Here is a 72,089-nt window from a genome sequence, read left to right on the forward strand (position 1 = left end):
CCACAATAAAAACAAAAAATACTGTAAGAAATCTCAACAAGTTCTGTGGAAGATGGTTTGGTTCAGATAAACAACAACAAGCTCTTCTGTAGAACTGACTCAGGATTTGGAAAGTTAAAGGTCTGATAGGTCTCATTGTCTAGAAAAGGAAGTGACATGCTCTCAGAAGCAGACGGTGTAAACAAACGCCGTCCTGTGGAAGTGAAGTTCATTTGCGGTGTGAGTCGGATGCTGAGTTTTGAGAACAAAGATCGTGGCAGAAAGCTGCTGTGGTTTTGGACCAGTGACACACATTTAACATTGACCACAAACAAATGGCTTTCGGAAAACAAACTCCATAAACAACAACCACAAGACTGGAGCTCCATCCAAGTTAAACCTGAAGAGAGCTGCAGCCCTTTTTTTTTACAGTTTTTTAAAGTTTACAGTTAGATCAGGGACACATTTGTGGCACAAGGCAGAAAAATAATTGTATCTCCATGTAATATATTGTACAAACGTGGTTTCATGCAGGTTTTCTGGACATTACAAAAAATAAATTCATAATTTTCTTAAAGAAAAAGCTTCTTATTACAAAATACTCAAACATTGTTTTTGTTTGATTTTAAGTATTGTTGGTTCATATCCTGGCACAAAAAACAAATGTTTTTATGTGACTAAGTTGTCCTACAAACCAACAAACATGTGGTTTGACCATGTGAGCCTAGAACGACACACAGGAGGAAACCACAGTTAAACAATCATGATGTTTTATGATGTGACAGCGCTGTGGTTAAAGTCTGGTTAGGTTTAGGGAAAGATGATGGTTTGGGTTAAAGTGATCACTTTGTTAAGGTTAGAGAAACATGTGGTGGGTTAAAGTTACAACTTCTTTAAAGTTAGGTCACCTTCATCATCACGGCTACAATAATAACCACGGGGTTAAAGGACAGGTACAAAATATTTCCAGTGTGTCTTAAACCAGCAGTCAGGTGTCCATAGTAACAGTGAAAGAGGTTTTCCTTGCTGTAATCATTCCTCCTGTTCATACTGGATATTAAAAGATCCTTCAAATGTGCTTTCAATGTAAGTGATGGAGGCCAAAATCCACAGTGTGTCCACACAGTCATTTAAAAGTTGATCTGGTCTTCAGCAGTCTGAGTTAGTCATATCAAGTGGATATCTGACACATTTACAGTCTTTTTAGCATCAAATTCCCTCTTTGTGTTTCCTCGGACAGTGTTTCCCTGTTGAGCTGCAGGTGGAAGTATAGTAACAAAAAGAGGAACTTTGGCACTAAAAAGACTGTAATGTTGAAAGATATCTACTTGATTTGACTCATTTGGACGCTGAAGCTTCATATTAGCTTCAGATAAACTTTTAAATACATTTTTTGCACAGAAGGAGGACTGTGGATTTTGTCCCCCATCACTTCTATTGTAAGGTCATTATGAAGGGATCTTCTAATGGTTGGTATGAACAGGAGGAATGATTACAGCAAGAAAAACATGTTTCACTGTTCATTTGGGCCCCTGACTGTTGCTTTAAGACACACTTGAAAAATTGTGAACCTGTGTTTTAAGGGTAGGGGACAATCATAGTTACAGTTTTTAAAAAATGCAGTATAATTTAGGGTCTGTCCAAATCCACTTTTGCTAGTTTAATGGCAGAAAAAAATGGTTGCAGTGCCTGTCCTGACTGGCGGGTGGAAACAGGAAATGAACAACGGTCTCCTGTGGCAAAGTCCACTGTTGGGTTAATGCCTCCATCCACCCTCCTCCTCTGAATGAGGAAATCTGTCCACATATACATACGTCATCTGAACTGCACCACTGCTCCACCTCACAATTACTACAGCCGCTAGATGGCAGCTGTCACTCAAACTAATTATAGGCTGTTTTTGGGCGACTGACATTATGACCTGTTTTGTGGGTTTTCTTGGGAGGACACCATATAAATTACACTTTCACATATTATCATCCTGTTTCATTGAACGTCAGTTAGAAATCTACTTACAAGATTGTTTCTGGTGACTTTATTGAAATCCATGCTAGCACGTCCTGTTATCCAAAATAATTTCACAAAAAGTACAACCTTGGTTACAAAGAAGAATGTGTTCAGCAGAATTTCTCTCACAACAGAGAGATGTATGACTGTAAATGATCTGATGTCTGCTGCTATCTTTGGTTTCCTCCTGCAGCTCGGTTTTTCTGCATGAACCAGAGCGTGAAGATGTGTGAGGGGGGGGAAATCCACTGTCTCACATTGTCTAACTCTAACCTCAGCGATGAGAAAAGCCAGGACTTGCTTTCATGTAGCAACAACCTTAAAGAAATACACTCTCATTTAACACCGACGGACTTTTTCTCGGTTTTCTGAAGCAGCTGCAGCATTGAAACCACAGAGAAACCACCGACTGTCTCTGTGGTGCTTCACGCTCCCAGCAGCTTCCTCTGAACATGCTGCAGACGATGCATTGTGTGATATATTGTAAACAGTCTCCATCCTTCACTACAACATGCCTTTCTGCATGTATATTACCATTAATGGTAATTAGGATCTTTTGGTGATCAATATTTGAAATTGCAGGTAACTTCTCACAACTTACAGTCATTCTAGCAGCTCTATGAGTAGTGATTTTCAAAAAGTGCTTTATTTATTCATTTATTTATAATTCTTTTGATCTATACTTTGAGAATACAGTTGTAATAGTTTGAGAATAAATTCAAAATAATTTGAGAAAATACTTTGACTTAAAAAGTTGTGATATTTTGATAAAGTTTGAAAATATTACTTAGTAGTAATATTTGGAGATTTTACTGGGTTCCTTTGCTGTGGTACAGGTGAGAACAGTCTGTCAGGTTTTTATTATCAGAGGATACTGAGATGAAATGAAACTCATTTGTAATTCTTTTGAATTACAGCTTAAGTTACTTATTTCCCCCGTAAAGTCTCGCTTAAAGTTTACCTCCACCCAGAGGAGTGTCGAGTGGTTAATCTGTCACTTTCATGATCTTTCTGTCAGTTTCACAACTCAACACTGTCTGCAGGTAACGTTGTTGTTTAGTTACTGAAAGTGTGAACGTCTGTTAAATTGAGGACGTGTTTTTATCCCCGTAATTATCGATCTAACTTGTCGATTGCCATCCGATCAAAATTCACTCGGATGGAACAAAGTGTCCCTGAATAATCTGCAGCACGTCTCCTGATGTTGACATTGGAAAGGAATGACAGTCATCAAGTTGGATAAACATCTGTGGGCACATAGTGCTCTGCTATTCTCACGTATACATAGTCGAGTTTACTCAAGACACATTTCACCACGTTCACAATACGCTCGACAAACACGAGATAAAAATGGAAAATAACGTGCGAGTATTTGTGCTTTTGAGGCTGTGTGTGAAGAACATAATGAGATCAGGGAGTGGGTCTGTTTCACATTATATACACTGAAAATAGACTTGATTGGTAGTTACTGTACACACACACACACACACACACTCCTTCACTCTCATTACTTCCTTGATGGTGCTATTTTATAAATCTGTCATTGAGTCAGTTTTAACCTTCACCGGGATCCAGGTACGGCAACCTGAATGTCCAAAAACAAAAAAAGACGGGGCAACGTTGTTAAGGTGGTTCAGCAGGATCGTCGGCACGCAGCAGTCCTCCTTATCAGACATCTTTTATCTCCAGGTCTCACCATCTTCTCTTTGAGGCTTTTGATCTTCTCCCTTCAGGTCAGAGCTGCAGGCTTCACGGGGCAACATGCAGTAGATTTCAATTTTCCTTTGTCCCCAGTGCAGTAAGCATGTTTAATTTGCACGTTACCTTGCACCTATTCACTTTTTGTTCACACTTAGCACCATATCTACTGTATTTATCTTATCCAATCCTATACAAAACCCATCTTTTATTGATTTTATTGTTGTACTGTTTGTGTGTTCGTTGTCGTTGTTTATCTTTGCTCCGCTGGAGGCCGAATATCCTCCAGTGAGACAATAAAGTACTGAACTGAATGTTATAATGTGATATTTTCAGGTCATATCAGGAGTGTTCACCTTAATCACACAAACACAGATTTTCTCACTTTATCTGAAATATCGTGAGAAAAATATGGTGTTAAGGTCACTGCAAGAATAAATTCAAACATTTATGAGCAAAAGGTTCATATTTTAAGAATAAAGTCAAAAAATTTTTAACAAAAAAGGTAATATTTTGAAAAAAGTTATAATATTTGGAGACAAAAGTCATAATATTATGAGATGAAAATGGGATTATTTCAAGAATATTGTCATAACATTTTGATATAAAAGTCAATATTTGAAGAAAAAAGTCTAAAATTTAAAATGAAAAAAGTTGCAATATGATGAGAAATATACGTAATATTACAGAAAAAATCATTAAATGAATAATTCAGCTTTTTGTCATTAAATTACAATTTAGGACTACCGTTTTTGAAATATTGTGATTTTTTTTAAAGATTATTGTTAATATTATTTTTTCTTGCCTTTTTATTGGTCGGTGGGCGGTGAGGAGGCAGACAGGAAACAAAAGTCTCTGGCTGGAATCAAACCAGGGATGAAATTGTATGACGTTTTCACAAAATTCCTCTTTTATCTGATCTCATATAAAAACCTTCAGATTGTTTATGTGTTTTCACAGCGGCTCTGACAGAGCCACACCGACTGTTTTAGTTTTACGTGTTGAGTTTTTGAACTTGTGTTGACAGCTGAATACGGCAGACGTCACTGTCAACAGCACATTTCATTAAAACTGAACAATGAGGTCTGTGAGGGATCTAACTCGGGCATCGTTTCAGTGTGAGGTGATGAGGACTTCTACACAAATTAGCGTTACTTTCATATTAATTGTCGTTTTTACTAGATTTAGGGTGAATTGTTTTGAAACTGTTGATCTGTGTGTTTTCTTTACCTCCCTCTTCGTGCTCCCTTTCGTAACACCTCCTTCTTTTTTTGTTTGCAGGAATGCAGAACTTCAGATCAGGTTCCTATAATGTCCCAGATGAAAAGAGGGAGAGAGATACTGTTACCAGACCAGAGAGAAGACAGACAAAGAGAGACGAGATGCAGCTGAGAAACAGAACCAGACAGAAAATGATTTTAAATGAAAGACGTTATGGAACAGAGACACAAAAGGTGATGAATGTTTGACTTCTGAACCCTCGTAAAGAAGCTTTTTACAGTAAGATGTGCGTTTTGTGTAGTTAGTCAATAAGAAACATGTTTATAAAATACCTGACATGATTTTGATCTGATTATTGTTGTGTTGGTTTGACACTTCTGAGTCCGACGGCAAGATGGTAAAAAGGCAAAAAGTGGCCTTTGCTGCAGGAGACTGTTCGCCTCCTGTTTCCTGCGTCCAACCAAGTGTCTTTCCCTGCAGCTCAGGTGTCCAAACCAAGTGGTTTTTGTGCCTAAACCTAACCAAACCTGAACCCTAACTAAGGTAGGAGGAGGTTCTGGAGGAGGGTGGACGGAGGAGTAAACCCAACAGCGGACTTTGCCAAAGGAGACTTTGCTGTTCGTTTCCTGTTTCCAACCACGAGTCGAGACAGTTTTTTAAAAAAGTGTAACTACGATTGTCCCATAACCTTAAAAAGCTCTTTGAATCACAAAAACACATATTTTCTCACTCTATCCTAAGTGGTATCATATGAGTGTTACGTCCATCATCAGGGGAAAAACATTACCTGAGATTTCAACAGTAAAGTCAATAATTTGGGAGAAAAACTGTTTTATTTTGAAAATTCGTTTGGTTATATTTTGAAAATTTACAAGTAATGTTTTGAGAAGTTTCAGTAGGTGGCGCTCTTTGTGTGCCAGTCAGATATGTTTTCCTTGGGGAGAAAATACTAAATAACAGCTTCCACAAACTGGTTTTATGATGGATCCAAAGACTGTATATAAAATCTAAAGAGAGCAGCAGACATTTATCATTTTACGAATAATTACTTTAATACCTTCGTCAATAACGTATGGAGTGTTTTGAAGCCACTCAGAGCAACAAGTGGTTTATATTTTTATCCTCATAAATAAAAGAAAATCCATCTTTCATTATTTTAATAGACTGTCACCTTTGTTACGTTGCATCACATGACTTTTAGGAGGTTATTTAATCCAAAATTACTTGAGGATCAATAACTTTAGAAGGAAAAATACCACTGGAAGATTTTCTCATCTCTACCTTCTTTCTGCCACGCTGCTGTTTGTTTCTTGGGAGGCCTGGACTCGATCCCGTCTCATTCAACCTCTGACCTCTGTGACCGGGTTCACAGCCCTCTCAGGGTGGTGTTTAAGGGTGACGGAGGACACGGTGATTTGGGGCTGCCAGCTCTAAACGCTTCCACATGCTTCTGCTTGTACGTCTGTGAGTATATAGATGTGTGAGAACCAGATCTGTGGGAAAAGCTCGACACCACGAGACCACAACGGTATTTATTTTTAAAATGTCATTCGTCAAAATGAGAATTCACTATATTTGTGTTTGCAGTGTTTAAAGACTGTAGAACATTTAATGAGTAAACAAGAAAATACCTGTATGGAAGGAAAATGAGTCAAAAATGTTTTATGTTTTGTTTCAGATGTTTTATCTATTTTTACTTGTGCACTTTAATGTGTTTTATAGACCTGTAGTTTATCTTGTCACTACATTTGTTGTACATGTTACATATATTGTGCTGCTTTTATGTTTTGGTGAGCCAAAGGCAATTTTCCCCTGAGTGAAGACAATAAAGTTGTATTCTATTTTTAAAACAAAAGAAGAAGAAGAAATAAAAGGCGAATGAGCAAAGCTATGATTGTGGGCGGTTGTGGCTCAGGAGGTAGAGAAGGTCGTCCATCAGTCAGAAGGTCTGTGGTTTGATCCTCAGCTCCTCCAGTCTGCATGTCAAAGGGTCCCTGAGCAGGATACTGAACCTCTGGGTGTGTGTGTGTGTTTGTGTGTGTGAATGGGTGAATGTTAGCATGTATTGCAGAGTGCTTGTAGTGGTCGTTCAGACTAGAAAAGGGCTTCGTAACTGCAGTCCATTTACTGTGATGACAAATAGAGCTGGTGGTTATGAAAATAATTTATGTGACATTAGTTCAGATTTTGTTTTCCATTTTCTTCTTGATGCTTTGTAGAAATGATAAGTATGTGTGTGACAACAACTTTTTCTTTGTGACTTTTTCTAAAAGGTGATAGAGAATGAACATCTTAAACTGTGTGTCTCAGATTCGAAGATGCAGAAACAAAACTCCCAGTTTCATACAGTTCATCAAACCTGTTAATGGAAAAGAAACTGAAAGTCAACATACTCCAACTGTTTGTGCATTTAATGTAAAAGGAAAGTGTGTGACCCACCTACAATAAATACATCACAAACCTGACAGTATCCTGTGGTTTTTGTCCTCCAGGAGCACTATGAAGCTATTTTTTTTATGAATGAGTCCCCAATTTGTTTGTACCTACATGCACACATGATATAAGTTCCTCAAATAGTTTCACACTATTCTACTGATCTACACGCTGCGTTAATACAGCAAGAAATGCAACAATGTGCCAACAAAGGCAGAGAAGAAGAAGGCTGCAGGTTAGTGAACATGGATGTAAACAATGCAGATTTCAAACTTGCAGGAAAAATCCACTTTGCAAATGTTTCATGAGGAAGGAAATGAACTCAGCACTTTTGTTACACCCAAAGGATGCAAACACTTGAGATCTGGTAACACTAAATATAACTTTTGCTTGTTTACAAGAAAACTCCACAGGGCAACTTTAAACCAGGATGTGGTTTAAACAGATAATAAATATTTAACACATCATGGACTGAAACTGTTTGGAATTAAAACCAAAGCCACGTAAAGGCCAGACTGTAAAAACCAAGATTATTCGGATCCATATTGAATGAAAATGATTCTGACTTGATGATCATGCGAGATGGAAAAGTTATTACAATTCATCCTGAGAGGAACATGAACGTGTGAACCAATCCCATGGAAATCCTGAGATATTTCACTCAAAACCACAAAGGTCAACCTCACGGTGGCGCTAGAGGAAAAGTCAAGCAGTCACCAAAGTCAGCAGGATTCATCCTCTGGTGACCATGAATGTCTGTACAAAATTTCATGGAAATCCATCACATAGTTGTGGAGATATTTCAAATAATTCAGCGCAGACGAGCAGTTTTTAGGCTGGAAGCTGAATATAAAACAGCTTTAATGAAGAACTCTACAAATCAGTTCTGACAGAGTTCACTGACAGGTTGTTGTGACGCCGGCCGAGTTCTTGTTGACCTCTGCTACTGGCTGCTCGACCTCACATAAGTCAACACTGAAGGGAAGAAGGTCGTTACCCAAATTTCTGGCCAATCGGAGGTTATGTACGAGTCAATGAAAACAACCAAAGGCAAATTTGTGAGAGTCAAGGCCACACTCTTTCAACAGCAGATAAACACACACACACACACACACGCACACACACACTTGTGTGTGTTTCTTCCTGGAAACCACGACAGTAAAGAGCATTCGGTTATTTGCGTCCTACGGCCGGAGCTTAGTCACTTAAACTAATCACAGCAAGCTAAGCTGTTATGGCTAGAGGGAAGATGTACACATAAACACACACACACACACATACACCCACATACACCCACTCACACACACACAATAACAGCTGGTGTGTGCATTTCCAACTGGCTCCACAAACTGATTTTTGAAATAGATTTTTTTTACCAAAAGTAAGTATTAACGAAGATTTATCAGTGCTCAAAGAGACAAACCTGCCTCCTAGAAATATACACATATATACACAAATAATTTTTAACAGAAAATATGCTTTCAAAGAAGCGTAATGCCGCTTGAGGCTGATGGGAATGTCATTAGTTTAGCAGTTATTTGGTTGTGACTGGACAAATTAAAACTTCGACCTGATGGTGGCGCTACATAAAAAGTCAGAGGATCACTACGGTCAGAGGGGTTTGTCCTCTGAGGAACATGAATGTCTGTACAGAATTTCATGGCAATTCATCCAACAGTTGTTTGGATATTTCAGTCTGGACCACAGTGGTGACCCACAGACTATGGCTACCTAGAAAACATACCTAAATCGCCAAAACTGCCATTAAAGTATCAAATGTTCTTTTGAAGCTGAAGAATCATCTCTATCGTTCCTCTGACGTTTGGTGAAGCCGAACTTTATACATTGCCAGTAATTTTAGATGCAGTCTGAACTATTTCTCAGTTTCAGCAGCAGTCAAACAAACAAACCACAGAATACCAAACTGTGACAGTTGATGGAAAATAAAGTTCTTGAGCTTCTGCAAAAAAAAAAAAAAATCATCTCCAATGACCCAAATTTAAGATTCTGTCAACATTACTTTGCCATTTAAGGCTAGCAGGAAGTGATTTTGAGGAATTTAAGCTCTTTCTCATTTTCAGCTGCCCTCTGCTTAAATCTATCATAATCTCTTCAGGTTTCTGACATCATCTAACAACCCACTGTGTTGGCCAATCAGATACCTGCAAGCGTACAATACTGAGCAGTGTAAATCTACTGTTTACGTCAGATGAACGAGATAACTTTTCATAGTTGTAAAATCCTTCTTTGTGGTATGACAATCCACTGTGCAGTGTTATAGCCTGACTGGACTGTTTCATCTTCTCATCTGTACCTGAAACAACACACCACCACACCACTGCACTATTTTTTAACTCAGAGCTATTTTCGGTCTGACACGCCAGATCAGATTTGCTGGGTATAGAGTTTCTCCCGGAATATGGAGGAATTGAGTGCACTAACCCTTTAATCCGCAGCCTCATTAGAAGTAAATATTATGATGAAGACTGCCAGGAATCAGACAGAGTCCTGCTGTGCTCTGAAAAGATCCTGTGTGTAGTTACTGTAAGTGTCTGTTCCTATTCATGTCTTATCTGAGGAAAACACTGAAACGAACCCTTTAACCCCAAAATATTCATCTTAAAATTAGTCTACCCGCAGAAGATAAAAAGATTGATTTAACTCCATTTATTCTCTGGTTCCAGCTTCTCTGATGTGAAGATTTGCTGTTTCTCTTATATCATAGTAAAACAAATATATTTGGACTTTGAACTGGACAAAAAGACATTTGGCGATGTCTCACATTTTATAGACAATCAATTAATCAGTAATGAAAATAATAGTTGCAGCCCTAATGTGTTCATTCCAATAATTGATTAAGTTATATCATGTTTACATCGACTGAACTCTTTGAATCCAATGTGTTACTTTTCCATGGTTGCACCATTAGTTTAAATTCAATATTATACTGCACATATTTTATATTCGTGTATGAAACACTACCTCGTTGTACTTTTTCTTAGTCAAAGTTACAACTGTGTTCAGACAGAAAAGGCGTCAAATTTTAGAGGTGCCACAATTGCACAGAGTCAGTGGAAACATACTGACACATTCATAAACCTGCAGAGAGGAGAGGAAAAAGGATGAGTGTCCCTAATATTTTGCCCTCCTCATGTATGTTAAAAGCGTAGACAAAATATTAGGAACGCCTTTCAATACAGTAACACACTCCAGTACATGACCACCACCAACCTCAATAATAAATATAAAGTAAAATTATCACCTTTCTGACAATGTCAACAAAACTGAAAATGTATAAGTTTTGTAAAAGCAGAATTTATGGCAGAGCTGTTGTATTGGATTGCGCAGGTGTTCCTAATAAAGTGCTCGGTGAGTGTATTTACAGTATAAATTAAGTGTAGCTATAACTTATTATAACAATGTCTTTAGTTAATGTCTTCTTTTTTGTTTTGTTGTTTTGGATTACAAGTCCTCTAAATTGTGAGTTATTGTAATTTCAAACAGCAATAAAAATAAAGTTGTTTTTTTTTTTTAATTATCAGTGTAAACATAATTTGTGCAAGAACAGGAAGTTTGACAACCGTAACTAAGGGCTTAACGATCAGTTAATTGTCTTCTTTAACATGAATATACAACATTTTAGAAAGTACAAAAAATAGTCACAGGTGGAACCAGCTCATGGTTTACATAATTTGGTGCATTTGTTAGTTACAGACTCATAAATGGCAGCAAAATTAACAAATCGACATAAATACCGTAAAATGCTGTTAGCTGTCTGTTTCCTTGCATCATAATAAGATATTACAATCAATACAACAGACCAAAACCACACTAATCACACTTTTCTTTGACTCCCACACACACACACACACACACATACACACACACACAAACAGCACACAGGCAGAGACGCCCACACAGCTTGACCCAGTTGAAAGGAATTTGCTGCATTTAGGGGAAAACTGAGGAAAGGTCTCTTTAACACGTCACCAGAGTCTGCTGCCGTTTCCTGTCGGTGCGGCTGGATTTTCTCCCTGGCGCTGGCTCATGTTTGCACAGGCTTGACGACGGCTTCAACAGGCTCTTTGATGGGTCGGGTTTGCATGCTGTGGCAGCGTGGACCTCAGAGTTTGGGTTATCCTCACACAGTTGCTTTGAGTCTGAAGCTTTAACTCAACCAAACACATGCAGATTTACAGAGGGACATGAAGATTTATGGACATTTTTATATGTGAAGATGCACTTTATATCGGCATGCCAGTGAATAGACTGACTGGTAGCACTGATGTCTTGCCAGTGGTGTTATTGCGTTCTTAAAATATGACTACATTTCCCATGAACCGCTGTATTTCAATCCTTTTACCTTTTATCTGCTGCTGTTAAAAACTGTTAACTTTAGTTTAAACAAAGCCCCAAAATCTCAATAATGTGTCATGAAGTAGTCTCCCTTTTTACTGTAAAGTGAAGCTGCAACCAATGATCAATTAATAGTTTGGTCTGTAAAATGCAGAAAATAACACAACACAAACTCTTCATAATGAAGGAACATGTCACCCAGTGCAGCGGGGTGGCTCACTGGCGTGTTTTTAATAGTTTCTGGACAACAATGGAGGAATAAGATATATCAGGCTTTGGATACACACACAATACTTGTTAGTAGATCAGTTCATTGTTGGTTTAGTTCCAAACCTGAGATTTGTTGACAAGAAGAAAAATATTAGGACATAAACAGCAGGTGGCGCTAATTCTCCAGTTGGTGCCATTAAACCGTTGCAGAAGAAGAGGATACATCGAGATGATGTCATTAAAAAAAGCGGCATTCAAAGCTCAAATGATGGAAAACATGATGGAAATATGACATTTCTGTTTGTTTCATGTAATCATTTGTAATCATCGCTCCACATAGATCTGATGTTTTCAGCTCTCCAGTGATGTTTAGGTCACGTGATTCATGTACGTCATGATTTATACACTAAGTCTGTTTACATTGTACTTTGTCACATTTTTTGTTTTTATTAATACACCAACTTTTCCACCTCAGACAAGTTTTTTTTTTGAATTTCCGCTGTTTACACTGGTTTTTTAATGTGCAAATTGAAAATGCACATTCAAACAGGTGGATGGAAATGTACTTATTGTCTGCTGGATTGTAGCTGCTGTAATGCTCCTGATCTTCCACAAAACATAGCAGAGAAGGAGAGAGACTGTCCTATAAAGTCAATAAAGTTATAAAGGCCTCAACCTCTCCTACTCATCACATGCACAAATTAAACTGATGTCTTGAAAACACACTATCTTACATACACTTGCTGAAAAAAAGCCATATTTTTCCACACATGTTCGCACATAAACACAATGAAAGGGAGGGAGTGAAAGAAAGGGAATCATATTACTTTGACTCCATACATGAAGTATGCTGACTTTACCTCTTGATGTCTCCCCTGAGGGTGGGGACTCCTGAACAGCCTTTAGTCAGCTTTGTGTTTATCCCACCCTCCCTAAAATTAACCCCGGGGGCAGAGTACTGGATTTACTGTACCTTCAAACACACATGGTGCTGATTTAGCTTGACCTGTACAGAAAAAACCCCCAAAAGCCTAATTCCTCTTCCACAGCCCTGTCAAATACATCGCGAAACCTCTTCTCACCAGGAGGTTTTGGTGTCAAGTCGAATTGTTTTTAATAGAAATCAACATGTAAACATCAGAGGAAATGAGTGCAAATGAAAGCCCTAAAAACTGTCAAAGACAAATTAAATGACACATGTATGAGTCAGACCAGATGATGCTGATGTTTATGTATTTGCGTGTCTTGTGAGTGAGTGCAGCTGCACATTTTATATTTTGCGTTTTTAGCAGGCAGCCATGACGTTTGGTCATGTTCACAGATGTAGGTCACAGTCACACCAGAATAGGAGTTGATCATAATACTGGTACTGCAGCATCAGAAACCATCAACCCAGTAAAGCACATTAAAACACACAGTTACATCATAACAGAAAGTTTTTATTGGCCATAAAAGTACAATGAAAAGGCAGCTATAATATCTTCTTTTATGCCAACAACATTAAGCCAATTAATGTAAAAAAGTTCACAAATGTTAAACTCAACACAAGAACTTTAGGCAGATTAAAGGCGATGCTGGAAAAGAACTAGTTCGAATGACGTGTTGTACGACAACATCTGCAGGCAGAAGTGTTTATAATCGTTCCAAACTTGAAGACGGGGTGAAAAGCCAACGGTCACAGATGGTGCGGTGAATTTTTTAAACGTGCAAAACGGTGCAAAAGTTTGGACAATCTATCCGTAGAAGCATTCACGGTGTTGCACTTGTTGCACATATGAAAAAAAAGACAAAGTGAGATGAGGTTTCTGAGCAACGTCATCAGTCAGATGAGCTCGCGAGAGGATCAGTTGTTTTCTGCCTTTTGTAAAAATGTGATTTGTGCATTAAAGGACGGGTTCACAATTTTTTTTAAGTGTGTCTTAAATCATTTCCTGTTTCCAACCGCCAGTCGGGACAGGCACTGCAACCATTTTTTCTGCCATTAAACTAGCAAAAGTGGATTTGGACATGCCCTAAATTAAACTGCATTTTTTAAAAACTGTAACTATGATTGTCCCCTACCCTTAAAACACAGGTTCACAAGTTTTCAAGTGTGTCTTAAAGCAACAGTCAGGAGCCCAAATGAACAGTGAAACATGTTTTTCTTGCTGTAATCATTCATCCTGTTCATACAGTAGAAGATCCCCTCATAATGACCTTACAATAGAAGTGATGGGGAACAAATCTACGACCCAGCTGCACTTGTATCATAGATAATTTGTAAACCAGACGTCGTCTATTGTATGAAAATGAAAATGGAGCTCCTATTTTCTCACCTCTGCACACCTGTTAAGTATTTTTCTTTCTCCTGATCGACTGTGCAGAGTCGCTCATGTGGATCTGTGTCGACCTGCTCACAACAGAACAAACATGGCTGTTTTTGTGTGTTGCTGCTTTGGTGAGAATGAGGTATAGTTGTGTATAAGAGTGTGTATAAGAGTGTGTATACTGTGTGTGTGTTTGTGCACTCTTTCATTGTGCTTTTCTTGGCAGGTCACACCACCATGTAACAGGATCCTCCCACAGCTCAGGCTGATTTGGAGAACAATGCAGGAGGTGTAACAGGTCCACGTTGTTTTTAACAGCCCGAACAGCCGGCTCGAGTGCCTCGCTGACGATAATATGATACTTATTACTGCCGATCGGCTCGCTTACAGGTGAAACTCACAGAGAGGAAGCACTTTGCCAGCAGCCTTTAAAGAAAACTGCAAAACCAATGTGACCAAAATGCTTTAAAACTTTAAAATACTAGTTTGTGATATTTTTATAATGATTTGTCTCATTTTCACAATTCTCTGTTGCCCTTTAATACAATATGTCAGTCCACATATGTAAAAGTCTTTATAGTAAGTGTAAACCAGATGACATTTTTGGTTATATTTTTTTTAAATACCACTGGAGTTCAGAGGGTTTTTTTTGTGAAAACATGCACGTACTGCTTTATTTCAGGATGTTGGAAGGACGCTCTGAAATCCAAATATAGTGATCCCAAAAGTTTTACATTGATGTTAAAACTGTTTGTGTCGAGAAAAAATCCTCCTTTGATCACCAAAGTTATAAAAATTTACTGTAAAATCAGCAAACTTCTTTATTGTTTTGTGCTTTTGTACGTTTGTGTTTTTTTATTTATTTTATCTTTATTTTAACCTGCTTTCAACACAAGCTATGAACACAACACTGATATATTATTATCTCATTACTGTTAGCCGCAGTGATGCTTTGAGCTACAATCTGACATGCTGATGTTTAGCAGGTATGTTCTCCATGTTCACCATTTTAGTGTATCGTGTTAGCATGCAAACATTTGCGAGGACTGACCAACAGAAAGACCCATAAAAAGTAAAATACATACAATTAAAGTTAATACACTAAAACATGCAAAGAACAGTTATGGATCTTTAAAGGGGATCATATTTTGCTTTTTGTGATTTTCTGTCATTTATATACTGATATGATGTTGGATGTTAAACACAGTCAAAGGTCCAAAATGTGAGTGTATAAAAATGCTGCCTGTAAGACAAAATCCAGGTTTCAGCTGCTCTGACGCTTCAATTGACATTTTTTGTTTTTTTAACTTTCCCGATGAGATGAAGTCAGCTTGTTGCTCATGTCCATTAACGTCCGTCCGTTCTACTATATATTTTGTTTAGCCTCCAGAGGAAGCTTCCTGAAGCTGACCAATCAGAACAGAGAGGGCTCATCAGGAGGCGGGGCCTAAAGGGACAGGAGCTAAAACGGCCTTTTTCAGACAGAGGCAGAACTGAGGGGCTGCATAAAGGACCAGTAGAAGATAAATAAGGAGTTTTTAACTGGAAAACATGCAAAGATATTCCAGTAGAGCCCCAGAATATAAATATAGAGCTGGGAAGGTGCAGAATATGTGTCTTTTAAATAATCTTGTGAGAAAATAGTATATTTTGGTCATTGGTCAAAGTCATAGTACAGTAGATTACTACTAATGACATCATTGTATCGAAATGCTGAAGTACAAGTCGATAGATGTTGCTTCAGTGTATGTATATAAACAGTCAGAGGAGAGAACAGACAGATTTACACTAATAGATAACATCCGTATCAGGATGGCGCCTGATTTATAGTTTTTGGAGACGGAGACAGAGAAAGAATCACACAGAAACAGAGAGAGAGCCATCGTTGCCATTCAGGAAATTCCAGTCATTCTTCAGTAATTCCTCCTATCACTGCCGAATCTTTCCCTCCAGTTGCTGCTCACACACACACACACACACACACACACACACACACACATAGATAAATAGAGCGTCTCTATGTCTCTCTTTTCGAACCCTCCTCCTTGTCAACACTGCATCTGTCTTCCACCTCTCACCCTTAACCTCTGACCCACCCCCACCAGACTTAATAGCAGGAAGTGATTGACTCCCTGCTGCGGTGGGAGGAAAAACGAGGACGTTGTTGTGGCTCGAATGGTTTCAGTTTGATGCATGAATAGAGGGTCTTAAAGGGTTTTTTTACCTGCATGATTCAATACTGACTCTTCAAAACTCTTCACAGAGTCAAACACACAGCTGGACACAGCAGCTCAAAAACTTCAAGCAGACACTGAGATAAAAACACTAATAGGCAGCACATGAGGATCTTTTTATGGCCATCTATGAAGTGACATCACTTTTTTATTATGATATACATATGGTTTTAATGGTGTAGAGATGTGTATGTTGTATAAATACAGTCAGATGTGTAGCTCTCTACAGGAACCAGTCATAGAAATGCAGCAGGAAGCTTTCAGTGGGCTTTATGTCTGACAGCACATCTTGTTTTTTGGTTGCAGATTGCTGTATGTATGAATACATGTTAGTAGACATAAAATGTGAAGATGTAAACGTGTAAAATGTGCTGCAGATTCACAGAGTTTTGTTGCTTGTTTGTGTTTGAGTGAGAAAAGCATTGAGGACATTTGAAGGCTTTCTGTGTGAAAACGATGCAGTTTGGTTCATAATTGTTGCTGTTCAGTTGACTGTGTGAAGGCTGCATGTAACCAACCGTAAAAAAATGGAATATTTTAGTTTGATTCCCAATTACTGGGGAATTTTCTTTATTTTGTGAATCAGTTAGTCAGTTGATTGATTAGTTGATTAGTAGAAGTTCCAGTTGCCAGTTTACTGAGAGGTTTTGTGATGATGTTTATGTCAGCTGACAGTGTAACATCATCTACTGCAGCCTGTAATATTCTCTCCTCTAATAGCTCTGTGACGGTCACATGACCACCTTCTCATATCAGTCACGGAGCGCTTTGCTTTAGAAAGACATTCTTAGCATCTAACTTCATGTCAAAGCGTTCCCTCTTTATTTCTGTCACAGTGCAGCGCTGCTCTGATGGATTCATGTTTTCTGATTCTTTCAGCTCCTCTGATACGACTCTTTTCACTGTTTGGGAACATTTTTTTTGAACGAGACTCGCCCACAATCAGAGCAGAAAAGGTCACCTTATATGGACATTTTAAGGGCGACTATGACGTTAATGATGAAATCCGGGTATCATGTGGTCAAACTGCGTATTTGGTCGTTTAATTTGGAGGACTTACTGTACAGAAACTAAAGCATCTGGTAAAGAAACTTGAAGGAATAATACGCAATCAAGGCCACTGATTGTTGTTTCCCTTCAAAATTCAACAAACACAGAAAGGCCTTTTCACCAAGACGTAGCTGAAAGGAAAAAACTGTTTTTCTTAGTACACAGAGAATGTTTTTTTATGTTACGACACTGTGTTCTTTCACTGAAAACACTGTTTGACCGTAGTTGGTGTAATGCCAGTAAAAACTTAATGCCAATCACTAAGCTGGCCAGCAGGTCAACACAAAAACCTTCCAAAGCTTTCTAAAATGTTCCAAAATCTTCAGATCCCATCAATGATCTGCAGTCTGGTTGCAAAACAGAAGAAACAGAAAAGTCATATATTTCCTATGTGCTGTCTGTAGATGTGTGTGTGTGTGTGTGTGTGTGTGTGTGCTTGTCTTTGTTTTGCACTTTGGAGAAAACAGTTGGGAGAGGGAGGATGGAGAGAGCGTAGGGTGAGCAAGTACAAAGTTCAGGTGGGTGTGACAGCCTCCCTCCACCTCCCATTAGTCAGTGACTCATTCTGGGTAAAGAAAAGAAAGAGCAGCCCTTCAAGCGAAGAGGGAAAAGAGGCGCTGTTACGGGAAAGGGTGGATGCTGCAAATGGGACCGACAAGTTGGGAAGGGGTGAAGAGAGAAAGACAGAAAGCCGAGATAATCAGAGAGTAAAAAAAAAATGACAGACATCTCAGAGTCTTTGCACAGATTCCACAGAACAGCTGTCAAAATGCTGCAGTTTGAAGAGTTTGAAGGGTTTTTCTCTTAAGACCCACAGCTTTTAAAAACAAGGTCAAATGTCTACTTTTATTAAATTGAGACCGTCATATGTCTGACTGAAATTAAATTCCTTTTTTGTCTGCTACAGCAACATATCTGCTCTGTAAATAACTTGTCCCGTGTTCTCCTTTGAGAAGCATTCAGAAACCAAAAGGGAGAGATTTATATTTTAGATTATTTGATTTCTTGATGGAGCCCTTAGTTTTGCATAAATTTGACAGTATACTGTGCTGTTAACCTCCATCTACGTAGATGGAGACCTTCTTTCCATACAGCCGATCAAATCGCTTTATTTTAAACCATGTTTGCATAAAGCGATAACGTGTCGTTCTATCATCGGCAGCAGACGGTCACACTGAGCCTGATAGCATCCTGCTACACAACACAAGAGCTGCAGACTCTGAGCAACAACCCACATTAGCTTTCCTGCTAAAGTCTCCTACTTATCTAACATGTCTTGTCTTGCAGCTTAGCTTGTGGAACAAGCCACCAAACAAACATTAGCGAGCTGTTGTCAATCAAACACAGACACCTACACGCCCCCCAGCTGCTGTCAATCAAACACAGACACGTACACACACCCCCAACTGCTGTCAATCAAACACAGACACCTACGCCCCCCCAACTGCTGTCAATCAAACACAGACACCTACACGCCTTCCCCAGCTGTTGTCAATCAAACGCAGAAACCTACATGCCCCCCCAACTGCTGTCAATCAAACACAGACACCTCCGCGCCCCCAAGCAGCTGTCAATCAAACACAGAAACCTACACACCTCCCCCAACTGCTGCAAATCAAACACAGACACCAACACCCCCCCCCCCCCAGCTGCTGTCAATCAAACACAGACACCTACGCGCCCCCAAAGCGGCTATCAATCAAACACAGAAACCTGCACGCCCCCCCCCCCCAGCTGTTGTCAATCAAACACAGACACCTACGCGCCCCCAAAGCGGCTATCAATCAAACACAGAAACCTGCAGGCCCCCCCCCCACCAGCTGTTGTCAATCAAACACAGACACCTACACACCCCCCCAGCTGTTGTCAATCAAACACAGAAACCTACACGCCCCCCCCCAACTGCTATCAATCAAACACAGACACCAACACGCCGGCTGAAATGAACAGGAACATTTCAGATTTTTCCCCAAAACCTTTTTTTTCTTACTTTTAATAATAAAAAGGCTAATAACTAATATGTTGACATTATTTTTGACTGCAAAATGAGATGACTGAATATGATTTCTAAAGTTGTATTGATTTAAATGGGTCAATAATTTCTCATTATCAGGAATAAACTCAATGTTTTGTTCACATAACTAAATGAAACAATAACTTCAAGACTCTTTGAGACATGCAACTCTTTATCCTGTTTAAAATATCGGCTTCATGTCGAAAAAAGCCTCTTAGCCGGTTTTACGTAAAAGTCACAACAGCAATGATACGAGGTCGGACCTGAAAGATTTCAGTAATACTTTGAAGACAATACAAGCCTCAACCGAGTGCTGTCAGATTCGCTTTGTTTTTCCCCTTCGCCCCTCATACAACAGAGGCAAAAAGGTTTAAAAACTCCCAGAAACACGACTCCAAATAAATGATAATGTTGCTCCGTAATTGCTGGATGTGGAAATAAGCAACATATCAACTTATAGGCTGATGATACTGTACGTCAATGTTGTGTTCACGGCTTATGACGGTGCCCCCAGGTGGCCAAAAAATCAATTAATGCAGGTTGAAAAATAAATAAACAAATACAGACTTTTTAATAAACCAAATCTCCTGCCTGATTTTGCTCATCCTCTTGCTGACACCCGAGAAACATTCTCATAACTGAGAAATTGCTCCGGAACGAGGAAAATGAACAGTCTGTGATGGAGAGAGAGGCAGAGCAATAATATAAAATACGGGTGACGTATACTATTAAAGTATATTTATTTATTTTCATTACCTTCTGGAATTTTTCACCCTTAAAAAAGGGGCATGTATTAACTAGCTTTGTGCTGTATATTTACATGGAGAACAGGGTGGAAAAAAGACTTTTCATTGGACTGTAACTGTAAGAAAGCAGGTGGTGAGTCGCTCAGGTGTAACAGGAGGCTCACAGTGGAGGTCTGTGTTATTGTAGATTGTATAATAGTGTTATTGCAGACGCCTCGTCATTCTTTCCACTATTATGAAGTTAAACTGCTGAAGTGAGCGAGTGTGTCGCCGGGGCAACCATTCTCTCACATGCATATGCACATGCATGCGCACACAAACACACTTTGCATTTCTATCCTTATGAGGACCCTCATTGACATAATGAAACACTAACACTTGACAATCAGGTGCTACTGTGGTCCAGTTTTTTTCATCACTATTAATTGGGGGACCAGTGTTTACAGGTGTGATAGAAACACAGCTCAATATGTTGTTAATATGTTTGTTTGTTTATTTCTTTTAATTAATTCAAGAATAAAATTGTAATAAAATGCAACATCTTCCACGAGTAGGTGAGGGCTAACAGAGTGAAAGCAGCTTATGTTTATACTCATTTGACTGCTTGATGGTTGAAGCAACTTTCTATATAGACACAAATCCGTTCTGGTTAGATATATGTATTATATTTTTTACCTAATTCTCTCTAAACTTCTACCTCATTAAATAATCCAGAATCTCTGAATATGTAAATATTGTTCATTTCTAAAGTTTTCCCGCTGGACACCAGATGTCTCCTCCTTCACTGTGAAGTTCATTCTCAGTGTTTGTGCTCTGCAGACACTCGGGTAAGTTTCATGCTGGACCGTGATTGGCTCCAAACTAGTTGTGATGTCATAAATCCCACTGGTTCAAACACGTGTTAAACTGGGATTTAAGGTGAACTCAGATAAACTTTCCTCCTTCAGCAGATGAAAGTGAAAACAAACTCTGCACATGCATCATTCTGCACAGAGAAGAACGACATCCAACTGAAGGAACAAGAAGAGAAACACGTTTTAAATGACTTTAAATAAGATGTTATAAGGTCATATTTATTGGGATTTACATAAGACTTGTGTTTGCATTATTATTTACTGTATATTTATGAAGAGTTGTGTAAAAGTTTTGAAAAAAAGCTATAAAAGAGGAAACTAAGACTTTTGCTGGAGGCTGAATATTTCTGTCAGAGGGTCGTTATTTACCTACAACTGCACTAGATCCTTACCCTGAACTGAACCTAAACCCAACCCTGACCTTAATCCTAAAACCAAGTCCTCACACAGATAGACATACAATACACACACACACACACACACACACACACACACAGACGGATTGACACACAAACCTATGAACTCACCTGCTTAGTCTCACTCACAATCACGTGAACACACATGTACAGTACTTACAGTATGCAGACTTTCACTGTCTAATGCTCCTCTCTCTCTCTCTCTCTCTCTCTCTCTCTCTCTCTCTCTCTCTCTCTCTCTCACACACACACACACACACACACACACATGCTCTGCACCAAGGCGTCCCTTTAATCCACATAAGCAGCTTCATCGGCTCAGGGAAGCTGTCAAGGTGTCTCTCTGAGCCTCACATGATCGTCTCATCATCTAGAACTGCTTCTGTTTCCACACTGAGAGCTTCATTCACACTGATAATAATAATAATAATAATAATAATAAACAATAACACTTTATTTATATAAGCAGATTTCTTACAAAAAGATGCAGCTTCACAAAACAGTAATAACGTAACAGAAAGGATTTTTAAAAAGAGACAAAACAGAGACAGATTTACAAATGAATAAATTAATAGCACAAAAAAATATTAATTTTAATACAATTAACACTGTCTATGAGTATAAATATTACTGGGTGAAAGACATTTTGAGAAGATGACTTTTAAGTTTTGTTTTTGTGAGAGCTATCAGATTGTCAACTGTACAGATGAGACAAGTTTATTTGTCTTGTAATGTCAACAACAAGACGAGTCAAAGTTCTTTATAAATAAGACATAAAATGCATTATGAAAAGAAACACAGAGCCGATAAAAAGACATATAGGATTTAAAAAAAAATAAATCATAAGATAAAAATAAGCTGAAACAGATTTAACAGGAGAACTAATGTTCTGTCAAATACACAACAAATAAACGACGAAGCATGATGTATGAAACTAAAGTAAGAAACTAAAGTACGTCTGTGAATGTGCATGAGGTCAAGACGTAACGTTGTGGTTAAAAAATAGTCGGAGACGTTACCTGGCTATCAGCTGGACGTCCTTCCTGGGCGTTCAAGTGACGCTGAAATATGTCGTTACTATCGTCAATGGACCGATTAGCTGTTCTGCTAAAGGTTATATACACAGTGTGCATTCTGCAGCTTTATACGTCTGTTTTGCTTTCTAAAAGAGTCCAACTGACGGACATCCGTTATATGTTTTAACGACATGTCTGTTTCAAGGTAATCCTGATAATAAATGAAATACAATCAAACATACAGCAAACACATTAAGTATCTTCATTAATAGAAGAAAAGCAGAAACACACTCAGTCATCCTAATAAAAAATATCAGGGTTAGAATAAAGAAAAGAGAAAAAGACAATCATCAAAAGTAGTTTCTTATAGACGATCAAACGAATTAGATTCTTAACTCTTTTGGTTCCATCTGATGCACTTTGCTCTAGTTTCCATTCAGACGCTGAAGCAGGCTAATGCTAATGCTAATGCTAATTGTGGCTGGTTGAAGCTCAGCGAGGGCCTTGGCTTAACTCGTGTACGTTAGCTTGAGGAGGAAAAACTTCCGCAGGACTCCGATGTAAAAAATGATAAAACAAGTATTTATTCCACAGGTTGTAGTATCTTCTTACAGGAGTATTCAAAGCCAAGTTCTCCTAATCAGTAAACTGTACTACAGTAAGAAAACCGTGTGGTTCGGTCCTTACTAGAGCCTCAACCCTCGGAAACCACAGAAATGGACTTATATCTCTTAAAGTGACAGTAACCTACTTCACTGTTTTAACAGAAAGCTTAAATAATGTTGCCTTTACAAAATATCAGGCTTACATCAACATCAATTAAATCAAATAATTTTTAGCTGAACTTTAAGTTTCCAGTTTCCATTCAGACGCAGCAGCAGGCTAATGCTAACGCTAACTCCAGGATGTCAAACAGTCCTCGTCTGAACTCTGTGAGGAAAACTGAGGCTCTAAATCACTGAACTTGTCCTCAACATGAGGGTTACACAACAAACATGCTGAGATAAAAGCAAACTTATCCAACAGCATTATGTCTGTACTGTTTCTGTTGTATTAGCAGAGTTAAATAGTACAATATTTCTGAAATGTTCTGGAGTGGAAGTTTAAAGTAGCATTAAATGGAAATTTACCACAAAATTGTACTAAAATACAGTACTTGAGTAAATCTACTTCCACCACTGTCGTCCATAGACACATTTAACTTTATGGTATTTAAATTTGTTTAATTATTAGACGCTGAACGATACAAAAACTATAAAATCTACTTCAACTACATCTACTACATCTCTCGCTCTCTCTTCATTATCTTTTATCTCCTCTACAAACATTCAAAGCTTTTCCTTCTTGTACATCTTCATCTGAGAAACAGCCTCAGAAGAAGAAGAAGATGATGGATTCATACCTTCAGTTCAAAGGCTCAGGACCATAAAGGCCTGTCATTGAGAGGGAAGCAGCCAGAGGCGAAGCCGAGCAGGAGATCCCAGTTAAACAGGTATGCAGCTCCTCAGAAACTGGGTTAGTTGACTGAGCGCTCGAGTCGAGAGGAGCTTTTTGTCTGAGTGGATGCTAAAATTTCAAACGCTTTACAGGTGTGCTGTCATCAAAATACCTGACTTTGTTCTTCTGCTGTTGTAAAAGAGAAACGTGTAACTGCTGATGGCACTTTTACGGCAGCTGTCTTACGTAAGCAGGTAGCAGCACGCTGCTTTGTCTTTGGATGGATTTTCAGTGTGAACAGACATGTTACTGGGTCTCGTTTTATTTGAATTTAATGTTGGAGATTTGTGGGTTTTATTGTTTTAAAGGTTAGAGTTTTTGTTTTGAGAGATGCTCCCATTGCTTAAAATCATTGGGGCAAAACTTTAGCCAGTTTGGGTCAATATGGCACCAGTACAACGCTGGGTTACCCAGTAGCAATCTGTTATTCTGACCCAGTGTTACACAGCAAGCTTTAGCTAGAAAACTGTCACAAATGTCTTGTTTTTTGTACAAAACGATGCGCATGACATTCAAAAGCTACACAAGTTATTAACAATCAATAACAATGACATGTCAGTTTAAAAAGAGTTAATGAAGAGATTATAACGAGCTTTAGTTTGGGTAAATAACACTAAAACTGGGTCAGAGCAACCGCTTGTCCTGAGTGGCTTTAACATTAACCCAGTATTATGTTGGTGCTATATTAACCCAAACTGGGTAAAATATTACCTCGTTGATTTTTAATGTGTGGTGAAGACTTCACTATATTTGTGTCTGTAGATTTCTCCTCTAAAGTATAACCTGTTGATTATTTTCCCGATTAATCAATCACTTGTTTGGTCTATAAAATGTCAGAAAATGGTGAAAAATGTCGATCATTGTTTCCCAAAGACGACGTCCTCAAATCCACAACCTAAAGATATTCAGTTTACTGTCATAGAGAACGAAAGAAACCAGAAAATATTCACATCTGAGAAGCTGAAATCAGACAGAAACAAATATCATCGTCAGCTTTTAAGTCGATATGTTGAACTTGTCAGCAAACAGTTGTTTATTTCCACATCCAGCAGTTACGGAGCAACATTATCATTGATGTGGAGTCGTGTTTCTGTCCACCTGGTGAATGTGAGTCCAATATTCACTCTCTTTTAGCTTCTGTTTTTACTCTCTACCAACTCCTGAGGGAAATATCTGGCTCTTTAGCTGCTAAATGCTCCACTATGTTCACCAGCTAGTCTACAGCTAACTGTGTCTGTTGCAGGTAGTGTACAGCGGCTTTTTACAGCTTTTTCTCTGAAAACGATGCTATGAGACGCTGAGAGTGAACCAGAACAGTAAAGTTGCAGCCGGACAGATAAACAACGAGCTGAAACTCACTATAAAGCTCCGTAAAGCCGAGAGGATTGTAGCCACTTTAACTCACACGTATCGATCTTTCCATCTAACTCTCTAAAAGAAAGCAAATAAGCTTATTTCCCAAAATGTCAAACTATTCCTTTAATAAATTCATCTACAGTTAATTTGTTTTCATATTCTCACATTTCTCCTCCTGAAGTTTTCACAGCCAGCAGACTTTTGGCTTTGAGCAGTGATGATAAGAGCTGAAACAAAAACAAAAGTTAAGTCAGGTGCCTTTGAAACCATGTAGTCCTTTTGTCCTTGGATCATGTGGGGGTGTGTGTGTGTGTGTGTGTGTGTGTGTGCGCGTTATGGGAACACACACCGCAGCTGCCGGCCTCCCTGACTACCAGCCGTCAAACAAAAAAAATCCTTTTCAAAACCAACCTCAGGAACCAGCGGAGAGATGATTAAATTCTCCATGCGAGGAGTTCAAAAGCAATAAAAAATGAAATGAAAACACAGGCGGTGCGCAACACAAAGCCCTCATTGTTGCCGGGCAAAGGAATGCCTGTGTGTGTGTAACTGTGGGCAGAGGCCGGGAGGAATTTGAGTTTTTGCATGCAGACAAAAGGTGGCCTATGACTGGGAGAGACGAGGGGAAGAGAGGCAGCGAGGATGAGGCACAAAGAGGGAAACAGTGAAAGAAAGCAAGACAGAGACAGACAGACAGAAGCTGCTTCCTACATGCTAACACGTTAGCTTACAACCTGTTAGCATTCGCCACAGTTTAAATGATTAGTGTTTGCATTTTATTTCTTTTAGTGATTTTCTGTTATTTATATTCTGTTATGATGTCAGATGTCAAACGTGGTCATCCCTCTCAGCTTCAGGGTTCTGGTGCTGACCCTGACCTTTGACCTTTCTGCATAAGAGAAGAAGTTCTATCCACCTTATTCCCAGCTTCAAGATATCTTGCATGAATTACAGGTGCGACTTCCTTTTCTTTTAATGCATTATGTGTGAGATTTCGTCCCTTTTCTTAGAAATGTTGAGGACATAAACAATGTGGGAACGGAGCCCTGAAACAGGATAACACAGAGCGATGGGAGGACCTGAAGAAGAGTCCTCAGATAACGTACAGTCGCATATTTAGCTATTTTATTGATTGTGTTGCTGCAGACGGTGAAACAATGCGCAATTTATTAAGCTCTGAGGCTCATCAGTACTTCCATTGTAATAAAGTTGAAAGTGTTTTGTTAAAAGGGAAATATTCTGCTTTTAGTGGTTTTCTGTTGTTTATATCCTGTTCTGATGTCGGATGTTAAACATGGTCAAAGTTCCAAAACTTGAGGTGAACATATGTAGAAATGCTGCCTGCAAGTCAAAGGTCAGGGCTTCAACCTGCTCTCAACGCTTCGATTGTGACCTTTTTTCTTGCCTTGTTGACGAGCTGACGTTGGCTCATCATACATGCTCATAAACAGCCGTCAGTTCTGTAGCTTTGGTTGCAAACGTGGTTGCTAACGTGGTTGCTAAGGTGTTTCTATGTGTTGTTCATTTTCATATTTTGGATCAGATTTTGGCTCAAACTTGTACAGATGGATTTGAGAAGTTGGTTTGGTTAGTTGTTTGAAATTGTAAATCAGTCAGTTTTTCATCTGACACTAAGAAGTTGCATCTTTGGTTGCTGTTGTTGTTCTGTAGAGTCATTGTAGTTTACAATAGACACAGAATTCAGAACTGACCTTCATCATAATTTACATTGTTTTTATTGTTATGAAAAGAAACAACTATGACGTATTTTAACACACAGCAAAGTTTCCATCATGTGTGTTTTCTTCTAACTACAGAAAAGAGTTTCAACTCTCAAACAAAGCATTCTGGGAGATCTGCTAATATGCTGATCATGTTTCTTTAAAGACTTCATTTAATGAGTTGAGTGAACTTTCAGCTGTTCATTCATTCATCTCATCATTTCAAGTCTAAAGGTTTAAAGTCTGAGAAATTAAATATGAGTTCTGAAATGGTATTAAAATAAAAACCCAGAAATTTTAGGTTGAATTAACTTGAAATGATAAAACTTATATTTAAGTCAAATACAAAATATTAGTTGATTACACTAAATTCCTGTATGATGTTTACAGTGTACAGGTTACGTAACAACTCAAATATTTTTCTATATGTTGGGTTTTTAATGAAGAAAATGGAGGAAATGTATTTAGAGACCAAAAAATCTGATTAAATTTGCAAATTTTACATTTTACACACGCAGCAGGATGGAACCCCAAACAATGAGGTGATAAAGTCGATGTCAACAAAACAAACAAACACAGAGTTGAGACGGTTTAAAGAGCAGAAACATGGACGCTGTTACGAGTCATTTATATAAACATACACACACGTATCCATCTGCTTACAAAGTCTTAGTTTCTCTCTCTCACACACACAAACACACACACACTCTGAGAACCTCATTTCCTGTAATCCCTCGACACCTGACCTCTGACCTCAGTGAGGGTGTTGACAGATTTAAGACCCCCGACTTCCTCCGTGTCTGTGTAATCTGCAGCTCTCATTCCAACGTTGTGTGTGGAAACATTTTGAAAACGATTACATCAAACTAAACACGTCAGGAAAAATGATTTCTTCTTCAAATATATTGTCTCTCAAAGGAAAGAGAGTTAGTCTCACACTGAGGTTATCTGAGTTCAAAATGTGTTCGTTGTAAACAAAAAAACGTAACGTAAAAGATGTAATTTTTTATTTTATTAGTTTATTTAACAGGAACAGACAAGCAACAGATGTCATGTATACAGAGTCTAGCTGAAGCTAATTTACAGCCTGTTCTTTATTAAACTAATTAATTTATAAAACAATGCTCATATACGACTGAAGTGCAACAGCCAATAGTTTTGCTAGAAATGTAAAGCTGCTGAATCACAATTTTCTGAACATGAGAAAATGTCGTAGTAACGTCTTTGGCAAGTTGTAGAAATGTTGATACTGAACGTATGAGTGAAATGTTCAAAGATAACATACCTGGTTGTTTTTTTCCCATCAAAATATCTGATCTTGCAGCACAATATCCGCTAGAAGAGACGATATTATTACTCTGTTTCTGGTTGTGTTCAGACTCTGGCAGCACTCGGTTCAGGTCAGAGAAAGATGCTGTTCTCTGTTTAATACAGAAGAAGTCTGCAGGGACTTGAAACTCAACGTTTATGAACATTTAAGTGACACTAACATCTCTCACTGACCTGAACCAAAGTGCTTTTGTTGCCTAAACCTTCGTTCCACCCCGACCTTCGACCTCCAGAGCGAAATATGTGAAAAAATGTTGCCTGTGAACATAATCCAGGCTGATATTACGTTTGCCAGCACAACATAATTGGAAAAACAGTTTAGTTGTATATGAACCTAATTTCTAGGAGACAGAGTTGAACATTTACTGCAGGTGTGATATTGTGTGTGAACCGTATGTAACCATATATTGAACAAGTGAATGCAGTCAGATGTTATTCAGTGTTGTTTTAGTTGGTTTTAGTTCCTGCAGTAAAATAATTTCTAAAATAAATTCCATAATTTAGAAAAAGAAGACAGAGCAAAACTCTACAGTTACTCTACTCGTTGCCTCTGCTCTTCACTCCTTCACTGTTATATGTTTAGATCAGCTGACAGATGATATCTATGATAAACACAATAATACACAGTAAACACAGTAATACACAGTAAACACAATAATACACAGTAAACACAGTAACACACAGTAATACAGTAAACACAATAATACACAGTAAACACAGTAAACACAGTAATACAGTAAACACAATAACACACAGTAAACACAATAACACACAGTAAACACAGTAACACACAACAAATACAGTAAATACACAGTTATACACAGTAATACACAGTAAAACAGTAATACACTTTAAAACACAGTAATACACAGTAATACACAGTAAAATACAGTAATACACAGTAAACACACAGTAAACACAGTAATACACAGTATACACAGTAATACACAGTAAAATACAGTAATACACAGTAAACACACAGTAAACATAGTAATACACAGTAAACACAGTAATACACAGTAAACAAAGTAAAATACAGTAAACACAGTAATACACAGTAAACACAGTAATACACAGTAATACACAGTAAACACAGTAATACACAGTAAACAGTAAAACACAGTAATACACAGTAAAACACAGTAAACACAGTAAAATACAGTAAACACAGTAATACACAGTAAACACAGTAAAATACAGTAAACACAGTAATACACAGTAAACACAGTAATACACAGTAACATCGGCTCCTGAGTTGAACTTTTTTTTCACCTCTACATGAACGAGTTAAAGTTAATAATAGAAACAGTAAACGTGGAGGTTTAATGTCACTCAGTGGACTAAACAGAAAGAAACAAATCTGGCTGCTCGTTAGTTTCCAGCATCAGTGATGATGAGTGATAATAAACCTCCAAGTTTCCTTTTTTAGAGAAATGCGGTCAAGAGAGAACAGCAAATTACGTTTATCTGAAATTCCACTCACACTAATTTCCTTTACTGCCTCCCAACATTCAAATCAGAGAAGCAGGAAGAAGGAAGACGTTTGTCCAGATGCTAATCATCGGAGGGAAACAGTCAAATCAGGACATGCTGGGTATTTTACAGGTGACGTTAGCGAAGTCAGACTGGTTTTCACTTCAAAGGGACAACAGAATATTCAATATGACTGAACTCGTCTGATCAACAAAGCAGCTTCAAGTGAAAGAGAAACAGAAAGAGAAGAAGAAGAGAAAACCGAAAGATAAGAGAGGCAGTAATGCATGTCTTTGAGGTGGACATGAATGGACGAGGATGAGCTCTGAGTGGCACAAACTGAGGCGAAGATGAGTCTGTGCACGTCGAAATGGAAATATTTCAAAATGGAGAACGTTTGGTGAAAAATAACAAAGAAAGAAAGAAATGGTGTTTCTGTCACCAAATACACACTCTAGACACACATGACCTGTTTATATAGAGAGATTCAGGGACGTCAAGGCACAATGTTTTCACACTAAGCCAAGTTGTAATGATCTGTTTTGGATTCTATGGTTATGATTAAACTGCCTCCTGATCAGTAACTATGTACAACTATAACTGAATAACACTTGTTAACACTACATTGCATTTAATCGCAATAAATGTTAGTGAAAAGGCTTTAAACTCGTTGCTAACGTTAGCTGGTTAGCTAGCAGCACTGTTGCTTATTTAAACACACAATATGTAATTTCAGCCGCTATGGGTCTCAATCAAAACAATAACAAAAGACGGAGTGTGATGACGGTCTGAAGTAGCAAGGGATCATGGGAGTTGTTGTCTTCGTTGTTAAATAACCAGCTTCACCGGGAGGGGCTGTTAGCCGAGCTGCTGCTAACGTTTGCCCAGTTTATTTCTCTGATAACTTAAGATCCAGACGTCCAATGACTAAAATCCTTCTTCCGGCTAAAAGATATAGTTAAAAACCACCTAAATTTATCATGAAAATGTGGCTTAAAACTGAATAAAAGTCCATTTATATTTATTTTCTGTGGAACAACCACAATGCCGATGTATTATCTTGTATGTGTGTAAGTTACTCTTTGGTAGACGCCATTGTAGCGGACAAACACAGCGCCGCCGTATGCATCTCGTGCGTGTTTACTCTTTGGTAGAGGAGGTATGACGCCATCGACAGGCGACCAAATGAAACGGTCCGTTACTTTGATTAAATTACAGATTTCTCTGAGTTTGAAAACTGTTGGAAACATTTGGGATAATGTAAGTACACAACTCAACAACATATATAACATAGGTCTAGTTGTTTTTACACATTTTAATGTGGAATAATTACATATTATAGCTTTATGCTCACAAACATGTAGCTGCTGTTTTTACAACAGTATTTAACTCTTGACTCTGTAAAACTCTCATGTTTATCTTGTTTTGTAGGACACATTTCAGTGCTGCAAGTTTGTTTTGACAAAAACAATAATTTAGCTGCTAATAACAGCAAAGGACAACAAGCTAACGCTAATGTTAATGACTTGATGACTGATGCTAAAATCACTTTTGAAGTAAAACAGTTTCACATCGTGAGCTGAGATTGGTTGTTGACTTCATGTTCTTGTTAAAGCTGAACTTGAACACAAAGTTGAATTTGTGAGGTTTTAATTCGCCCGACATAAACAAATCAACGGAGGCGGAGAACGGCCGTGCTTTCAATTTCTGTTTTTGATACAATAATCTCGAGATCACAAGTCAATTATTTCATTATCTTGAGAAAACAAGTTTTGTTATTCGGAGATAACGTGATTATCTGTTATCACAAGAAAACAGAAGGTCATTTCCTCTTATTACTTATAATGTTTATCAGAGATCAGGAGTCACATGCCAGCGTGCATGGATGGCGTCTTGACAACTGGAGCAACTGATTTAAGCTGAAAATGTCAAATTAAGGAGTACCCATTATTATTTCATTATAATAGACATTATTATTAACAGCACTTTTATTAATGACAACCAAATAACAGATTGATTAACTCCTGGTCACATGATGGGATGTTTCATGAAGCATTTTCATCTTATTAGCCTTAATGAGAGGAAGGACGCTGTGGTTCAGAGAGGGAATAAGAACTAATATATGACAGATTTGATCCTTAAGAGCCACCTGAAGGTTTCTTGTGCTTGATCTAAACAGTTGAGTTCTCCATGTGAAGGAGACACGGAGAGAAGAAGACAGTGAATGAACAAATGAGAACGAGCTCCACCCGTGATAAATCTCGTGGTAAATTATCTTATTATCTTGAGAAATCGGCCTTTTGTTTTCTGGAGATAACGAGATAAATTAACTCGTGATCTCGAGATAACGGCATTAAATAAAAAACATTATCGCAAGCGCGGCCGTCCTCGGGCTTCTTTACAAACCCACCGATCGGAGTGATTCCATTAAAACCAGACTGATACTACCGTCATTGTCTGAGCGGTTAATACGAAGCTTCAACCAGGAGATGATTAGTTTAGCAGAAAGACTGTAAACGGAGAAACACTGAGCTTCCAAATCTCACAAATCGCACACAAACTCAGAGCAAGTTACCGTTTTAACGAATGATTTCTTGGCGCAGTGACTAAACGAACCACCTCCTGGCTCTCAGTCAGCAGACAAATAAGAGGGAAGCCATCTTTTCATCTTCAGTAGTTACTATTGTTAAGACAGTTTGCAAATGATCAGCAGGGAAAATTTTGTATTCTAGTTAAAGTTGATGTTTAACTTTAGCAACGTGGGGATTTACTTTCCTGTGAGTGAATCCACCAATCAAAGTGATTCCATTAAAATAAGTTGATGAAATGACTGTTTGAATGGAGCTCCAGTGATCAGTCATGACAGATTGTGTTTGTTTCCTCATGAAGGGAAAGAAAGAGCTGCAGAGATCTAGAGACAGATAAAAAGAGACACAGAGAGATGTTGAAATGTTCTTTTGTAATCACCGTTTCCTCTGACTGATGCTCAGTGCGGATAAAAAGAAACTCAGCTCACAGAAAAAAAAAACACACATTCGGCCTGGTGGAACACGTTCTGGAAATTCCCATAAAAGTTCCTGAAGACACACACGCCGGTGTGAAGATGTGTGTGTGTGTGTGTGAGAGAGCAAATGTGCAAACTGTCAAAGATTGTCAAAACAAAGTGAGATAAGAGAAGAATGTGTGTTGACTGTATGTGTAAGAGTTGTTTTTAGCAGCGCGGTGATGTCGATCTGACGGTCCGACACCTGAAATATCTCAACAACTATCGGATGGATTGATGTGAAGTTTCAGACATTCCTGTTCCCCAGAGGATGAACTCTTAGGACTTTTCCTGCAGCGCCACCAACAGGTCAAAGTTTTCATTTATCCTGAGAAACATCTGAATGTATCTTATTGACTCTGTTGATCTGCTGGCTTCTCCTCCAGCACCACCATGAGGTTTGTGACTTTAATGAAATATCTCGACTGTTTGGATGGTTTGCTATGAAATCTTTGTAAAGACATTGATGTTCCCCACAGGTTGAACTCTGATAACTGATGATCTGACTTTTTTTATCTTGTTTCCTGATTAGAAATTTGAACTCCAGTAGAGTTGAGAGGTGGGAGAAGCTACGTCGAGCTGCCCTGGTTACAGAAGTTTATTTTTCTCATAAACAACATTATGTGACTCACAGTTCTACAGAATGAACATGAAACTCTCCTGGTTGAATCATTCCTGTAAAAGATGAACGACTGTGTTAGAAAATATCTGGTTCTGTACATGAAAACTTAAGAGGTAGAATTTAACTACGACTCCCAAGGTGCATTTTTGGAAAGAAACAGCCAATCACTGAGCTTTAAATTCTGTTACATGCGCCGCTATGGACAGTGGGCAGAAACTTAGAGTGAATTCGGTAACCATGGCGACACGTTTTGTTCACAACTTCAACAACGAAGCGTTTTGAATTCATTACGCTCTGATTTACACCTCTGACTGGCTTCTTCTCCATAGCAACAGCAGCCGAGGCTCATGGGTATTGTAGTGTTCTCACAGACAAAACCTGATTTCTTAAAAGCGAAGCGTAAATAATGTAAACTGGTAGTTTTCACATCCTGTAACATCAAGGAGATCGATTAAAAACAAATTTGAAATGAGAATAAAGAATGAAGAAAAACACTTCCAATGTTAGCATGTTAGCATGTTAGCACACTGTGGATTTTGGCCTCCATCACTTACAGTGAAAGCACATTTGAAGGATCTTTTAATATCCAGTATGAACAGGAGGAATGATTACAGCAAGGAAAACCTCTTTCACTGTTCATATGGACACCTGACTGTTGTTTTAAGACACACTTGAACAACTGTGAACGTGTCCTTTAGGAAACTGAGGAGACGTGAAGCGAAGCACGTATACTGAACCTGCAGCAGCATCTTACGGCAGCAGGATGTACTGAGGTGGAAACGTGTGGAGCTGGATGAAAGAGAATCTTAAAAAAAGACGTAACCAAACATTTAAAAAAAAAAAAAAAAAAAAAAGGTTTGGGAGAAACTCAAAACTGCACTTTAACCTTCGTCTGTGCTTGTTTTTAGCTCTTGAGGAGCCTGAACAAACAGCACGTCCACTACAGAGTTTACCTTCATCTTCAGACCGCTGTGATTGTGTGTGTGTGTGTGTGTAAATATGACAGAAAGTATGTGTGTGTGTGTGTGTGTGTGTGTTAAATGGGGGTAAAGGATGATGTATGAATCTGTGTTTGTGTTGGAATGTGTGTGTGTGTGTGTGTGTGTGTGTGTGTGTGTGTGTGTGTGTGTGTGTGTGCGCCACTCCCAGCAGTGCTGTATTTGTCAGTGTTTGCCGTCACCTGTGAGTGTGTTTTTCCCTGCAGCTCAGAGGCCGACAGGCAGCGGCTTGTCTGTTGGCTCCATATGAATGTCAACAACAACACACACACACACACACACACACACACACACACACATAGCGTATGTACTTAGCGTATGTATTTCAATCTCTGCTTTGAAGTTATTTGCTCATTTTTAGAAGTCTTACCAAACTATTTTCTGGAAAACTTACCAGTAAGCCATCATCTAACAACTAAAAGATATCTTTAGGTATTAATTTTGTCTAAAAGTTGATTCCTTTGTTGTTGTTCCTTTATCCACATTATTCTCAGCACCATGATACCGGGCGTGACCTCCAGGTGTTTCTTTCACTGAACTGGTTTCTGTGAGAGTTTGTGGTTTTCTACAGGTGTAGAGACTTTTTGGAAACTAATCTTAAAGGGGAATATATACCTGGTTCTCTACTGGAATATCTTTGCATGATTTCCAGTTAAAATTTATCTTCTACTGGTCCTTTATGCAGCCCCTCAGTTCAGCCTCTGTCTGAAACAGGCTGTTTTAGCTCCTGTCTCTTTAAGGCCCCGCCTCCTGATGAGCCCACTCTGTTCTGATTGGTCAGCTTCAGGAAGCTTCCTCCGGCTCCGGAGGCTACGTAAACAAACTATAGTAGCAGGATTTCACTTCTTTTTCTCCTTCTTTACTTCAAATGTCAACTTCTCAAATCCATCCGTACGTGTTGGAGCTGAATCACATCTGAAATATGAGACACATGGAAACACCTTAGCAACCACCCTAGCAACCAAAGCTACAGAGCGGGTGGCTGTTTATGGGCGCGAGCTGTCGTAGGTAGAAAAAAACACAGCAAACGAAGCGTTGAGAGCAGGTTGAAGCCCTGACTTTGGACTTGCAGGCAGCATTTCTACATACGTTCACCACAAGTTTTGGAACTTTGACCGTGTTTAACATCCGACATCAGAACAGGAAATAAACAACAAAACTACTAAAAGCATTAATGTCTCCTTCAACAAAACACACAAACTTAAGTTCTTCTCCTTTTCTGAAACTCTACATTTATTATATAGTTATAGTTTCTCTGCTGTTCATCACACACGTCTGTTTGTTCTTCATTCTGCTGCAGTTCGTCTCCTGTCCGTCCTTTGTGTCTGTGACAGCAAACAGCAGACAAAAACACACAGGTGAGTCCCGGGCGTCAGGGACAATGGAGGAAATCTGACACCGGAGTGTCGTCAAAGCTCTGGGAAAGTCACACATGGACTCTGGTGCACCAGAGTACTGAGGTTACATGTGATTGTGGGATTGATAAGTGATCAATAACATCTCACAGCATTCTGAAAGGAATCAAATAGAACTGATTACTTCTAAGATCAGCTGTGACGTTTAAAGGCCTGATATGTAACTTTTCTGCATTAAAATGTCTAAAAATGACGAGACCTATGTTATGTATTTTGTTGAGTTGTGGACTCACATTATACAGAATGTTTCCAGCAATTTTCAACCCGAGAAATCCGTCATTTTAATCAAGGTGACATCCTGTTTCATTTGGTCGCCTGTCAGGTGTCATTTCCCCTTTTCACATGTGTGTTTTACCTCCAGAAACTGTCATAAATTGACTCTTTACTTCCCTGTCAGGTTTCCTGTAGTAGTGCCATGCAGCTGTTTTTATGAGTCATCAGACTATAAGATGCAAATATGATGCAGAGTCCTAGTTTCAGCAGATCAACAGGTGTCTGACAGTGAAGACTGTAGGCTAGTAAACATGGACGTAAACAACACAGGATTGTAAATATTTTTAAAAAATCATCTTTTCAAATGTTTCATGGGGAAGAAAAATGTATTCAACACCTTTGAAATCAGATCTGTGTTGTGATTATTATTGACTGATTATAACTGGATTATTAGGACAACATGAGTTTGTTTGGCTGCGCTGTAAACAAAAACATCGGCTGCTTGTGTTGTTTTTGTGAGACCAGTAACTACGCATCATAACGACTGTTTTCTGAGCGTCAGAAGTCACATGATACTCGAGAAGCAACGAGTCTTAACGCGCTTCTCAACATTGGATCCTCTATAGAACATCAAATCAAGACAAAGACAACATTTTAAAATGTTAATGTGCATAAAAATAGCTTTATTTCCAATAATAAATCAGAACCTGCATGCAGAAACCAATGATTCATTGGCTTCTCCACTCCATTGGTGATTCACATGTGGTGTTTGTGACATTAAGCAGCAGAAACATACGTATCTCTCCCATGCTGACCGAGCAGACCTGGAGCCTGTTACCGTTTGAAATGATTTTCATCCTGTTTCACTCCCTTATTAAAAAAAAGACAATGAAATAGATTCTTTTGCTGAAATCTAATGAGTTACAGCTCTATCTGAGGGAGGAAGCTGATATCTGCACACATGCTTGAAGGAAGCATGTATCAGTATTTTCTTGATTAGATATTTTGTGTTTTTTGGGCCTTGAAACAAATATCAAGACGTTTCTATGACCAGCTGGCAGCTCCTGTAAGCAGAGACCTTGAATTTACAGAAGTGAATTTATCCCGTTTTGGCTTCCAACAGATCAACAAAATGTTTGAAAAGCAACAGTTTCAAGTGATAATCAGCTCCGGTCTGCTCCTGAACAACACGGCTCCTCGGCACAACATCCCCTGAACAACGAGATGAACACCAACCACATAAGCAATCCTTCTACAAACAAAAACAACCAAAAAAACACATAAATACAAAAGCAAAAAAAAAAAAAAAAGTCTAAAAGATAATAGAAACTCTTACAAAATAAAAAGTTTCAAAACTATTTGCCTCTGAAAATCTCAAACTAGTGTATATAAAACTTTTTGAAATCACATATACAACAGCTTAAAAAGGGGGAAAAACCCCAACCTGAAAGAAGGCAATAAAATAATTTGACAGTTAAATTAATACAAAAAAAAATAAAATAAAAAGGGAACAAGTTGATCTACTGGAGGAAAAAAATAAAAACACTGGAGAACAATGAGAGGAGGTGAGTTAGTATTCGCATCGGTATCAAAACACATTTACAGTAAATCACATGAACGTTACTGCGGGGAGACAAAAATAAAACAGGAAAAACAATTTGGCATTTAAATATTTGGTAGATATTTTTCGTTGCCAGGATGTGGCTAAGTACCAAGTTATTCTTTTTTTTTGTTTTTTTTTTTTTATTTTTACCTAATGACTATTTACAAATCCTTGGTAGAGCAGTGTGTGTGTGTGTGTGTGTGTGTGAGCGTCTAACCTGTTCATAATGGCTTCAGTGATTACTCATAGAAAACAAACTGTCTGCGTAGCTTATTGAGAGAATCGACCCCGTGATTAAAGAGAGAAAAAAAAAACAAAACAACAGATAAACTACCGGTTTCTCCGATTACAGAGCTTAAGATTCTTTTATCAGTGGACAAACATTGACTGGATCCATCATTAACTCCAAACATTTATATAAAAATGACTGAAACTGTCCTGTGAACAGAACGAGGCAGAGTTTATGTTACAGTTGGACATTTTCGAAACATATTTATTGACTTTCTGGCAGAGTTACAGTTAGCTGTAGACTGGAAACGGCTTGATTTTTCAGTTTCTTGGTCGCAATTGTTGAAAAAAAACAACTTTATAAATTTATGCATAAATTTGATTATTTTAAAGTCAGTCTATTGTCCAAAGCCGACAAAATCCACCTTCCCGCACTTTTAAAGTTCACTAATTAACACGATACATCGTATTTGTTGAATCAGTGAATGTTATGGTTTTACGTTGGTTCTGTCTTAAGAAACAGTAAAAAGCAAAAAACCAACTGGAACAAATGAACATTTTTAAAACTTTTAACTGTAGCTTAATATTTAAAACAGACAGACATGAACTCTCCACCACTAAATCATTTCCAAGAGAGAAGTCAGAGAGTGAGTTATCTGTTAATTATAAGCCTACTGTTAGCTTAGCTTAGCAGCTCTGTACAAAGTCAACAAAAACCACCGACCAGCACCTTGAAAGCTCACCGAATAACATGTTACGTCTTGTTTTATGTGTATAAAAACTAGAGAGTAAAAACATGTTGTGGTTTCATTTCCGTCTCTGATTTCTTGCTCAGAGCCAAGAAATTGTCATTTTTACACCTCAGTTTTTGTACAAAGTAAATAAACAAGCATAAAGAGGGCAGAGCCAGGCTAGCAGTTTCCTTCTGTTTCCAGTCTTTATGCTAAGCTAAGCTAAGCTAAGCTAAGCTAACTAGCGGCCGCTTGTAGCTTTATATCTCATCTAACTCCACCAAAAAAAGCTTCTTTTAACTTAAACGTGACTGTGAAAGAAGGTTGGCAGCTACAGTCGACATGTTGTTGAATCTTTGCTGGTTTCACACATGACTGAGCTGCGTGTGCGTGTGTGTGTGTGTGTGTGTGGAATGTAGGTGTGTCACCCTGCAGGAGCATGTTGGTTTGACTCCAGTCGAGTTCACCGTAATAACAGAAAACAAACCCTGGAGGAACCGTTATAATTATTATAGTGGTAAAACATCTTCCAGACTTTTGAAGTCAAACTGGCAGCAGAGGACAACAACACTTTACTCTGTGTGTGTGTGTGTGTGTGTTCTGGGTCATACAGTATTTGCAAATTCTTTTTTTTTTCCCCCCGGATTAGTTAAGCTCACTTATCCTGCGCTACGTGCCAGACTGACAGGACTTTCCCTGCATGAGGAGAAACAAACAAACAAACAAAAAAAACATGCCAGAAAGTTTAGACAGTAACAGAAAAATAAAGTCTTTCAAGGTCGTTTTAATGAACTCTGAAAATGTACAGAACATGAACTGAATGGTCTGGTGGGGAGGTGAGCTCTGCTCTGCTCGGCGTGTGCAGGCAGAAACAATGATTTGTAAATACTTCGACCCCTTTTGTCTTCTCAGGAGAACCAACAAAGAAGAAGCATTCACAAATATTGTAATTAAGGCGCCACAACCAGCACATTTCTTAATTCTTTAAAAAAAAAAAAAACACAAAAGAGAATTTATATCAGCCAATATATAATTATTCTGATTTTTTAAAACTCTAAAATATCAATATCGGCCTGAAAAATCATTGTAAATATTAAAGATTAGTTGTAACGGATGACATAAAAAGCAGAAGACGCAGTGTTATTGAGAGGTATCGTTTTTCAAGATTCAATCAATGTGAAGTTAATCGTCTCCCATCATGAAGGGAACTTTAATAATAATAATAATAAAAAAAAACGGACATTTCTGAAAATCTCTCTGCATCACAAGATCTTTTTTTTTTTTTTTTTAAATAAAAATGTTCATTTAAAAGTCATTTGCTACAGTAATGTGAGAAGCTGCAGTCCCAGGAAGACAAAAAAAAAACAAAGGAGAAGAAAAATAAAGGGAGGAGATAATAAATAACTGGACTGGATGTTAATGTGTACCATACTGAGACAATCATTGCACAGTGTTAGTGTTTTTAACTGGAAAGTGAACAAAGACAAAAAAAAAAAAGATGAGATGAGAAAGTTGTGTTGTTTTTTTCTCTCGATGTGGGGGGCAAAAAAAAAAAAAAAAAAAAAAAAAACACAAGACGAAATGAAAAATCACCGTGTACCGCAGATGAAATAGTCCACTCCTGTTGCTCCTTTTCTCCAAAAACCAGAGAGACACCGACGAAGCCTCTGATTGGTTGAGAGAGCACCAATAATATTAATCAGGTAGGAGGAGTCAGTCAATCGATTGTGTTGTTGGGGCTTCTCTCCTGATGTGTTTACGAGCGTCCGTCCTCCGACCGGCTGTGCGGTCAGAGGAAAAAGTGAGGAAGAGGAGGTATGATGATGATGATGATGATGATGATGATGATGATGATGAGGCACTGTGAGGCCAGGCGTTGGCCCTGATTGGGTTTTTTCGAGGGCTTTAAAGGGAGTGAGGTGTGTGTGTGTGTGTGTTTTGGGGGGGAGGAGGGGGGAGGGTCTATGCGTAGATCTCTGTGGTGGGCGCCTTCTTGTAGATGGGCTTCTTCCCCAAATCATAGCTGCCCTCGTCCTTCTTCTTCATGCGGTAGATGAGGAGGAGGATGAGGAGGACGGCGAACATCAGGCCGACGGCGCCGCCCGCGATGAGAGCTGGAAGAGACAGACGAGGGAGGAAAAAGAGATGTTAGACGATGTCAGCAAACATCCGGCGGTTACCGAGCAACGTTCATGAGTTTCTGTCCAGCTGGTGAGTGTTAGTTAACTCATCATTCTGTCGGGTTGCGTACTGACCTGCGAGGACCTCCGTCTTGTTAAAGATGCTGTCTTCGCCGGCGAGGGACATGAGGACGTTGGATGGGTAGTCCTCGCTGGCTTTCGGCTCGTTCCTCAGCAGAGGGATTTCGTTACTGTTCTTAACGATGTCCACCTCGTTAACGGTCGGCCGCGTGGGACGCTCCGCCTCCGGGATCTTGTTGACGTTGGCGTCAGGCTGAGGATGAAGAGAGAGGAAATGTGAGAACGCCGTCCTGCTGTTTCTACACGGTAAACAAACCGAGGTTTAAATGAACTGTTTTATTCATGAAGCGTTTCTCACCTTCGCTGACGGCCTGAGCTCTCGTTCAGGTGACTCGGTCGCTGCTGTGAAAGGAAGCAGATTCTTTATTTCATCTGAACGTCTGTATATTTGAGTTACAAATCAGATTTCAAGTTTAAATAAGTACATCTGAAATGTTGCAAAGTCTTTGTAGAGACCGACCTGTGTCACCGGATCCGGAGAAGTTGTCGTACTCGTCCTCGTCGTCGTACAGCGTGTCTGTGTAGTAATCGTCGTCATCGTCGTCCTCGTCTCCTTCGTTGTCTGTGAAGCCGAAGTCCGAGCCGTTCTGGGAGTCTCCTGAAGACTCCAGGTCGCCCGGGTGCGTCGACAAGGCAGCGGTCTGTGTGGTCTTCATGGGCATCCACGTCTCCGTCTCCCTCACCTGCTGGGACACCAGAGACAGAGCACGGGGGGGTCAGTGGGATGTCCGGAGCAACGATACTCAACACACAGCAGGAAAACAACAGTTAGAGTCTACAGTCGGCGCTGTGAGGCTGAGCGGAGGAACAGCTGAGGCTGATGGGAATGTGAGGAGCTTTGCAGGATTTTAGTCGTAAATTAAATAAATTTTTCATCTGATGATCCAGTTAAGTAAAGACAACTTGAGATGATTACATCAAATAAGCACGAATGTTTGCACCAAATTTCACAGCAATCTATGAAATAGTTGTTGAGATAATTCAGTCGGGACAAAAATAAAGAATAAAAAAAAAATATCCAGTTTGCAGTGTCTGTAATCACACTGGTAAACTACCGTCATCAGCAGACAACAGCACATTCAGTTCTTCACCAGCCATTACAGCAGGTAACCAGCCATCATCTGGACGTCCTTTTCTACTCTAAACCACAGATTTGTGCTCGCTGGAGGAGAAACGTCTCCCGTTCTGGACGCGCTGATCAGCAGAAAAACAGTTATTAGCGACTCTAACTGCCTGGTGGAGACGACCGGAGATCCTGACGAAACTAAACCTGCATATTAAAAAAAACCTTCATCCTCTGAAGCTGCTGTTTAGAGGAAAATGATTTAAAACTCATTCGTTTCTGTTTCACCACCAAAAACCACGATGTCTTCAAATCTGTCACCAAACCGTCTGTTATTGATACCGACGACGTGTTAATGTGGCACAAATACTCTGCAGTCTTCAGACATGCTAAACCTTTCAAAATAAAACAATGAAGACAATCAAAGGAAACATTATAAAAAAGATAAAGCAGAAAAAAGTCTCACAAAAATGGAGCCAGAGAAGATTTGTCATTATTGTTTGACAAATTATTAATCAACTATAAAACAGCAAAGTGATCAACAGAAAATAAACTAATTGTTTCAAAATATTTAATTTAAAATAAAAAAAAACAGCAAATATTCACATTTTAGAAGCTGAAATCAGGATTTTTGCTTGTTAAACATCTGCAGCAACTGATTAGTTTATTTAAGTCGATTGACAGAAAATTAATCAGCAACTATTCTGATAATTAGTCAAGTTTCAAACATAAAAAAAGCCTCAAAACGCTTCTCTAAACTGAATATGAGCCGATCAATCAACCTGATTTCTTCTAAACTGGAAGCTGTGAGTGAATCATGACTCGGCGAACGGCAGGAAACACACGACTAACTAACGTGAAGTGTGAAGAACAAAGTTCATGAAATCTGCATGAGGTAAAGAAAGCGTCTCTAATCAGTGTGAAGCTTAACATCCACCTCCTTTAATCACATTAACACACTTAATTTCATTGACCATTTGCTCTGTAAACAGCGTGAACGGGATTAAAAACACACACACACACCTCCATCAGCCTAATTACCATCTCAGCGCACACACACACACACACACACACACACACACACACACACTCAATCAGCATTAGAGCTTCATTAAAACAGAGGCCACTAATGTTCTCACATCTTTTTACTCAAGTTTATATTTGATATTATGTTTTCAGACACTTGAGATTAAACATTCTGTTTATCTGGTTGACATTTATGGATAAAAAGGACAAAATAGAAAAGAGAAGATGGTGCTAAATTTTCTTTTCTGTCACTATAAATCACCATTAATGACAAATATGTTGTGAACACCTTGTTGTCTCAGTGAAAACATGTTAAACCTGTCAGGCAGTAAATCAATCAACATACAGCTCAAACAATTAGTCGAATCATTCAGTTGAGTCGTCCAGAGAAGCTGCTGGAAGCAGAGTTAAAAGATTCAAAAAAAGGAAAGATTAATTGATTATCAAAATATTTGCTGATCTTTTCAGCCTTGAATCGATTCATCGCTCTGGTTGTTTGATTAAGAAAAAAGGAAAAAGTTCTCTGCTTCAAGATTTGTTTATTTTCTGTCTTTAGTCTTGAAGGTATTTGGTCGTAACTAAAGTTTTGGAGAAATTAACATTCTGACCATCTGATGGAGGATCATCAATGTTTCTGGGATTAATCATCTGGAAACCAGGATTATTTGTTCCACTTCTTGTGCCAATCCATCTTTGATAATTATATTAAATTATATTAAATGTATAATTAAAAGATTCAATGTGTTGGTCGGAGAAAAGAAGACATTTGTTTAGCCATAAATCTACTGAAATAAAGTGATGAATGATGTGGAGGTGTTCTCAGCCACTCAACCTCATTGATAAGTAAATTGATCACATGGCAGACAGACAGAGGAAACACGTGCCTACAGTTTGTGTGATGGGAAGCAGCCAATCACTGTGTTTGGTTTAATGGAAAGAAACAAAACTCCAGATACAAGAGAGAGCAGAGCACATTGGTTTTTTTCTTCTCTCCTCCATTTTTCAATGAAACCTTCCATTTACCGAGAACAAAAGCCGACCACAAAATCACGTTGGAAACATGCCTGGGCATCACCACAACATCCTCATTTACTCTCTCTCTCTCTCTCTCTCTCTCTCTCTCTCTCTCTCTCTCTATCTCTCCCTGTCAGACACAGCCAGTCCTTCTCCTCATAATTACTTCCATCTGAGTCTTGTCAGGGTCTTAATTTTAAGGGTTAACTGGTGGCTAAGCCTGCCCGGGGCCTCCCAGCATTATGTGTGTGTTCCCCGAATGCTTGGCATAGTAACGATGTGTGTTTGAAGGTAATCCTCTGCCTTTAAAAGAGAAGCCTATATGAGGAGGAGGAGGAGGAGGAGGAGGAGGAGGAGGAGGGAATGCCCCCCCCCCCCACCCATTGTAACTACACAGGGGGGGCTTCAAACAAGGGCGGCCATTTTACTGTGATTCCTCTAAGCGACAAGGTGAGCTGATGAAGACTCCCTGCTGTGTTTAGCAAACATTCACTCTTTCATTTATTCCTTTTCTTTCAGAAAACTAACAGTTTCAAAAAAGGAAAAAACCAAAGTCGTTGTAAATCCTGTGGAGATCGACACCATCTGTCATGTTGTAAATATGTTGAATGAATGGATTTTAAACTGCGTGTTATTCAACGTCGGTTGTATAAAAGTCGACAGTGTTGCGATATTTTTTGTCCAAACGGTTGATGTTAATGTTTCTGTTGGTTTGGTGAAGTTGGAGAAGCAGAATCTGGATATTTGACATATTTATCCATAACTTCAGCTAACTATTTCAACTTTTATCTAACTATTCTAACTTCCGTTTGTTTGCTAATTAGTTTTCATGGACTCTTGTAGCTTGTTAGATCAACTTCACATCAATTTCTTATCTGACTTGTGTGTTAATTTCCCTCCTGAACACAAATATGTGGACACATTTCCAGTTTAATTTTCATATTAGTTCAACATCCCACATTTCCCAGCGGAGGCTGTGAGTCACTGCTTCATTATGTCCTGGTACGTGACCGGTGGAGAGTGTGTATCTAGTCTTAAATCCTAAAATGGTGACTAGTGGCACTTTATTTCCTCACTGCCGTTCAGATGGGAGTCTGCTGCTGTGATGTGCTGAAACAAGTCGGGTTTATTCACTGAAGTACGGCGGCATGACTCATTCATTCAAACAGCTTTTCTTTCCCGTAACACTGAGATTTTACAGTGCTGTGAAATATCGTGCCCCAAGGCAACTTTTACTATGTACTACTACTTTTTTCAATCAGCTTCTTACTATTTCTTACCATCTTACATGAATATTTTCTGCCAATTTTAAAAGGGTTTTATTTTCTGTTAATTAACCAGCAGCTATTTTGATATTTACTTAATAGTTTTAGACATTAAGTAGAACATCATATGTCCCTGATCTTTAAGAAACATGGACATGAAACGGCTCTAAAGCAGCAGCGTTACAGTCTTACAGGCTGCTGAAACTTGTCCCAACAGGCCAGGTTTATTCAGCAAGACAGAGGAGGAAAAAAAAGGATCAAAAGCTTGAGAATTTTTTTGTTATGTTTAAAGTAAAGATGGCAGCCCACTGAAGTTACTATCAGATGTGGGGGGGGGGGGGGGGTAGTCCATCTTTACTATATTCTCCCAGGAAGCGAAGCCAGGATGGGATTCAGGCCAAGTCCCACCGAGTCTGCCGGGGACAAAAACAAGCTGTTCCAAATCCAAGAATGTATTCAGGGACGACACAACAGAGCGGATGAAACCGGAAGTCTCCTTTTTACACAAATAATAAAAACTGTATTCTATAACAGAAGACTTGTGTGGTACTCTGTTATTGTGCGAATAGAACAAAGATATGCATGCGTTGTCCAAAAAAAACAAAACATTTAAGCCAGTACAGACAGTGAAAGAGCTTGAACAGTAGTTATGTAACCAACATGACTGAATGAGGGTCTGTCTGGTTCGTTAAACTCAGCTCCATTCAGTCATGGAGGCCTGTTGGCCAACTATTAAACTGTTGTTTTGATCAGCATTTATTTGGTGAACGATTGACAAAAAAACTGTAAAAGCAGAACTGAAACAATTAGACGATCGACAGAAAATTACTTCACTCACTCTGTAAGTATAAAGCACTAAATTACCCAGCATCATAACTGCCACATAAATTATGACGCTCTCATATGCAGCTTAATGTGATCACAACAAAAAACAGCCTTAATGGGCTCAACAACACAAAGTGCTTTAAGAAGGAAACCACAGAACAGCACAGAGGCTAACCAAACATCCAGCTCATGATCATCTCTCCAACAACATTTCCTGAAAATGATGGTTAGAGGAAAAACTAACAAAGTTCTTGGGCAACCATTTTAAACGCCACTTATGACCCCAACAGATCACCATTTTGTCCTCCCATCAGTGATTCACAGCCTCATTTATTTTCTGACTAATGTGCGGCAGCTGATAAGCAGCTGGATGTGGATCACAGCCAAAAACCAAAAAAAGATTTCCAGCAAACCGAATGGTTAAAAACGGAAAGAAGCAGGAAATATTATTTGCGGTAGTGACGCAAAAACCTGCAACAGTCCAGACGTATCGGCATGGAGGTCATTCCTTTCTCAGATACACCGTTGTGACCGTGATACCTGTTCTCAGACGAGACTTCAAACAGTGATTATCAGTTCAGATAATCTTTTATGTGGGACTCTTGGTCTGAACCGCAACAGTCAGTCATCCAACGGCTAAACAAAGCTGCTCTTTGTTTAATGAAAGCCTCTTAATTGCAGAGCTCATTTGGCATCGCTGTGTCAAAGCAAAAAAAAAAAAAAAAAAAAAAAAAAAACACCCACGAGACTGAAGCTATCCAACATGTGACCTCGATGTCATCAGATCTGACAAAAAAACCAGGCCTGATCGACACATTAAAACTCACTGAAAGCCATGGTATGTAGTAATGTGATCAAACCGCATGAAAACCAGAAAGTATTCACATTTAGGAAGCTGGAACCAATGAATTTTTACCAATTTTGCTTCCATACCATATAATAAACTAATAAAAACACCCTTCAAATTCTTCTTTTGGCTACTTCCACTGTGACTTCATAGTGTAGCGTCAGATTTAGGAAACTCCCTCAGCTGGTAAAAACACTAAAAAGTGGTTGTTTCCTGTCCCGTCCGTCCCGTCCTGTTTATCCTGCCCCATCTCAGCATGGAGGTCCTAAACTTTCCAGTTACCAATTGTCCGCATTCACTGAAAAGGCAGTCTGTCAAGACACCCGCCACCCAGCCTTTGGGTCTGTCCCTTCCATTGACACCAAACAATGCCGGTGGATGCCTCGAGAGCATATCAATGACCAAGGTAACCAGGGATAAGCCTCCAGCAGCCTCCCTTCATTAAACTGGAGAAAACAATCCCTCCATCTGCCGACACAGAGAGAGGCATCTGGTCCATTCACACGGCGGCGTGGAGGAGGTACAAAGTATGAAAAGACCCAAAAAGAAACACCAGCACGCAGGAATGTGCTTCCTTATTCTTTGTGATGTCGGACGTCTCTTGACCTCTTCGAGAAAAAAAACCAAAAAACAGTTGTAGTTTTCTAACAATCTTCCACGTGATGTTCAGCTGCCTTTTTGGCCGGAGCAGATATGGTTTAAAAAAAAAAAAAAAAAAAAAAAAGGTATAAAAGATCTCAACCTCCTTTCCCTCCTTCCTTGTGTTTTCCTCGTCCTTCACCTCTTCACATTTCACTCCCTCTTCATTTCCCATCCTGTTTTTCCAACTCCCACCCTCCCCCCTCCCCCCTCCCCCTTGCTGTGGTGATACTTGAACCAGCAGGATTTGCACCATGTATTGTGTCGCCTGATCTGCTTGTAAGATGCACTTCTGACCCCCCTGACGTAACTCTTCACAGACTCATTTCAGGAGTCCAAGTCCTCTAGTTTATAGTATCCAAAGAGCCCCATAAGAGTCTGGTGTTTGTGTTTGATTCAGAGCGCAGCGTCATTCTCTCTCCTACAAACAGTCCCCTCACATAGCCTGGAAACCACTGAGCGACTCTTTCCATTATGGGCCTCATTTGTGTGATGAGTTCCAGTGAAGTCTATGTGTTTATCAAACACACACCTACTGTGTTCCCTGCAGTTTGCTGTGACAGCAGAGCTCTACATTCCTTCTACCTGCTCCCCGTCTATCTATAGCAGCGTTTCCACCTATCAGCACCATGCCAGACTCTATGGCAACACAGCCATCAACGTACAGGTAGCGGAGGCGTCAATGTATGACGAGGTAACTGGTGGAGTTTTCATTGTAGACTTTGGAAACACACGTCTGTGATAATACGTTAACCTTGAGGTCAATCAAACATTTTGTCCACTTCAACTCTAACAGTTAAGTGAAAATGAGACCTGAATGTATCTAACTCTCTGTCTAGGTCTCATATCTGGGAGTAGTCATGATTACTAATTTGATCAATCAGCTACATGTTGAGTCAATCAGGGCTGTTCTTTCTTTATTACAAAAACAAATATTACTCACTAAAATGAGTAATATTCAACTCTAACAACCTGAGCCATTTGTCTCCTATGAAGCTCTGCTCCTCTGACTCTTGTAGATAAGACAGAAGCTGCGCAGACGGAGCAGCTGTGCAGCAGACTGCGTTGATTCAGCCTCCACTGATAAGCGTAATTGAGTTTTGATGAGCGCCTCCTGAGGAAACGTCGCTGGTCTTATCGTTACGGCCTTTATTGGTCACTTCCTGTCCTCCGATGAAGCCATCATGCCATGTCAATTGGATGATTCTCCCCCCCGTTATTACCAAATCCATGACTGATGGACAAATAAGCCGAATGCCTGTGAGCCAAACTCTTACAGAAGCTTCTCTTAATGTCTTCCCTTCTTCTCTCTTTGATGTCACTCCCTCAGGCAAACATATCGCTGCCTCGGATCAAAAAGACATTACAGCCCAGTAGACTAAATGGAAAGCTACTGAGGAGGTTATTATCAGCTGAAGGATCAGCTCGAAGCTTTAAATGGCAGGAAATAATATGAAAGAGCAAAACAGGAAACATCCATCTAAAGACAGATCAACTCAGTGTTTAATAAAAGTCTCTGAGAAGAAGCATGAATATGAATTATGCCACAAAACAACTGACTTATTTATACTATTTAAGTCGTTTTAGACACGTGTCCGTTCATGAAGAGTTGGTCACAATATCTCCCATTCTTTACCAGTTGGCCCTGAATAGCTGTGGGTCATTACACCAGTAAACATCCTCTAATTTGAATTAATATAAAAGTAAAAAAGACTCCATTTAGTGCTGTTTATTATCAAATATCTGCTGATTAAGTGGATGAATCGTTGCAGTTTTAGCTTTGCCAGTTTGTACATAAAGTCTCCTGTCTGCTTGAATTACAACTGAAACCATATTAAAGTTTGTTCTGGCATTGATTAACAAACTGCAATGTTTAATGACACTTGACTAACAGATGTGTCACTTGTGTTATCGGTTAATGTTCAACTTCATCCAGTACACGTTGGCCTGACTCACTACCAGTGATAATGGGGATTTTTCCTGTCTGTCTTTCTTTCTTTGGGATTATGATTTTGTAATGTTTCCCCTTCAAACCCTGCCCTCACACTCAGAGAGGTCCTGCTGCTGCTTAGATTTACTCTGCTCAACTTCACTCAGATAAACTCTACTTCAACAGATTTCCAGCTTCAGCTCAGGCTGCTCGTCAAACGTCTGCTCTCAAATTTCTGCTCTTGGATTTTTTTTATCCAACAACCCCGTCGAACTCCCCGACCAGTAGAGCGCCAGGTGTATTATTGACCAATGAAATGATCCCTGCCTCCTTGCTGGTGTGTTCGCTCTACTTCTCACCAGGTTCATCCACTCCTGCTCTCCAGAGCTTTTTATAAAATCTGAATCAATAATAACTAGCAAAGGAAGGAAATGTTACAGATCAACCTGCTGAGGAAATATGTCAGCTGTCTTTTAAAACAAAAATACCACATACAAGGTTTTGTGATTTTTAGCTTCTCAAATATGATGAATTGCTGCTTTTCTTCATATATGGGCCAGGGCCAGGGTTAGGGGTTAGGGTTATAGGGTTAGGGTTAGGGTTAAACGGGACATTTAAGGGTTTTTGGACTTTTGGTTGTCACCTTTGGTTTTCGGGGGAAACTGATGGACATTTTTCACTGTTTGTGATTTAAATGATTAATGGAGAAGCTAATAATTAGTTACAGCTCTAAGAACAAGTGAACACACTACTAACCTCAAAGTCTCTTAGCTACTTGTTGTTCAAATGTAATTTCAGATCTATGGTGACACAACTGGAGAATATTTTGTTGCTTGTGGTAATCAGACATCAGCTAATGATTTCATTTTTCAAACAAAAATGGCAAACATGTCAGCTTTTCTCTGTTTTAAATCATGTTAGGCTGAATATCTTCAGGTTTTGGACTGTTAGTCAGACAAATAGACATCTGAAGATCTGAGAAACTGTGATGTGTGTTTGTTCAGAACTTTTAGACATTTTGTACTGTCTGCATAATAATCAACAGAACATAATCATTAGTTGCAGCCCTAATTTAAGGTCTAAAAATACAATAGAAAGTCAGCGTGTGTGTGTGTGTGATGGAGTGTATGAAGCTGTGCGGTGATGTTGAGTTTGGCAGACTGAGGAATGCGTCTCTCGGTGTGGGTCAGCTAAGTAGCCGGGACCTCGGCTCCACAGTCAGCCACCACATTCCTGTCTTCTCTACAATGAAGCCAAGACTCTCTGTACACTCACACAGAGAGACAAACACACAAAGAAGAGCTCCGGCCCGAGCCACCGAGGACCGCTGCTCTGGTTCCTCCAGGTACGAGATCAGACCGCGACGTCCTGCGGCGAGGTGGTTGATTTACAGGAAAGAAATTAACCCGTAAGGGAAGTTATGCTTGGTTATTTTTGTGGCTATTTCATGGTAAAGCTCTTCAGGTGAAGTGTTGTTCTGTGGAAACAACAACCTCTAGCAAAACAACCTTATTTGACCTCATTTCTGTCAGACATACAGACACAAACACACAGCAGACATCAGAGAGCCTGCGGGTGGTACGGGGGGGGGGGCTTTCCCCTTATTCAGACATCCTCCCTGACAAACGAGCTCGTGCCCTGCTGTAGGGCTGCGACCCATGATCAGCTTCATTATCGATTAGTCTGACGATTTCATTCAAGTAATCATTTTGTCTATAAAAGAAAAGCCGTTATAGTTTAACAGTCCAAACCCCAAATATATTCAGTTTACTATCACAGAAGAGAAGGAAGACTAAAGACGCTGAGAACGTTTCCTCCTGATCGACTGATCACACGCAGCAGAGATCATAGAGCTTTTGGGTGGTACGAGGGTTTACTCCTTTATTCAGACATCCTTCCTGACAAATGTGTCTCAATAATACAGTAGCTCTTTGATGTGGTGTGTGTGTGTGTGTCCCTGTATTAATGTGTGCATCACAGTGTGTGTGGGGTCTACCTCTCTCTCTACATTAGACCACCACTGGCTCCCTTCAGTCAGCCCATGTGGGCACCACAGTCACTGAACCTATTGTCAAGCAACAGAGGCCACCTTGTCCGCTTCAAATCCAAATAATTCAGCTGTGATTAACTTGTGATAGTGTTCGGCCTTTATGTGTGTGTGTGTAGCAGTGTTCTGTCTGTCCAGAGACCGTCATGTTTTATTGGTTTTCGGGGAGAGCCGTGTGTTCTCAAATGCGATGTCATTTATTACCCTTGAGGATCATAAACAAATTGTTTCAGCTGTGTTTTGAATATTTATGTAATTTTCTCCCCAACTGTTAAACTAGTTTTTTTAAACATGTTTGTGTCCACCTGGTGAATGTCAGTCCAGTATTCTCTCTCTTTTAGCTCTGTTTTTGCTCGCTACCAATTGCAGGTAATGTACAGCTGCTTTTTACAGCTTTTTTACTCTGAAAACGACGCTATGAGACGCTGAGAGTGAAGCAAAACAGTAAAGTTGCAGCCGGACAGATAAACAATGAGCTGAAACTCACTATAAAGCTCCGAGAGGAGCTGCAGATAATTCTCTGTAGGTTCATCACTACGAGTCAAACACGTTACACACTGACAGCTCAGACATTGTTATTGTGAAAAATAATCAATTGTAGCTGCTTTAAGTCAAAAATAATGAAGACAGCGTGCTGCCACACACACCTACTGAGCTCAAAGACATGCTCATAAACCTCTGAGATACAGAAGAGCATGATAGGAAGGTTAAAAGTCCACATAGCCAAGATTTATACAAGAGTTAACATGCAATCATACAGTGTGCAAACCTGTAATAAACTTGACTGTGTCTCAAAAGTCTCTTTATGTGTGAACATCTTCAACAAACAGCCCTGAAACATCGTCACATTACAGACAGAAGCAGTCAGTCAGTATTATGGGGATATCTGATTGTGTTGCCTAGCATCAGGGTAGATCATTTTGATTATTACATTTCATGCAACCGCTCCATTCTTCAAGTCAGATACATCTGTTCAGCTCTGGGAGAAGAGTGCATCAGCGCTGATAGTTGCTAACCGTCTGGCTTCAGGCCGGGAAGAAGCATCTGTCAGAGTATGACAGGGTGTCCTGGGACAGCAGAGGCCCACATCAAACGGCCTCCCTCCAGGCTCAATCATACATTTCCTGATGGAAACACAGCCGGGCTCATATTGCATGTTCTGCGGTTCTCTATATTTTTACTCGTCCATCACAAAGCCACAACAGCTTTTCTTTGAAAGACAGAGGGAGGTGGCGTTAGGCGTGTTTCCCAGGCTGTCAACGTAAAATCTCAGGATGCTTCCGACAAACAAAACTCAACATGTAGAAAAGCAGAAAAAAATGCCAAACATTTGATGATTCCAGTTTCCCAAATGTGAAAATCTGCTGCCAAAAATTATCAACATCAGAGAAGCTGAAACTATGAAGTTTTGCTTGCAAAATCATTTAAACAACAATCGAAGTTCCTTCAGATTAATTTTCTGCCAATCAACTAATCAATCATTCAACTAATTGTTGCAGCTGTAGACTAAAAGACAAGAGAAGCACAAGCTGAAAGTAACAAAAGAAGAAAAACTAGACTTTTAATTAATTAATCTGCCAGTTATTTTCTCAATTAACAGACTGATCGCTGGGTCTATGAAATGCTAATGTTTAACAAGCTAAAACCAGAGAAAGTTTGGTATTTTTGCCTATAAAACGTCTGAAACGATTACTCCATCACCACAATAGTTTCCAATTAATTCTCCTCGGTTCAATTAATCATTGCAGCTCTACTGCTCCGACGGCTGCAGGCTCAACTTTAACTACAAAGTTGCTCCAACAAAAAGACTCCAGAAACTGTTAGATGAAAGTGATATAAGCAGGAAAGGAGGGGTTTTTATGGTCGACTTCTGCCCTGAATGTATTCATATAGTTCCCGTTACAACTGCCAGAATATGTAGCGGTTGAAAGGAGGTGGAGGGAGGTGGAGGAAAGGGGGGGGAGGAGGGAAATCAGACTCTCGACTGCTCTCCATCACAGGCAGGAAGGACAAAAACCTCCTCTCTCTCTCTGTGCCAACATTCCACGGCCCAAAGGGATTTTATAGACCAGCGGACAGCAATGCAGGAACCATTATTACATCCTAGTGATACTATTTATCATGCTCCCTTCTTTTCACCGCACAAGCTTTCAGTGCACCCCGTCATGCAAAAGAGACACACACACACAAAAAAAAACTTCCTTAAAAAAAAAGAAAACCTCTGGCTCATTCTGGTGCAAATGATTGGGGGGCTAAATGCAAAACCAGTCACATTCCAACAAGATATAACAAATGGACTCAGCCTCCAGGCTCCAAAGGCAACAAGCTGAGGTTTGGTGGTGCAACATGGATTAACTCCGGGGGCAAAGAGGATTTTTTTTTCCTACCCTGATTAACCACCACAGTTGCCCCCACAAGCACATTTAGTAAATTAAGGTGCTCTGACGTTGCTAATTGAGATGAAAACCGTAAAACAGCTTGAAGAGATCTGCGTTTGTGTGCCTTTTATTTTTTTTTTTAAAAACACAAGCACTTACTGTACTTTCCTATCTTTCAACTCTCATTCGAGACGTGTGTGTTTGCATGTGTGACCATACATGGGCAGAAAATGCTGAGGTCAATGGAAAAAAAAAAAAGGGTTTGTTTGGCTTGGTCTATCTTGGACTAACTGATAAAACTGTACAAAAAAAAAAAAAAACAGCCTCTGAAACATCTACCACAGGCAGCGATAGACTTCGCTAAATGAGGCAATAACTTCCCAGAATTGAGAAATTAATCGTCCCTGGGCATCCTGTTGATAAGACAGCCGACTCAATGCATTGATAAAAACATTCCGATCATGCCTGCGGCTCCCCAAAAAAAAAAAAAAAAGCCCTTTTTTGCATTCAGAGCTGGCTGTATTGTCAGGTAAAGGAACATTGTTATCGATTAGCTGGGAACGCCAAACCCACATTCCAATAATGACCTCAGTGGGTAGAGAGAAGAAAAGGCTGCAGGGAGGGAGGGAAGGATTGTCATAGCTCAGAGGCTAAGTATCCATCAAAGGAAAGAGTAGCAAAAAAAAAAAAAAAAGAGAAAAGAAAAGAAAAAAGAGGGAGAAAAGCCGCTGAGGGCCTTACTGAGGAATGACAACTGATCACAGAGACAGGCTGAGTGGAGACTAAACTACAGATTATCTTCATTATCAATTAATCATCTGGTCTATAAATATCACAGTAATCATTCCTAAACTCCAAGGTGACTTCTTCAAATGTCTCATTTAGTCTCACAAACAGTTCAAAACCTCAAAGTATTCAGTTCACTGTCATAAAATACTAAAGAAAAGAAGCTGGACTGATGAATTTTTGCTTGCAAACTTACTTAAATGATGATTAAAGTTGCTGCAGCTTCATTGAAATCATTATTGGATTATCAGAGTTACTGTCCAATTAATTCTCTAATTGATTAATCGATGCAGCTTTAGAGTATATCCCGGTGGGAAAGCTGTAGGTGTAGCCACGCTAGGCTAGCTCGCAGCCACCCAACGGAGGAAAGGAGTGTCTCTTATGAAAAGGCCCCGGGGCCCTATTGAGATCCCTCCGAGTGTGCAAAATCCCCAAGAGGGCCGGTCAAGGTCACCAAAGGTCACATTCCAGAGAGGAAAAAAATCAAAAAGAAGAAGAGACAAGATGAGGGAGAATGAGCAGAAGCTCTGAGGAATGCAGCAGATAGTGACGCCAGCGACATGCTGCTGGACAGAAGCGGCAGATGAGAGTTCAGCCCCTTCGCTTCAGGATCAGAGTCCCGAGTGTTTCTGGCTTCACATGGGAAATATCACTGTGTCACAATATGTCATGCTGAAGCATGTGATAGCTTTCAAACCCTCGCTGCCTTTTTTTTTTTTAGTGTAAACTGATAAATGTCAGGCATGTAGTCAAACCTAGAGTGACCAGTAAAGTCAGCGTTTTACTGCTTTCCACCTTCTCGCACCATTTGTACTGACCAACTGGGCTAACTGGGGGGGGAGGCGGGGGGGGGAATGTTTGTGTGTGGGTGGCATCCACACAACCTGTATTAGTACTCCAGTACACACAGCTACAAGTTCATGTTAAAAAGCAAAGAATATGAGGATGGACGTAACCGACAGCCTCGTCAATGCAACTGGTGGTTTGTGCTTTCACGCTGATAAATGCTTTATTTAATCAATATCTTCCTCTATTAATCCACTGTGTTCTAAACTTTTAAAAACCCTTTTTATTAAATGTTACTGCAAAGTTTATTTCCACTTCCTCTATGTTGTAATTGTTACTCTTTAACATGTATATACACATACATCTCTCTCCATTTACACAACACTGAAGAAGCTACAGGCCAACTTCTACACACAAAACAGGTTAGTTGCCTGTGTGACCGCCACCACATAAACCCACACACAGAGCCCCCCCCCCCCCCCCCACACACACACACACACACACACACACACACACACACACACACCATCACATGGCAAATCTGTCCTTTGCATATTAGGGCAGGTCTGGGTCAACCCATGACATTCTCAGGTGTTTGAATAACACATGTTGCACAATGAAGAAACAAGGCTTGTGTGACAGAAGGACACCAAACAGGACAACAGCCTGACTTTAAACTTTAGAAAATGCTGGTTAACAGAGCAGAAAAGTGATACAGTGATAAAGAGAAAGCCCACATGAATAGGGGTTTTTTTTCTGTCAAATCAAGATGGGTCACACCCTAGAAATAATTACAGCATATAACTCCTAAAAGTCATAAAAGTACACATGGAAACCCTCCGGTGTCTCGTGAAATAACGTGGGTATATGTCAGCCGCTTCCAGCTCGGTGACGCTGCTCGGTACACAAATTCTTCTGAGGTTAAGTCAGACTTTCACAGCACAGCAAGACGCAGTTCAACTTTTCCCCAGAGGATCAGTGCTTCATGAAGCAGAGTCTTCTGACGGACATCTACTGAGAAATTCAACATTTTAGATGCTAAGAGAATGATTATTCTCATCTTAAAGTTTCATGATTGTTGACTGCATCAAAATGTCACAACAATCAGCCAGAATAAAAGACACTTAAATCCTACAGTAGGGCTGCAACTTCAGATTTATATTATTGATTTGTTAGTAAATATCAGAAAATATTAAAAGTGTCCATCAGTGGCGTAGGTGATGACATCAGATGTCTTGTTTTGTCCGACTAACAATCCAAAACCCAAAAATATTCTGTTTACAAAGATATAAAATAAAGAAAAGCAGAAAACTCTCACGTTAGAGGAGCGTTTGTAAGCACTTTTTCTTTAAGATAACTTAAACGATTAATCAATAGATTATTTTTCTGGCAATCAACTAATTGATTGATTGTTGCGGCTCTAATCTACAGTATAATATGCAGCAACGTTTAAGAATAGAGGGAGAAAGTTGTAAGAAGTACTCAGATCCTTTAAGTAAAAGTACCAATACAATAACGTAAAAATACTCTATTACAAGTAAAAGTCCTGCATGAACAATCCTACTACTGCTACTACATAATACTACATAAGTATTATGAGCTTGATGTAGTTAAAGTATTGCAGTAAAAGTAGTGGTTTGGTCCCTCTGACTGATATATTATTATATATGACATCATTAGATTATTAATAGTGAAGCATCAGTGTTAGAGCAGCATGTTACTGTTGTAGCTGCTGAAGGTGGAGCTAGTTTACACTACTTTATATACAGTTAGCTAGTTTAGTCCAGTGGTTCCCAACCTAGGGGTCGGGGCCCCTCCAAAGGGTCAGCAGATAAATCTGAGGGGTGGTGAGATGATTAATGGGAGAGGAAAGAAGAAAAAACAAAGTTCTGATACACAAATCTGTTTTCAGTTTTTGGACTTTTTCTCTAATCTTTGGTTTTTGCTGAAATATTGGATCATTTGAACATTTATTGAAATCAAAGCATGTGAGAAGTTTAGAGGGAAAAATCACTATTTGGTGGAGCTGTTAACAACTCATAGACATGTGAAATGTGACCCCGACTACACACTGCTTTTTGTAAGACGTCAAAAGCCAAAAAGGTTGGAAACCACTGGTTTCATCTTTAACAATGTGTTGTATTTTAAAAGCTTGTTATATTATCCATTGTGTCAAATCTTCATCTGAAAAGTAACTAAAGCTGTCAAATAAATGTAGTGGAGTAGAAAGTACAATATTTCCCTCTGAAATGTAGAAAGTAGCATCACATGGAAATAATCAATTAAAGTATAAGTACTTCAAAACTGTACTTAACAACAGTACTTGAGTAAATGTACTTTCCACCACTGAAATCAAACGTGTGCTCTGGCTTGTTGATCAAAAAGAGTCATTCATGTAAAACGAGCAGCCCAAATGTCCCATCAGAGGCAGGAAAAGTGACTCTGCAGCTTCCCCCCATCTGGGCCCCAAACTGGATAATAGCAGCGGGCTGTGGATGCCTGAGTGTCCCTCTCCCCCCCAGCCAACACTCCCTCCCTCCCTCCAGCCCTAAATCTAACCATGAAGGTAGCTGGATATCAACACTGAGGCTGTGTGACTGTGTTACCTACTTTATACCAACTTTATTTGTATGTTTGAGCCTTAAAAGTTTTTTTTTTTTAAAAACAACAGTTGGTCTCTTTGACGTTAAATCACAGCTATCTGAGTCGCGGTTAACGTGAGCTAGCGAAGCCGGTACAACCGAAGAAAACTCAGCGTTTTCAGACTTTTATCTCACATTTAAGAAATGTAAAGTAAACAACTTACCGACTCTGAGAAAACGGAGGCAGATAAAATCAACACGAGGCAAAGGTGGAGCATGGTGGTCCTTTCAGGTAACAGTTACGTTAACGTTAAAAGTTTAAATTAAAAGCCGTTGGACGTTAGCTTTGTGGTTAATAACTACACCGGTGTCTCTTCAGGTATAGTTGCTCCGCAGCGGTGTCCCGATATAGTCCAAGAAACGTACAAATAGTTCACCAGTAGTTCACCAGTTGTTCACCTTTATCACCATTAACGTCTCTTTATCGGTAACGTCTTCTCTCTACTGTGTCTGCGCGACTTAACTGCAGGCGCTCGAGCCGATCTCGGTTTATATAGTAACTCCCCAGCTCTCCTCCAATGGCTGACGAGCTGCTCTGTGACGTAGCTGCTACATAGCCACATATATGCATACTTACCGTAAGTCACGTTCAACATTCTTTCCTGAAACAAGCGGAGCATTTAATTATAAAACGAGGGCTATCCCCGAAGACTTATCCCCGCTAATGAAAAAGGAAAGAACCTTTTGATGATATTGACATTATGAATGCTAAATACAACAATAAACATACGTAATACATTATATGAAAGAAGGGGGGGGGGGGGGATTACACAATATATATATGTCCAACAAATCTATATCTCTCTCACTTTATAAATGATTTTGTATTTGTTATGTACAAAGTGTAATCGTTTTCTCAAAATAATATATTGTAATAGAATATTTGCAGTTATTTACATAATTGCAGTTGTCTCTTTCTCTCTTCTCAACATATTAGAGTTAACGTTATGGTCCTATCTTTATTCTCTGTTACCATAATTTTCTTATCTCATTTGTTGTTGTTTTTTTATGATTAATGTGACTTTCTTTTCCTTGTTTTCCTTTTTCTTGTTTCCCTTCTCTCTCTCTCTCTCTCTTTCTCTCTCTCTCTCTCTATCTATCTATCTATCTATAGGCTCAAGAATATTAAATTTGGTTATTAATAGACATTAAGCGTGACACACAAGAAAAAAGTTATGTTTATCTCCACTAATTACACGATAACAAGCTAATAACAAGCTAATAATTAATCATTTTTATAACAAACCATTTGCCAACAAGCCACAGTGTGTGGCAGCCTGACAGACTCTGATTAAAGGTGATTTTTTTCCCAACAGAGAACAATGGACTTATGTTTAACACTAGTTTACGACATCATTTTGTTTTGTGGGTGTCCACATACTTTTGTCCATGTCATGTATAATAAAATAACCCACTTTAAGCAACAGCCTTCATTAGTCACATGGTTTTTCCACAATGGTAGGAGTCAAAATGTTATTTTTAAAAGTGAAGTACAAAAGTTTCTATGCACTGCAACCATGAAATATGATAAAACTCAAATTACAAGCCAAACAATCCAGTGTTTGGATTTCTTCATGTTGTTGTCATGTTTCTGTTTCCGTAAAGCTGAAGCTGCCTGAGGGGTGGAAATACTTTGAGTGACGACATCTTCCGGTGAGAAAACTTCCCCCCTCCCTCCCTCCCTCTCTCTCTCTCTCTGTCTCTCTGTCTCCCTGTCTCTCTTCTCTCACTCTCTCTCTCTTAGTGCTTCCCTTTCGCTCTGGTGTTTACAACCTTCCCGTTTCCATCCAGATGCAAAGATGATTGTGTGGAGTTTATCTGGAAACAGCACCATTAGTCACTGGTTTCATTTTTCCTCTCCATGTTGTCTCACAAGGTGTTGCACAATCGATGCTTTCACTTCTCTTGATCCTCACTTACCGTCCACTGTGTCATACTGCACCACTGACGTATGAGACTTGTGTTAGTTTGGGTGAATACTTACATTCTTATTCTTAATACTTACATTCTGGGTGTCAACCTTTGCTCAGTGTAGCCTCCAGCTAATAACAGCCACAGGGTGTGAGGTAGTATCTCTGTCTCCGTCTCTCTCCTCTGCTCTGCTCTCTGTCTCTGGCCCTGTTTACACCTGGTATTAAAATACATCTTCAGTGACCACTTGTGATCTGATCTCACTTCCCCACTTTATATGCAAATAAACATGTACAACATATTTGTACATATCTTTAACTGGCGGGAGGACTGGGAGTATATATTGTGTCCCTCCTCACGAAAATCAAATACCCGTCCTGTTGGTTTCCTGTAGCGCAGCATCTGAACATATATTATATATATATTATAAATACAGAGTTATATGCAGCAATCTCCCCGCAGCTGCATCTCTGCATTGAGAGAAGCTGTGAGCAATTATGCACGAGGCACAGCAGCATAACTTCACTGATTATTTAAAAATCTCCGACACGCTGACAGCATCGGTCTGGATTAAATGTTAATTAATGTTCTGTGTTCAGTTGTTACACATGCAGTCCAGGTTCATACTGTTTGGAGTAAAGCAGCCGTCCTCCTGATAAATCCTGAACTCATTATGTGGAGCAGCGCAGCAAAACTAAAAACTGTAGGCTAGTTATCAACTAGACAGGTCAGAGGGAAATATCCAGCAACGTTTAGCTTCTGAAATATTTTTTAGACAAACAAATGAATGGTTTAATTTCTATTCCAACTGTCGATTTGATGAGGAAAACGGGTTAGGGGCTCACACAAAATCCAGCAACGCGGCACCTTCCTGCAGGGTTGTACGGAGGTGTGGGCGTGTTTTATTTGTGCTTTAGAAACTAACCACCATGAAACAATGAGAAGATAACATTTTATTTATCTGATTCACGGCTTTGTTCTCACCAGCGCCGCTCGCTCTCTTCATTCACTCTCTAGCTCACTTGACCACCGCTGCTCTCTCGCTCGCTCAAGATGGGGAGGAGGGGTCAACTTTGAATGTTGTGTGTTTACAAACGGCAGCCGACAAATCCTGCACAGTATGCCTTTAACTATATTAGCAGTCTGTAGTTAAAACTGAGTGTAAACTACTTAATGGTATCTGGCTACTACTAGTACAACTTTAAATAAAGAGTTTCCTTTGATTTAATGAATTAATCTATTAATTTATGTATGTATTTATTTATTTTTATATTTTATGTGTATTATTAATTATATTTGTTATTTAATAATTATTTTTTATATATCTTATTATTTATTTTTATTATGTATTAATATTTTTGATATTTATTTATGAACCTACATCAGTATCTGTGGTTCTCAACATGTGGATCAGCACCTCCAACAAGGGTCGCAAGATATATATATATTTTTAAATGTAATTTATTTATTTATTTATTACTCATTTATTTATTGTCAAATTAATTGATTACGTCCATTCATAGTTCATAACCCATAATTCATTGCATTTTAACTCTTACAGTTGTAATAGTGAGAAGTCCAATCTTAAAGCCAAATAATTCTAACAGAGTAGAACAAGGAAAATATTTTTTTTAAAAAGAAAAAGAAAAATCAATATAAAGATGTGTTCTGCAGCCCAGTAAGTATTTACATTAAAGAGGACATATTCTGCTTTTTGTGATTTTTTGTTATATATATCCTGGTGAACGTATGTAGAAATGCTGCCTTTACAGACAGGAGAGACATATGTTTGCTTGTGCATATAAACTCACATTAGAATCTGTGTGAGGATGAGTATGGAGGCTTTAACCCAACAGTGGACTGTTGTTCAGTTCGGGACAGGTTTTAAAAAAAGCGTAACTACGATCGTCCGCTCACCTTAACCCCGTGGTTATTATTGTAGCCATGACGACAAAGGTGGCCTAACTTTAAGGAAGTGTTGTATCAAATTGTTGCAGAAAAAGGTACCAGAGCAAAAACTCTCTCTTGAAAATAAAAAGGGAGTCAGAGGTCCAAGCAGCAAAGTGTTCTTTAATGCCGGCAAAAAAAGGGGAGCAAGTAGCACTTTTACAACGAACCAAATCGCTCCGAAGGTAGTACTGGGAATCATTTTACACCATTATTGCCAAGTTGTCTTCTGGCCTTTTATTTTTTTATAAGTTATTCTAGTCATTTTACACCCTTATTTCTTAATCTCCTCCAGAGAGTATTTTTTTTAAAAGGTGAAGACTTTAGCAGACCCAAGCAAAGTGACATGTAATACAAACACACTCAAATTTCTCCAGTGTATGATTATAATTCTTCTACCGTGCCTCTATACGTACATTGTGATAAATATGGTTCATGAGACTATAACTACACCAATACAAATTGTATCACACTAGCCCTTATTGCTTATAAACTTATAAAATCAATCTGCATAGCTTAATATTGTCTTTAAGCACACCAATGACTTTTAATGAAAATACACCACAGATGTAGTAACTTTAACTCACATCACGTTTCTCTAACCTTAACAAACCTAACCAGACCTTCATCATCATAAAACATCATTATTTTGAACAGTGATGTGTGACGGTTTGGTGTCAGGCTGGAATCACATGGTCAAACCACGTATCTGGTCATTTGATTTGGAGGATTTGTCCTTACAGTCAACCAGTTCCTCATCCTTGCAGGTTTAGTGGAAGGGTTACTGGAGTTTACCAATCCAGTCTACATCTGTTTTGTGGAGGTATGAACCACCTGTCTGCTGCTACAACATGTACATCATGAATACACGTCTGCGATTACACTGGGATATAAAATGTTTGTCTGCAGAGAGGAAGGACAACAATCCACTGATACAGATCTGCAGTATGTACATACTGTATCTGTTTTAAAGAAGTTGCCACCGGCCACATGACGTGGAGATTTTCTGCCCTTTCAGATGTTTTTTTTCTGTTACTGTTATAGTATTAAACAGCAGAGGATGAAGTAACACAAAGATAACACATGGAGCAGACATAGGAACAAGATAACACACACGCAGATAAAAGATAAGGTGTATCTGGGAAAACCCAAGACTAAGACATTTTATAACAGTGTGTGTGTGTGTGTGTGTTTGAATGGCTCTTTGTGTTTGTTTAAATGCAAATTTCCGTTGCCAATAAAATAATATAATGAGAGGAAATTAAGCGTGTGCTTTCTGTGACATTAACTATTACATTCAGCATATCTAGCCAAGCTGAAATGAAATGAGGTCACTTCTTAAAAGACATTGTTGTGTTGTGTGTTATCGATACGTAAAAAGAGGAAGCAGGTAGTTTCCAGCAGTTGTCTTCTGTTTTCCTCACCTGGCCGGTCACACCTGCTGAACTTTCCCCAGTCACACTACTGGATATGAAAAAAAACATTACAAAGGACGGATGATTGTTTCCCTTCATACTGAAGGTGTTGTGGAGTGTTTTGGGTGGAGCGGAGGTGTCAGCGACAGACATGTAGCGGCACGGTTTACGGCCAGGTGTATATAAATGTTGAAATATCGGGTATCTTATCACGATGATCTGATACAGTATGAAGAATAAAAATCCAAAGTTTACGGCAGCCGAACAAGACGTAACAGAGAGTGAGCAGGAGCTCGGCTCGTTTTCACTCTACAGTCAGATCAGATTAAGATAATGCAGGTAAATTCCCCGTTCAGACGGAGGAGGAGGAGGGAAAACCAGGAGCCTGTGTGTGTGTGTGTGTGTGTGTGTGTGTGTGTGTGTGTGTGTGTGTGTGTATATTCCCAGAGGCGACAGGTAAGATCCCTGCCCAGGTGAGAATGAAGTCAGGTGTGTCTCGTGTGTGTGTGTCTACTGGGTTTTCCTCATGTTGTGGGGACAAAAAACAAATAATGTAAATCATTCAATAACAGGGTGAGGACTTGGTTTAAGGTTAAAGGTCATGTTCACAATTTTTTCAAGTGTGTCTTAAAGCAGCAGTCAGGTGTCCATATGAACAGTGAAAGAGGTTTTCCTCGCTGTAATCATTCCTCCTGTTCATACTGGATATTAAAAGATCCTTCAAATGTGCTTTCAATGGAAGTGATGGAGGATAAAATCCACAGTGTGTCCACACAGTCATTTAAAAGTCTCTGTGAAGCTTATATTCAGCTTCAGCAGTCTGAGTTAGTCATATCAAGTGGATATCTGACACATTTACAGTCTTTTTAGCATCAAATTCCCTCTTTGTGTTTCCTCGGACAGTGTTTCCCTGTTGAGCTGCAGGTGGAAGTATAGTAACAAAAAGAGGAACTTTGGCACTAAAAAGACTGTAACGTTGAAAGATATCTACTTGATTTGACTCATTTGGACGCTGAAGCTTCATATTAGCTTCAGATAAACTTTTAAATACATTTTTGCACAGAAGGAGGACTGTGGATTTGTCCCCCATCACTTCCATTGTAAGGTCATTATGAAGGGATCTTCTAATGGTCGGTATGAACAGGAGGAATGATTACAGCAAGAAACACAGGTTTCACTGTTTATTTGGGCTCCTGACTTGAATAATTGTGAACCTGTCCTTGTCACTGAGCAGCAGCTACTGTGAGATCCGTAGTGACACGTACTTCCAATAAATGTCCAAATTGCAGATAATCAAAGTTTAGATTTATTATACAATTCTTCACAGCTTAGCAATGATGTTTCAGGATTGTCCATAAATGTATAAACACAAAATAATTAATAAAAACAAGGAAGCACCTGTTGTTTGTAGGAGACATAAATAACACAAATGTCTCCTGCATACGGCACTTATTTGAATGATAAAGGTCAGCGTCGATCGCTGTAGATCTTTATTCAGATGCAGAATAAAAATGTCAAATATGTTTGATTTTGTTTGTTTTACTGTTCATACTTTTTTCACACAGTCACACCAGCACTAACATCAATAAACACTGCTGTAAATGTGCCAGAGTTAGCCAAGAGGCTATTCTTCATCTGTAGTCCCTGGACAGATGTTACAGAGTCTCCCTTAAATACAGAATATGAAAATGAGATTGAAATTATAAAGTTACTAAGATCATTTATAAGCATGCAGAACAAATAATAAAATGAAGAAAAAAGAATATATTAAACATCATTCAGGACATGGTTGATGGTTGGTGCATCACTTTGATCCAGACGTAAATATCTCAACAACTATCGGATGATTTGGCACCAAATTCTATACAGATATTCATGTTTCTCATATGAAGAAGACGTTTCCTCTAGCATCACCATGAGGTTCAGTTTTCTGATGTTGAGTGAAATATCTCAACAACCGTTGGATGGATCGCTGTGAAATTTGGTTCACACATTCATGTTCCTCTCCGGAGCAGCATCATTAAAGCAAAATTTCATTTTTTGTGATCAAACCTGAAAAACTATGTCAACTCTGTGTTCAGCGCTTGATGCTGAAGCACCTTAAAGTGCCGCTGGATACTTCAACTGACCAGTCAAAAAGTCTCAACTTCTCTAGAAATACTAAGTCAGTCATTTTTTTCAATGAGTCATTGTGGTCTCAGTCTTTAACTTCAGGCCCTCTAAGTGTGCTGGTGGTTATCTTGGAAATTATTGCTCCATTAATAAGATTTGAAGACTAATAGTAGCGTTGATGTCTGCTGTGTCGGGTTTTCTTTGTCAGTTTATTTTATAACGCAGAGCCGTGAGAGTCAACAGGGATAAATAATACTAGACGAAGACTAGGAAGTGAAACGCTACCTGAACGTGAGAGGAGAAGCTGGTGAGAGGCCAAACAGGCAAAGTCCAAGTGTGAGCGTGTGGGTTAGTGAATGTGTGTGGGTTTATGAACACAATCATATCTCAAATGACATTTAGAAAGGTCTCATGATAGAGAAACAGAGAAGTGAAAGAGAAATCCGGTGACATCACACCATCATACACAGTATGAGGAACCCCCCCCCCAAAGGTCATAAACTGAAAACCACAAAGTCACACATGAACATTCACATTTCAATTGAAACAGGAAGTGAAATGTTTACAGTCAGACGGGGTTTTCTCTCGTTTAGAAAGAGAGGGCAGGAGAGGTGAATAAACTGGAATAAAGAGAGTGAAGAAAGTAGAGAAAGACAGAATGAATAACAGGAACTCAAAGAGTTATAATTCTTGAGAATTGAAGTAGCAGAGTAAATGTTCCTGATTATAAGAAAGATAAAGGACAGTTTTTTATCAGCCGTCTGGATCACAGAGAGCTTTTCAGTTTAGTCTGAGGTCGGTCTGATGTGTGCTGAACTGAAAGCTCAGGGTCACACGTTAACAAGCACAACTTTTCACATCGTTTATGTAACATTTTATCAAACATCAAACAAGACTGAGAGTCTACAGTCAGCAAGCAGCTCTGTGAGGCCGTTCAGAGGCACCGCAGAGCTGTGAGCTAAATGCTAAGAGTGGTGGAAAGTAACTAAATACATCTACTCAAGTTCAATTTAATTTAATAGTACAATAGAGTATTTCCATGTGATACTACTTTATACTTTCTACTCCACTACATTTATTTAACAGCTTTAGTTACTTTTCAGATGAAGATTTGACACAATGGGTAATATAACAAGCTTTTAAAATACAACACATTGTTAAAGATGAAACCAGTGGTTTCCAACCTTTTTGTCTTTTGACGTCTTACAAAAAGCAGTGTGTAGTCGGGGTCACATTTCACATGTCTATGAGTTGTTAACAGCTCCACCAAATAGTGATTTTTCCCTCTAAACTTCTCACATGCTTTCATTTCAATAAATGTTCAAATGATCCAATATTTCAGCAAAAATCAAAGATTAGAGAAAAAGTCCAAAAACTGAAAACAGATTTGTGTATCAGAACTTTGTTTTTTCTTCTTTCCTCTCCCATTAATCATCTCACCACCCCTCAGATTTATCTGCTGACCCTTTGGAGGGGCCCGACCCCTAGGTTGGGAACCACTGGACTAAACTAGCTAACTGTATATAAAGTAGTGTAAACTAGCTCCACCTCCAGCAGCTACAACAGTAACATGCTGCTCTAACACTGATGCTTCACTATTAATAATCTAATGATGTCATATATAATAATATATCAGTCAGAGGGACCAAACCACTACTTTTACTGCAATACTTTAACTACATCAAGCTCATAATACTTATGTACTTTTACTGCAATACTTTAACTACATCAAGCTCATAATACTTATGTACTTTTACTGCAATACTTTAACTACATCAAGCTCATAATACTTATGTACTTTTACTGCAATACTTTAACTACATCAAGCTCATAATACTTATGTACTTTTACTGCAATACTTTAACTACATCAAGCTCATAATACTTATGTACTTTTTCTGTAGGAGGATTTTTCATGCATGCAACTTTCTCCCTCTATCCTTAAAAGTTGCTGTATATTATACTGTAGATTAGAGCTGCAACAATCAATCAATTAGTTGATTGCCAGAAAGATAATCTATTGATTAACGTACTTTAATTTACTTAAGTAAAGGTTCTGAATGTGTCAAATAGTTGTTGAAGTTTCACATAAAACCAGAAATGTCAGATGATCAGCAGTCAGGAAGATTCATCGTCTGCCACGAAATTTCACAATTTTGTTCTGTTTCACATCATAGTGATTGTGAAAGTTGTTTTAAGAGTGAAATGTTAACAAAGATAAGAGAACAGATTTATAAGGTAAAGTTTAACAAGCTATGAGTAATACCTCAGTGGAAAAATGAGCTGAAACCAAGAGGCCAAAGCCCAAAAATGACCTCATGGACGCATCTCTTTTATATGAATTCTTGAGTGACATTAAACATCAGATTCACTGAATATGTCATTTTACTGCATACTGTGTACTTCCTGTTCGTAGACAGAGAGGTTAACTTACTATAAGCCACAAATGATTTAAAGTCATGGTAGACTTTTGTTTACAATCTGTAATTTCAGCAGTTTTGTACTATTTCAGTCAGTCAGGTTTTAAATGTGTTATGAGGAAGTCAGTCTGCAGCTGGATGTTTCTGCTGATGCTTTAGCGCCCTCTGCTGATCAAACACAAACCTTCATGTCTGTACAACATGGTAGGATTTTCACATATATTCTATACCAGTGTGTTGACAGAAGGCTGTTTACACTCACAAATACCAAATTTGGATGTCAGTTTTTGATTCTGGAGAGTTATAGCAGTTTATTAAGAGTCTAAACCTCTTACTTTATAATAAGTGACATCACTGTAGGACAACAGACTGTATATTTCGTAGCATTTAATGAACTGAAAGTACAGCTGAGGCTGATGGGAATGTCATTTTTTTGTAGGTATTTGGTCATAAACCAAACTATTGGACACATTGATATTTTGACCTGATGATGGCGCTAAATCATGACAGTTCATCAGATATTGTTGAAAGTGTCACTCAGAACCACAAAAGTCAACCTGCAGTGATGCTTTGAGCTAAATGCTAACATCAGCGCGCTAACCTGATGTTTATCATGCTCAGCATTATGTAATTTGGTGTGTTAGCATGCTAAGAGTTGCTAATTAGCACTAAACACAAAGTACAGCTGAGACTGAATGGCATTCATTTTGCAGGTGTTTGGTCATAAACCCAAATGTTTTGTAAATTACACTTTACATACTGTAATTGACTTCTTGACAACTATACATATACATATATACATTTTGGGTCATTATCTTGCTGTAGGATGAACTCCTGACTAACTAGCTGTTGACCAGACTGTGAGTGTGTTTAGAGCTCATGAACTATAGTTGGGACACCTGTAGGAATTTGCATCAACTTTCAAAGCTTCATTTACTTCCATTGCTGCAGAAACCCCTTACTGAAATTTACATAATTTTTCAGTTTTTGGTAACTTAAAAATATTTTTTTTTTACCTGGAAGTTTGCTGCTTATCTTTGTTCCACTTAAGTTTATTCACTGGACTTGAACTGCTTAAATTTCAATAAAAACTGGATGTTTTAGGTGTGTCCTAGTATGCAAAGTGGGTGAAGAATTATGCAAATATGTAAGTTATATTTGCAATTAATTTAAAATAAATTCAAAAACACTTGAAATCTCCTTTGATTCAATGTCAATATATACAACATAACAAATATAATAACTTCCAAAGGGGGGTGACTACACTTTTTAAAGACACTGGGGCTCAGAAGTTATTATATTTCATAGTTTTACAACATTGAAGCAAAGGAGATTTCATGTGTTTTTTATTCATGAATAAATATAAGATATAAAATACATGTTTGTATAAGCATCATATTTTCTACAATAATTTATTGTAAGGTTCAGAATATAATATTTTCTCTAAATATTTTCTGTGGATAATTTATCGAAATAAATATTAATACTTAATTTTAATGCAAGTATGATTCCTTAATGATCATTTTCACATAAATCAAAGGAAAACATATATGGAAAAATGTATTATTATGGGATTGAGCTTCATAAAAACCTTCAACATCTATCACTTTAATCATGCCTGATAACGTCCCTGTATGCTTTAACTGAATGAAACATTTCTACAACTGAAACTAAACGTCTGCAGCTCTGAGACACGTTTATGTGCGTTTGTAGGAGTTTGTGGATCTATGTGTGGTGGCAGCAGGATGAGACCTGAGGAGGTGACGACCGCCATCTCTGACTGTAGATGGCGCTGTGCTCCCACACTCACAGCTGCATGTTCATCTGACTCAGCAAAGACAAGCTTCACCTGCAGAGGTGCTGAAGTTGTTCTTCAAAATGTGATTTAACTAACTGGCCAATAGGCTGATACAATTATACAATTATTTATTAAAAGTTAATGAAGATAGACCGTGAGTGATAAATCACTTATATTTAGTTTATAAACTTACTCAAATGTAAAATTAATTGATTGTATGAATCCTAGTGAAGACAGTAGACTATGTACTTGATATGTGCACAATTAATACATTTTAAAGTTAATGACAAATTCTCGTTGTAATATCAGAGTTAAATCTCACACTTTCTGGAGTTTTTTCTGTTAACTGTCAGAAAATACTTTTTTATGGTTGATTTTTAAGTGTACATGTCCTATTTTGTTGTGTATTTGATCTTAAACTTAATGGTGAACATTAGTTATTATTTATTGATTAATTACACCAACAGATCATAATGATTTCTCAATAACCTGCATGTTTTCCTGTGAGATCATCGTATCTCTGAGAAAAGGAATCATTTGAATCTCAAACTGACTTCATGTCCTTCATAAACATGCTAACTGTGATTAAATCTGTACCTGTGCAGGTTTAAGGACTTGTTGCTATGAATTGAATAATCCAGACAAACCATCAACAGTCAGCAGAGATGAGCCTTGAGCTAGAAGAGATCCAAATAAACAAATGAAGCTAACTCAGTTATCCACAAAGGAAGAACAGGACGTATTTCACTTTTACAGGTGGTCTGATGTTAGCATTTAGCTCAAAGCGCCGCTGTAGGTTAACATTTGTAGTTTTTGTCTCAACAACTATTGGATGGATTGTTGTGATGTAGCGCTGTCATCTAGTAAAGAACAATTTGAATTTGTCCAACAATTTGGTTTCTGACCAAATACTTACAAAACTAAAGACTTTCCCATCAGCCTCAGCTGTACTTTAGTGCTAATTAGCAAATGTTAGCACCTGCTAAAAGTCAGCATGTTAGCATTATCATTATGAGCACATCAGCATGCAAAATATATAAACTAATGTATGTGAAAAGTTCTGCTTGTTAACATTCAACTCTGAGATTTCAGTAAATTGTATAAATTATATATATACTGTATATATATATACTATACACACATATGCACGCACACACACACACACACACACATATACACATATATATGTACGCAGGTGACAAATTAAAGGAAAAGGTCCATGTTTGAGCCCTACAGTGAGGGGGTCTGGGGGCTTTGTTATGCTTTGGGGGGCATTTTGCTGGCATGGTTTGGGTCCACTTGACCCCTTAGAGGGAAGAGTCACTGCTAATCAATATAAAGTTGTTCTGAGTGATCAGCTTTATCCTATAATGAAACATTTCTATCCTGATGGGAGTGGTCTCTTCCAGGATGACAATGCCCCAATTCACAGGACACGTTTGATGAGTATTTAATGATATGAATCATATTTTATGACCTTCACAGTCACCAGATCTCAACCCAGCTGAACATCTATGAGAGATTTAGGACTGACGTGTTAGACAGCGTCCTCCACCACCATCATCACAACACCAGATGTATATCTATGAATATCTTTATGAAGAATGAAGAAGAGTTCAGACACTGTAGAATCAATCCAGTGGAGCACTGAAGCTGTTCTGGTGATACGTGGTGTCCCAACACCTTACTAAGACACTTTATGTTGGTTTTTCCTTCCTGCTACCCATCTGTATATATATATATATATATATATATATATATATACATATATATATATATACATACAGTACTATGCAAAAGTTTGAGGCACTTCAGATGTTTACATTCTTATCGGCGTCTGATTGGTCACAAATTTATTCTGTAACAGGATAATGACAATGTGTGCAAATAAAAATAAAAACAAAATAAAAAATATTATGTTAAAAAACACTTTTTAAATGTGTATATCCTGCTTTTAAAGGGGACTTTTAGTAAAGTGTTTCTTCTACAGCCGGCGATAAAGTTAAAACAAAACAGGAAATGAAGCAAACAAAGAAATGCTTTTATTTTATTTCCATTCACAGCTCAGTAAATGTAAAAGTTTAGCAACAGCAAAAGTAACTTCATATTTCTTTTAAATTAATAGTTTACTTAACGTAGTAATTAACTCTTAATTAACAGTTCCACAATTAATCTTTTAACCCCCGGAGAGTCATTAAGTATCTCTGTG

The 72,089-nt window shown here is 38.8% G+C and overlaps 1 protein-coding gene and 2 long non-coding RNA genes across 6 annotated transcripts; 2 read left to right on the forward strand and 1 right to left on the reverse strand.

Moving 5' to 3' along the window:
• Positions 1-4,345: 4,345 nt before the first annotated feature.
• LOC137182207 (uncharacterized) lies at positions 4,346-7,370 on the forward strand. 3 transcript variants are annotated; one of them, XR_010928274.1, is made up of 3 exons: positions 4,348-4,807; positions 4,966-6,433; positions 6,762-7,370. It is a non-coding gene; the product is annotated as an uncharacterized lncRNA (long non-coding RNA). The 3 variants fall into 3 exon arrangements; XR_010928275.1 differs by having other exon boundaries at positions 4,356-4,807; positions 4,966-5,138; positions 6,223-7,370; XR_010928273.1 differs by having other exon boundaries at positions 4,346-4,807; positions 4,966-7,370.
• An 18,794-nt stretch (positions 7,371-26,164) lies between these two features.
• LOC137180888 (uncharacterized) lies at positions 26,165-36,190 on the forward strand. Its single transcript, XR_010928077.1, has 2 exons — positions 26,165-26,347; positions 35,880-36,190. It is a non-coding gene; the product is annotated as an uncharacterized lncRNA (long non-coding RNA).
• Positions 36,191-37,134: 944 nt separating this feature from the next.
• On the reverse strand, positions 37,135-58,750 carry sdc4 (syndecan 4). Of its 2 annotated transcripts, none has more exons than XM_067586162.1 (5): positions 58,443-58,750; positions 41,491-41,716; positions 41,329-41,372; positions 41,025-41,223; positions 37,135-40,883 (listed from the first exon to the last, which is right to left on the reverse strand). In XM_067586162.1, the coding sequence occupies exons 1-5, from the start codon at positions 58,494-58,496 to the stop codon at positions 40,732-40,734; spliced, it is 675 nt and encodes a 224-aa protein (XP_067442263.1). In that variant the 5' UTR covers positions 58,497-58,750; the 3' UTR covers positions 37,135-40,731. The 2 variants fall into 2 exon arrangements, with proteins under 2 accessions (XP_067442263.1, XP_067442265.1); XM_067586164.1 differs by having other exon boundaries at positions 41,491-41,713; positions 58,443-58,749.
• Between the last annotated feature and the right edge of the window lie 13,339 nt (positions 58,751-72,089).

This window comes from Thunnus thynnus, chromosome 4, assembly GCF_963924715.1.
Source record: "Thunnus thynnus chromosome 4, fThuThy2.1, whole genome shotgun sequence".
In the NCBI taxonomy this organism is placed as follows: Eukaryota; Metazoa; Chordata; class Actinopteri; order Scombriformes; family Scombridae; genus Thunnus; species Thunnus thynnus.

What these genes read in the sequence shown, in the direction of transcription:
- sdc4 (XM_067586162.1), bottom strand. Translation starts at nt 58,496, where the DNA reads ATGCTCCACCTTTGCCTCGTGTTGATTTTATCTGCCTCCGTTTTCTCA. An exon ending in AGCTCAGGCCGTCAGCGAAG is followed by an intron (nt 41,224 to 41,328) that starts GTGAGAAACGCT and finishes CTTCATCCTCAG; the next exon opens with CCTGACGCCAACGTCAACAA. An exon ending in CAAGACGGAGGTCCTCGCAG is followed by an intron (nt 40,884 to 41,024) that starts GTCAGTACGCAA and finishes TGTCTCTTCCAG; the next exon opens with CTCTCATCGCGGGCGGCGCC.